Raw genomic sequence first — 72,089 nt, forward strand, 5'->3', positions numbered from 1 at the left:
GCTGAGGAAGGGTTGTTGAGGTGGTTTGGACATGTAGAGAATGGAGCAAAACAGAATGACTTCAAGAGTGTATCAGTCTGTAGTGGAAGGAAGGCGGGGTAGGGGTTGGCCTAGGAAAGGTTGGAGGGAGGGGGTAAAGGAGGTTTTGTGTGCGAGGGGCTTGGACTTCCAGCAGGCATGCGTGAGCGTGTTTGATAGGAGTGAATGGAGACAAATGGTTTTTAATACTTGACGTGCTGTTGGAGTGTGAGCAAAGTAACATTTATGAAGGGATTCAGGGAAACCGGCAGGCCAGACCTGAGTCCTGGAGATGGGAAGTACAGTGCCTGCACTCTGAAGGAGGGGTGTTAATGTTGCAGTTTAAAAACTGTAGTGTAAAGCACCCTTCTGGCAAGACAGTGATGGAGTGAATGATGGTGAAAGTTTTTCTTTTTCGGGCCACCCTGCCTTGGTGGGAATCGGCTAGTGTGATAATAAAAAATAAATTTTTTAGAAAAGTCTTCTTTCACCATTAAAGAGAAAACATTATTGTGGCTAGCTGGTCCAGTGGCTAACGCGACGGTCTGGAGTTTTGAGACTCAGATCGCGGGTTCTATCCCCACCCGTGGTATGGTTTGTGAGCAACATATTACACAAAGAAAAAGCATAACAGGTATATATAAGTATGTAAAAATTCACTGAACCTTAATGTTTTTGTAAATAGGACAAAAACACCATATTAACAAATTCCTGTTTATTAGATGGTGCCTGGCAATGAAAATAAAAATTAAAATAAGTTATTTATTTTTGTCACTCAATATTATATTCAATAAAGGGTTTATAGTCAATTACAAATACATGACTTTACCTGATGAAATCAGACATTGTAATTTGTGTACCCCAAAGGAAATAAAATGACAAGCATTTTGAATCATAAAAAATATACGAGGTCTATCAACAGAACTGAAAGGTCATCATGACTTATTTGTTCAATTAACCAAGACATTTGGGTACTGCATGAATGTACAACAAACATTATTAACAAATCACTTTGATATACATTATGGGTAACTTTTTTAAATATATTTTAAGAAGCAAAACTAACCTCATGGCAAATTAACTGCAGGACTCAATGCCCCAATGACAAAATTTCTCATGGTATAGCCTTAATATAAAAAACATTACAAAGAACTATGGTGCATGCAGGAGTCTGCTTCAGTTAAGCAGCTGAATGGAGAATCTGCAAGGAAATGAATTGGTATACTGATTACCTAAATATAACTGAACCTCAAGTATTTTCTTAAGTACAAAGCTTTTAGTGTCTTTTAAATACACAGTGTACTATATACAATAAAATAAAGGAATTCCCTTTTTACAAATACTAATTTTTAAATCAAACTAAGTTTGTCTATCAAAATCAAATCCTGGTTGGTTGAACATTCATTGTGCAAACAGTACATTATGTTACTGAACATGTTTTCACTTGGCTCACTTTACACAAGATTTTAATTAATTCTGGTCACATATTCCTTGATCATGCATGCTATCAATTTTGCCAGTTACAATATTAAAAAAGTAGACAAATGTATTTAAAAAAAAAAAATCCCCCTTTTTTTTTATGGGTCTGCATCATCAAACTGCCCAGTTTCCATGGCTTCCTCGCCATCCATGTCTCCATTCCTCACTTCATTACTTGCAACACTTCCATCAGGTACTACAGACTCCGGGCCTGCTGAAGAAAGTATTTGGCATTCTAATAGATGACTGCAACTGTTTACGTGGGTATTCAAAAAAATTATAAGAACAGCAGCATCAAAATAGTGACAAAATAAAAAACTCAAAACTGCGTTCATCAAAACAATACAAGAGAAGTGTGTAAGATTACCTATTTGTGATTACCTAATTGTAATTACAGAAGAAGAGTCTCACTTATGGAGTACCACCTAGTGTTTATGGTCTCATTTTCCTGGATCTCTTCTGATAATTTAACCACCAATTGTGAAGAAATATTTTCTAGTTTCCTTTTAACACTACATTTTCCTCATTTAAAATGTGGGCCTTTTGTTGTTTTTAGAGGAAGTACCAAGAAATCTCCATCTATTTTTTCAGTGTTTCATCTTGTCATTATCTGTTTGCAGCTACAAGAGTAGGTGTCTATTTTTTTTGGTGTTTAATACATTTTTTTTTATCAAGTTCCAACTGTTGCAGCATTTCCTACATCCTCTCATTATGCACTCTTCTCTTATTACTCCATGAAGAAGAGTGCTTTAGTACATCTTTGACGCTACTCTTTCTGTTTACAACTTTGCTTCTCTCTCACCATGTCGAAGATAGGATAAATCTATTATCTACTTTTGTATCCTTTTATAACCCTACATGTGGTTATGTCTACAGATCAGTTACAGTTCAATGAAAAAGAATGCTCAAGTTTTGTGTGCAAAGCAATAGTCCTTTAATAATTGGTGGGACAAGCACTTTTCAAACACCAGATTCAACAGGCTGCAATGCAGGAGCTGATTTTGGCCAACAGGTCCCTGATATTAGTGCACAAAAACACCTAGGGCAATCAGTTGACCACAGACTTGGCTACCAAAGTTATAGTACTGTAGTAGTGATAAAAGGCAGTGGTGGCACTGACAGTAGTAGTATTCAATGAACAAATCCAATTATCACTTGTATTTATGAAATGTGCTTTTTGGATGATTAACATGTGCTGTAGATAGTATTATATAGATTTATTTAGGTTAAAGCAACCTGACCTAAAATAGCTATACAGTATTTGATTTTGTAACAGACTTATATCATTAAGATAGTGAGGCATTGAAATGTGCGAGAAAATGAATCATGCCATACAAGGATATGTAGTTAAGCCTTAAATAACTAGAAAGAATTAATGTTACGAATAATAGCCTTGATTTACTGTCAGCCCCTCTGCTAAATCTCCAACTTTCCAGTTTGGCTCTAAGTACTTTTTCTTTTTCTTTGATCCTTCAGTAACTTGAGCTAAACTTTTTTTTTTTCCCCCCCATTTCCACTTTCTGGGAATAAATTTGAATAAATTTTTCATATACTGCAGCACTTGGGGAATGGTAAGTAATCAGCTTTGATCCAAGGAAGGGCAGTTCCAATTCCATAGATCAAGAGCCTTCACCAACATCAAAGGTTTCACTAATATTGTCAAGTCTCTTCCTTTCTTGTTTTCCTTCCTCCAAACTAAGTAATTATCCTTGAGTACTAGCTCATTTACAATACACAAATAACCAGCACATAAAAGAGAGAAGCTTACGACGACGTTTCGGTCCGACTTGGACCATTGACAAAGTCACACTAACCAGAGGTGGAGCAGGACGGCTATATATAGGCAGGAAGAGGTGGTGGTGGTAGTAGTAGTAGTATGTAGTAGTACAAGAATTGTATATAATACCGACAAGATGAAATTAAGACACATGCACAACACCCGGGCATCCCCATCGTAGACGTTTCGCCATCCAGCCAGCCACTGGAAGGCGAAACGTCCACAACTAAGACAACCAGACGCTGCACATGTGTCCTAATTTCATCAGTAGTTGTAGTAGTAGTAGAAGAAGAAGAGGTAGTAGTGGTAGTGGTAGAAGTGGGAAATAAGGATGACGAGCCAGTCAAATACAAAGGAAGGGGAGCACTGCAAGAGCTAGATGCCCACAGAGGGAGAGCAAGCGCACAGAGGTGCATGAAAGGGGAAGTGGTGAAATAAATGAAGAAGGAACAGAAACACGAGACAGGAGAGAGAAAGACAACCCAGAGGAGAAAAGGAAAGAGGAAAGGGGAAGAGGAAGAAGAAAAAGAAAAAGAAAAAATGAGGATTCAGGTTAAGTCACGGGTGTTCTGAAGTTTGGAGCATTTTACAATGTAGTGGGAGAGGAAGGCATCTACAGAGACGAAGCCAGGGCTAAGGTTCATACAAGGAAAGTTGTGTATTAGAGAGGATTCAACTAGACGGCAACTGTTCGAGTTGGAAGTAGGGAAGACAGTTTTAGCAGAAGACCAGTCAATAAGATGGCTATGATCTCTGACGTGACAGAAAAGAGCATTGTTAGTGTCGGCAAGTCTCTGGGTTGTCTTTCTCTCTCCTGTCTCGTGTTTCTGTTCCTTCTTCATTTCACCACTTCCCCTTTCATGCACCTCTGTGCGCTTGCTCTCCCTCTGTGGGCATCTAGCTCTCTTGCAGTGCTCCCCTTCCTTTGTATTTGACTGGCTCGTCATCCTTATTTCCCACTTCTACCACTACCACTACTACTACCTCTTCTTCTTCTACTACTACTACAACTACTGATGAAATTAGGACACATGTGCAGCGTCTGGTTGTCTTTGTTGTGGACGTTTTGCCATCCAGTGGCTGGCTGGACGGCGAAACGTCTACGATGGGGATGCCCGGGTGTTGTGCGTGTGTCTTAATTTCATCTTGTTGGTATTATATACAATTTTTGTACTACTACTACTACCACCACCTCTTCCTGCCTATATATAGCCGTCCTGCTCCACCTCTGGTTAGTGTGACTTTGTCAATGGTCCAAGTCGGACCGAAACGTCGTCGTAAGCTTCTCTCTTTTATGTGCGGGTTATTTGTGTATCGTTCCAGTCACGGTATTGTGCCTTTTTTATTTAGTTACTCATTTACAATTTTTTTTTATTAGTTAAGCTCACTGGGTAAAGCTTTTTCCTCATTTATAATGTCCCTTAATACTAGTCTTTCAGAGGTTACTAAATCAATGTTTGTATGTGAATCTAAGCGTGTGCATTTCCTTCTATTTTTTATTTTTTTTTGGTTTCTTATCCACCCTCTGTTAATCTCCTTGAAAAACTATTGGACAGGAGAGTTCAGCCATTAGAAATTTTTTTATCGTTGATACTATTTCATTATTTAATCCTTTGACAGTCTATATACATACAGTACTGTATATTGACACAGTAAGCCTGATTATGGGATTGTGAGGGTTTAACGTCTGCACAATAAGACTGATGAGATTATGAGGGTTTAACCCTTGCATAACCGAGGCAAAAAAATCACCGAGTCAGCAAGTGCTGTAGAACCATAGTGCATAATGTAGTTACTCAATAGTTCTTCACTGACTGTCTAAATCACTAACAAAGCCAGCATTACCAAGGAGTGGGTTACAGCTCTAAAACTACTAACCCACCAGACCAGTGCTTTCAGAAGACTGCTCTGCAGCCTCCATTGCATGAATTTAAATGATTGGTGGGTTATTTGATGAATTTTGATGAGAAACGCATCAGATATGATCAAGGGGAATGAGAGGTCAGGTAATTTTTGAGCAAGCCTTGAAGCTTGAGCAGACCACACATTTCACAAACTCTTCACACGGTGTAAACTCAGTTGTTTCAGCTGCTGCCTAGAATTTGTGTAGTGTACAATATAAACTTGTATCACCTAAGTTATAGAAAGTGAAACTGTCACCAGCCAATGATGACAAGGGTCTCTTGAGTGAGCATCTTCCAAATACATTACCATAAGTACAATGGAGCAACATATACACATACTAATGATTTTTTATTAAAACTACATATTACTAAGTTGGGTCTATAGTTTTGAAGATCTTTCTTATTAGCATTTTCAAATACTACCATATTATTTACTATTTTCCATTTATCTACAAGTTTACCTCCTGTACTTAATTCTCAAAGAGCACATAATATACAATTTCACATTCACTGAAAATCTAGGGTGATACCATGTCTGGTTCTTATTACTTTCATCTTTATCAGAAAAAAAATCTTTACATCATCTCTGATAATTTATAGCACTATTTCATTTCTCTGCTGGGGACAAAAGTATAATTCATTAATATCATTTCTTGAAAATATTTTGAAATGCCTTAGATTCGACAAGACTTGCAATAACCTTAAATCTATGTAATTTTTCTCTTGAATAGATGGTTTCATTTTTAAGTCTCTCTCCTCTTCTTAGCTTATAACTGTAGTACACTCCTTACACAATTTTCATATGATGAAATTCTCATTTAAATCTATTGGGAAATGGGTTGAGGTAGTTTCTATATTAGTTTCAAGTGTTTAGAGAAGAAAATGCTGAAGTTGATGAACAGGCTTGATTTACTGCATTGGTAATATGCTTTCTTTGTTGACTGAACTCAGGATCCATTCAGGTTTATCAGAAAAATGTAATCTTGTGTGCAAGTGGTGTATGCAGCCAGTCAGAAAGGTGGATTACAGGGTAGTTAAGTGATGTTTGTTTGCTTAAGACTGCCTAATACAGCTTGCTTTCTACTTTTCTATTTTTTTTTTTTAATAATAGATGATTAACTAAATGCACACCCTTCCTTGCAAAAGTAATTCTCTCAAATTCACAGCCCATTCTGGGAAATCCCCTTTCTTGAAGTCATGTAATTTTGAATCTTTCTGACATTTCAAATGCCTTAAGTTATAAAAAAAAAAGCTTTCTTGTTAATTTTTTTAGCCAAGATCCAAATAAAATCCTTCCTTGGCAATCCTATGCAATTTTGAACAATTAAAACTGATTCTCACCACCTTCCAGGTTGTCTTCAGAGGAACTAGGCATATGATATCCATTTTCACTCACTTCATACTCTCCTTCATCTTCATCATCATCATCTTCTCCAACATCTGTAAAACAATATTCATGATTAATACCTAGTAAAACAATATTCATGATTAATACCTAGTATGTCAACTAGGTAAATACAGTTAGAGTGCATGTCTTGCAATTAGTGAATAAATGATTAAGCCTCCCCACTCCTTGCACTAAACCAAACGCAGGTTTTTCACTTCACATACAAACATAAAATAAAAATAAATAAATTCATATAAAACTGATAAACTCAAGATTTTCACACTAAAATATTGCCCTCCAAAACAATAATGTTTTTGTTAATTTTCAACTGATCCATTGTTCATTATGTTCAAGTGTTTTTTCTGCTTTTCCAGTTTTTAAAGAACAGCTGAATAAGGGAAGGGTGACTGATGCCACATTTTAAGGTAAGTATTGTATGTACTGTGCATATTGATTTTGTGTCTTTTTTTACACCTAGTTGCACTGAACACTGAATATGATAGTGTAAACATGTTATCAGGAGTTTTAGACACATTTGGTATTGAATAAAGAGCTCTTTTCCACTCGCCAATGATTTTCACTTATTATCGGGAGTCAGGAACCTTACAGCAGTAAAAATGGGGCCCCTCATGTACACTGCAAACAGAAATTAAATTTCTGCAAAAATGTAATAATTCTTACTTTCATCTGACTGCTGATCCTCTGGATCTGGGTGGAGAAGCTGACAGTCATTGAGGGCCTTGTACATGGGCTCCAGCGAGACATGGTCAGATGGTACAAACCGAACCTCAGTCATGGCTGATTCATCGTCTTCACCATCAGAGTCAGAATCTCCATCATTCAATGCATTGGCTGAAATTATTAGTAATTAAGAGAAAATACATAAAATTATTGTAATGCGATATCCTAACACAAGAGCAGTTAATAATGCCTAATTTCCTCTTGATTTTGCCCTAAAGCAAGATTTTTCAATTTGAGCCTTTTCTGACATGCAAATAAAAAACTTACAAAGTCTTTTTCACACAAATGGCTCCCATTTTTCAATTTGCCAAAAGATTTTACTGGTCACAAGCCTTTAACACACAGATCTGGATATCAAGAGTTTATGTATGAAAACATGCTCAACTGACCTCTTGAACACTGGATGGTTAAAAAAAAAAAAACTATAAATCTAGTTGCCTCCCTCATTTCCCTAATAAAATCTGAAAAGGTATACATAGTTTTTTTTACAGACATAATTGCATAAAAAAAAATGCTCATGTACCATAAAATGCTATTTTGGTTATATTCCACTGTTTCAACCAGTGTACTTATGGCTACCTGTATTTTATAAATCACTGCTTCATGAGTAGGAACACATCTCAATTACTGGGAATACTTAAGTTCCTAAATCTGTACTCCCTAGAATGCAGGAGGGAGAGATACATGATTATATATACCTGGAAAATCCTAAAGGGATTAGTGCCAAAGTTGCACACGAAAATCACTCCCTACGAAAGCAAAAGACTCAGCAGATGGTGCAAAATCCCCAAATGAAAAACACAACAAGTGTCAGGGGCCCAAGACTGTTCAACTGCCTCCCAGCATACATCAGGGGAATTACCAGTAGACCCCTGGTTGTCTTCAAGCAGGTGCTGGACAGGCATCTAAAGTCAGTACCTGACCAGCCGGGTTGTCGTTCCTAAGTTGGATTATGTGCGGCCAGCAATAACAGCCTGGTTGATCAGGCCCTGATCCACCATGGGGCCTGGTCACAGACCAGGCTGTGGGGGCGTTGACCCCAGAACACTCTCCAGGTATACACCTCAGCTACTGTAATTACATTCATGGGGAAGCACTAAACTCAAAGGTTATACATTGCCTGGGAGGAATGGGATGCATTCCAGGTTCAATCCAAGGAAGAGAAAGGTCCAATTCCTTGGATCAAGAGTCCCTCAATAGCATCAAGGAACCTCCCTTGAGGAGAAGGGATACACTAGAAGTTGGTAAAAATCAACTTTAGCACTAAGAGATACAAATGAATACTGTAGCCTATTTAAACTACAGATGCTCTAAATATAGAAGGTGCCCTCAAAAAGCTGCAGGACTGCCGCAAAAAAAATACATACATATATATACAGTATAGGCTTACCTAATTGCCTGGTCAAAGTTGTGTCCCTCAAAGTACACTCTTTGGGAGGCTAGACACTGACCCCCCCTGCCTCTGTCATCTCTCAAAACATTTCTGGAACTATTCTTTCCCAATGGTGTCTAACATGGGCAATGATTCTGTATACATCTCCTCCACATCATTAACCCCTTCAGGGTCCAAGGCCCAAATCTGAAGTGGTGCCCCAGTGTCCAAGAATTTTAAACAAAAAAAATTTGTTATTTTTTCTTATGAAATGGTAGAGAATCTTTTTGTGAATGTAATAAAAGAAAAAGTACGAAATTTGATGGAAAATTAACGAAATTATGCTCTCGCAAATTTTGATGTGTCAGCGATATTTACGAAGCGGCAATTTTGCTGACTTTGACTCCCATTTTAGGCCAATTACATTATTCCAGTCAACCAAATTCTTAGCTATTTCACTAGTATTACTTCATTCTATCGATTGAGCACAAGAAATCGCCAAGTCAACTGTTTCAACTGCAAATTAAAGTGATCGGAAATTGTTAATTTGGCCAATTTAACACAAAGTTCAAAATATTCCAATTTCAAAATAGGGTCCAGAATAAACAATGTAGGTATTCCTGGAGCTATACTAACATTTCCTCTGTTCATTAGTTACGTTTTGAGGCTTTACAAATAAATTCCATTTTGATTTTTTATTCACATAATGAAGGAGGGGTGTTAATGTTGCAGTTTAAAAACTGTAGTGTAAAGCACCCTTCTGGCAAGACAGTGATGGAGTGAATGATGGTGAAAGTTTTTCTTTTTCGGGCCACCCTGCCTTGGTGGGAATCGGCCAGTGTGATAATAAAATAAAAAAAAATAAAATAATGAATTTTTATTCACACCAAAAAATAGAAGATTTACTGTTATGCAATACTGTAATAATTGTATAAATATCATCACCATATTTGTGAATGCATATTAGACCCACCAGCTGGCGTGTATTAGACGTGTGAGGTCATTTGTTTACTCTTGAATATCGGCAAAAATTTAACATTTCTGCTACTTTGAGCTCAGTTTCAAGCCATTTCCAGTGCTAAAACCAATCAAAATTATCTCTATTTCTGTAATATGTCTTCCATTCTATCAAACGAGACCAAGAAATCGCAAATATTTTTTATTATTTATTATCACACTGGCCGATTCCCACCAAGGCAGGGTGGCCCGAAAAAGAAAAACTTTCACCATCATTCACTCCATCACTGTCTTGCCAGAAGGGTGCTTTACACTACAGTTTATAAACTGCAACATTAACACCCCTCCTTCAGAGTGCAGGCACTGTACTTCCCATCTCCAGGACTCAAGTCCGGCCTGCCGGTTTCCCTGAACCCCTTCATAAATGTTACTTTGCTCACACTCCAACAGCACGTCAAGTATTAAAAACCATTCGTTTCCATTCACTCCTATCAAACACGCTCACGCACGCCTGCTGGAAGTCCAAGCCCCTCGCACACAAAACCTCCTTTACCCCCTCCCTCCAACCTTTCCTAGGCCGACCCCTACCCCGCCTTCCTTCCACTACAGACTGATACACTCTTGAAGTCATTCTGTTTCGCTCCATTCTCTCTACATGTCCGAACCACCTCAACAACCCTTCCTCAGCCCTCTGGACAACAGTTTTGGTAATCCCGCACCTCCTCCTAACTTCCAAACTACGAATTCTCTGCATTATATTCACACCACACATTGCCCTCAGACATGACATCTCCACTGCCTCCAGCCTTCTCCTCGCTGCAACATTCATCACCCATGCTTCACACCCATATAAGAGTGTTGGTAAAACTATACTCTCATACATTCCCCTCTTTGCCTCCAAGGACAAAGTTCTTTGTCTCCACAGACTCCTAAGTGCACCACTCACCCTTTTCCCCTCATCAATTCTATGATTCACCTCATCCTTCATAGACCCATCCGCTGACACGTCCACTCCCAAATATCTGAATACATTCACCTCCTCCATACTCTCTCCCTCCAATCTGATATCCAATCTTTCATCACCTAATCTTTTTGTTATCCTCATAACCTTACTCTTTCCTGTATTCACTTTTAATTTTCTTCTTTTGCACACCCTACCAAATTCATCCACCAATCTCTGCAACTTCTCTTCAGAATCTCCCAAGAGCACAGTGTCATCAGCAAAGAGCAACTGTGACAACTCCCACTTTGTGTGTGATTCTTTATCTTTTAACTCCACACCTCTTCTCAAGACCCTCGCATTTACTTCTCTTACAACCCCATCTATAAATATATTAAAAAACCACGGTGACATCACACATCCTTGTCTAAGGCCTACTTTTACTGGGAAATAATTTCCCTCTTTCCTATGTACTCTAACTTGAGCCTCACTATCCTCGTAAAAACTCTTCACTGCTTTCAGTAACCTACCTCCTACACCATACACTTGCAACATCTGCCACATTGCCCCCCTATCCACCCTGTCATACGCCTTTTCCAAATCCATAAATGCCACAAAGACCTCTTTAGCCTTATCTAAATACTGTTCACTTATGTTTCACTGTAAACACCTGGTCCACACACCCCCTACCTTTCCTAAAGCCTCCTTGTTCATCTGCTATCCTATTCTCAGTCTTACTTTTAATTCTTTCAATAATAACTCTACCATACACTTTACGAGGTATACTCAACAGACTTATCCCCCTATAATTTTTGCACTCTCTTTTGTCCGCTTTGCCTTTATACAAACGAACTATGCATGCTCTCTGCCAATCCCTAGGTACCTTACCCTCTTCCATACATTTATTAAATAATTGCACCAACCACTCCAAAACTATATCCCCACCTGCTTTTAACATTTCTATCTTTATCCCATCAATCCCGGCTGCCTTACCCCCTTTCATTTTACCTACTGCCTCACGAACTTCCCCCACACTCACAACTGGCTCTTCCTCACTCCTACAAGATGTTATTCCTCCTTGCCCTATACACGAAATCACAGCTTCCCTATCTTCATCAACATTTAACAATTCCTCAAAATATTCCCTCCATCTTCCCAATACCTCTAACTCTCCATTTAATAACTCTCCTCTCCTATTTTTAACTGACAAATCCATTTGTTCTCTAGGCTTCCTTAACTTGTTAATCTCACTCCAAAACTTTTTCTTATTTTCAACAAAATTTGTTGATAACATCTCACCCACTCTCTCATTTGCTCTCTTTTTACATTGCTTCACCACTCTCTTAACCTCTCTCTTTTTCTCCATATACTCTTCCCTCCTTGCATCACTTCTACTTTGTAAAAACCTCTCATATGCTAACTTTTTCTCCCTTACTACTCTCTTTACATCATCATTCCACCAATCGCTCCTCTTCCCTCCCGCACCCAGTTTCCTGTGACCACAAACTTCTGCTGAACACTAACACTACATTTTTAAACCTACCCCATACCTCTTCGACCCTATTGCCTATGCTCTCATTAGCCCATCTATCCTCCAATAGCTGTTTATATCTTTCCCTAACTGCCTCCTCTTTTAGTTTATAAACCTTCACCTCTCTCTTCCCTGATGCTTCTATTCTCCTTGTATCCCATCTACCTTTTACTCTCAGTGTAGCTACAACTAGAAAGTGATCTGATATATCTGTGGCCCCTCTATAAACATGTACATCCTGAAGTCTACTCAACAGTCTTTTATCTACCAATACATAATCCAACAAACTACTGTCATTTTGCCCTACATCATATCTTGTATACTTATTTATCCTCTTTTTCTTAAAATATGTATTACCTATAACTAAACCCCTTTCTATACAAAGTTCAATCAAAGGGCTCCCATTATCATTTACACCTGGCACCCCAAACTTACCTACCACACCCTCTCTAAAAGTTTCTCCTACTTTAGCATTCAGGTCCCCTACCACAATTACTCTCTCACTTGGTTCAAAGGCTCCTATACATTCACTTAACATCTCCCAAAATCTCTCTCTCTCCTCTGCATTCCTCTCTTCTCCAGGTGCATACACGCTTATTATGACCCACTTCTCGCATCCAACCTTTACTTTAATCCACATAATTCTTGCATTTACACATTCATATTCTCTTTTCTCCTTCCATAACTGATCATTCAACATTACTGCTACCCCTTCCTTTGGTCTAATTCTCTCGGATACTCCAGATTTAATCCCATTTATTTCCCCCCACCGAAACTCCCCTACCCCCTTCAGCTTTGTTTCGCTTAGGGCCAGGACATCCAACTTCTTTTCATTCATAACATCAGCAATCATCTGTTTCTTGTCATCTGCACTACATCCACGCACATTCAAGCATCCCAGTTTTATAAAGTTTTTCTTCTTCTCTTTTTTAGTAAATGTCTACAGGAGAAGGGGTTACTAGCCCATTGCTCCCGGCATTTTAGTCGCCTCATACGACACGCATGGCTTACGGAGGAAAGATTCTTTTCCACTTCCCCATGGACAATAGAAGAAATAAAGAAGAACAAGAGCTATGTAGAAAAAGGAGAAAAACCTAGATGTATGTATATATATATGCATGTGCATGTCTGTGAAGTGTGACCAAAGTGTAAGTAGGAGTAGCAAGATATCCCTGTTATCTAGCGTATTTATGAGACAGAAAAAGACACCAGCAATCCTACCATCATGCAAAACAGTTACAGGTTTCTGTTTCACAGTCATCTGGCAGGACGGTAGTACTCCCCTGGGTGGTTGCTGTCTACCAACCTACTACCTAAAAATCGCAAATACAACTATAAAAAACATACGAAAAAACACTGCAAAGTCGCTGTTTTAATCGAAAAAACATGATTTCAGTTTTTTTTCTCTCATTATACACAGTGTGCTGCAGGATCTGTTTCATGTGGTGCACACATACCACATAGATGTATTCTCTCATATTTAGGCCCAAATGTACCACTCGCAGTTTATCAGAGGGAGCTGATCTCATGACATAGATCTACGGTTTGGACCCTGAACGTAAAGCCGCAGATCTACGGGACGGACCCTGAAAGGGTTAAAATGCCTCTGAGTGCCATTTTTATTTTTGGAAGACAAAGTCACAGGGGATTAGATCTTGGGAGTAGAGAGGGTGGGGGATGACTACCATAAGCAACAATCTTTCCAGAACCAAGTCAACAAGCAGGGAGCAAATTTCCCAGCCATTCGACTTGTGTTCAAATTTTCAGTCAGAATGATTTGGCATAACTCAAGAAATTCCCATAGCTATTGCAACATCTTGGATAATCTGACAATGATCTTCGTGAATAGCCTTCTCACTGAAGGAATGTTGACATCTGTTTTTGTCGTTGAAGAATGACTAGTGTGTTTATCCTCAAATGATGTTCATCCTGCTATGAATAGAGAAAACCATTCAAAACACTATGGCCCATTGCTTTGTCACCAAATGTTTGCTGAAGCATTTTGCGAGTTTCACTAGCTGTTTTACAGAGCATGAAATGGAATTCCAAACATGCATGCTGTTCTGTCTTTTAAATTTTCATTCTGCTACACAAAAAAAATCACAATGCTCTGGCACGACAATAAATGCCCATCTAACCTCAATGGAATGGCTAACTGCACTGAAACACCACACTACTTCACAAAGAAATGTACTGTGCAGAGTGATCTACACTGCTGCTATGTTTCACCCAGGAAGTGAAAATTCAAGTCTGAGAACTTTCTGATAGTACTTCACGCACAACAAATTTCATATCTTGAAAACTCTAAGTAAAAATGTGTTATAGTATTTATTATATTCATAAACTCTGCTATATTAAATAACACTAATAGGTGTTCACCTTAATCTAATATAAAAAATATTTGTATTTAAGTTAACACTAATCAGTCTGTTAACTTCATGTTGTACAGTAACATAAAGTCCTGTAAATTTTTATCATAGTGTGTATGTAATAAAATATTTTTCTTACATAGAAAACCTACACTGTCAAGAAATGCTGTAGAACATTAACGTAAGTGCTTAATTACTGCCCGTTTCATGGTATATTCAACTTTTTATATACAGTATTGTACATGCAATTTACAGATAATAGTGAAATAAAAGAATTTAAAGTGCTATTTACTTAGTGGGCTTTGCCTGTATTTCAGAAGTGTTATATCAAGGATTCACACATTTTATTCCCTGTATGGCATCCACTTGTTTTCTGATACCCTAGTGCCTCACTTTTCCAACACTACCCTAGATTTAGCTTCATGTCTGGTCAAGAGCCTATCCTTATGTGCCCTATGTCCCAAAGTATTTTCCACGTAATGATCATGTGAGCCCCCCCCTCATTCTTTCTAAGGAGTTCACTCCTTTCAGCTTTCTAAATGCACTCCTTTGAAATTTATGAGTTTCACTTTGATGCAATACATGGAGATTCCATCTTGGCAAAGCATATTCAAGCATGGCTGCATATACGAGGTAAACTGCTTTGAATAATTATTTGTCTGGGTTCCTAAATACCACTCTTACATTTCGAGTGTAGCCTGTGCTGATGTTATTATATTTGCTTGTGCCTCGAAACACAGGTTTAGGGTGGTGATTAATTTATAGGTCTTTCTCTGTTCCTGCAAGCTTTCTGCTTTCTCCCAAATGGTACTTACTATCTTTGACCTCCTCTCTGCCTCCAATCTATAATCTTTATACAGTACTTTTACTCCAGTACTCATTTCTCTGACTATCCATGAATGCTTTCGAAATCTTCCATCATTTTATTTTTTTTTACCTTCAGTTTGTATTATCCTTATTTTGGCATCATCCATAAACAGTCAGGTAGTAGGTTGGTAGACAGCAACCATCCAGGGAGGTACTACCATCCTGTCAAACGAGTGTGAAATGAAAACCCGTTAAATGTTTTGCACTCTGGCAGGGTTGTTAATCTTTTTTCTCAAGATGATAGGTAAATCTTACAAACTTTCTATTTACATTCAGTATACATATACAATAACTTAATAGTTCTTAATCTTGTAATATGTCCATTTCAACCTAGGAAAACCATGGGAAAGATAATTTCTAGAGCCACTACCTGAACAGATAACAGGAAAATATTGAGGGGGCATATTCCAGTTATCAGGTCATTAATATACAGCATGCTACAGTATAAAACAATATGGAGTCCAACACTAATCCCTGTGGGCCTCCCTAGTTATACTCTCCCATCCTGTTTCATACCTAAGAGATTTGATAGGAATTCACTAAATCTCAATAAAATAATAGGTAAAAGAAAATTACATTAATCACAGTTCCTCACCCGCTGAAGAATCCAACTTGGCATCAACCATGAGATAGAGGCATGGATGGGCAAAGCTTGATACATCTCTGCTGATAGCATGAATGGCAATGTGAGGATATTGCAGAGAAAAACCTTCATTCACACCATCTTTGGCCCAAGATACCCGGCTGTTGGAGAGAAGAGAAAGCATTACTGTTCAGGTACTAAATTATAGTAAAACAAGCAGGCAATTCTTAGCAAGTCAAACAATTAGGGGTCATTATGTGCTTTTCTCCAGAACAGAAATCAATTAACATTTTACACAACAAATAACAACAAAGTTATCTACTGCATGGAAAAATAGTTACTTGTTGTGGAAACTTTGTCTAGGTTATAAGAGGCAAAAATAAGAATATTATTTATGTCAATGGAGACAGTTGCATTTTAAACAAATAGGAAGAAGCTGTATTTTAATAATACAACAGCATAACTCAACCCAACCAAACTGAAATAAGACTAGCTGTAAAAATTTCAGTCAGGTTAAGATAGGCAACATTATGTTTGGTTATTTAAATAAAAATTATCTTTTTCAACTAGGCAGTAAATATAAATAATTATCTTTATTGCACAGCACGCTTAATACTGGAGAATTTACATAAAACAACACACCCAGGAGTAAAGTACTACATAGTGACCCAACCAGGACAACCAGCACCAAATTTAATTACTTAAATCAATAACCTTTCACCAGCATCAAGGAACACATTAAAGAACATTTTTACCACAAGTTTCTTTCTCAGTTTCCTTTAATAAAATCTGGAACTGTACACAAGTGCTCTTTTACACAATTTATCGTTATGACCACACCATTTATGACCATATTTTGAGGGGCCAAATTTCTAGAATGACTGCATTGGCAGTCTTATAATTATGCTGGCTTGAAAAAGCTATGAAATTAATAACTTCACCAAAGCCTAAAGAGCATGTGAAAATAAAATCATTCTTGATGGCAATACTTCACTAAAGCCTATTGTTACATTCATGGGGAAGCACTAAATCCATAGGGCTAATACAGTGCTTTTGGGGAATAAAATTTGGATTTAAGGAATTGGAGCACTGGTTCAAATCCTTGATCAAGAGCTCCCTCACCATCATCAAGGAATATTCTCTGAGGGGCACCAAAACCTCCCCCCCAAAAAAAAAAATTTTTTTATTAACACATCGATCATTTCTCACTAAGGTATGGTGGCCTAAAAATTATAATAACCATGGGGAGCGCTAAACCCACAGGATTATACAGCGCATGTGGGCGGGGGGGGTTGGTTGGAAAGTATTCAAGCTCATTTAAGGAAACTGGAGCACATATCCACTTCCCTAGATCAAGAGCCCCTCACCAGCGTCAAGGAACCTCCCTTGAGGGGCCGAGAAAGAAAAACTCATCATTCACTTCAGTCTTGCCGGAGACGCGCTTACTAGTTATAAAACTGCCACAGTACCACCCCTCCTTCAGAGTGCACGCACTGTACTTTCCATATTCGACTGCAAGGTCATAAGAGTAAAAAAACGAAAAAAAAAAAAACTCTACCTCTCAGCGATATAGAGGGTCCCTGATCCCAGTTCCCTCTGGTTCATGAAGGCCTGAGTGTCCCGCTGCAGGTGGCGGATACCTTCCACGGGAGGTGGCAGATCTGGCAGCAACATCATTCACACAACGAAGTCCAATTCAATCTAACACTTCGTTATTTTAGGCAGTGTCTGCGGTTGTGAGTCGAGGAGAGAGGGAGAAAGAAGACCCGCGTGCTGCCAATGTTGTGGTGGTGGGGAGAAACACTAGTAGGAGAGCATACTGCTGCTCCCTCACACATGTATGGGAATCCAACCGCCAGATGACAGTGTAAGTAAGTTTATTCAGCTAAGTAAGTTTATTCAGGCAAGTTTATTCAGGTAAGTAAGTTTAAGGAAAGTAAGTTTATTCAGGCAAGTTTATTCAGGTAAGTTTATTTAGGTAAGTAAGTTTATTCAGGTAAGAAAGCTTATTCAGGTAAGTTTATTCAGGTAAGTAAGTTTATTCAGGTAAGAAAGTTTATTCAGGTAAGTTTATTTAGGTAAGTTTATTTATGTAACTAAATTTATTCAGGTAAGTAAGTTTATTCAGGAATAGGTACACATAAATACAGTTACACAAATTATCATGCATAACGGCATATATGTAGATTATCTAGGATAACTCAAAAACGTCAAAGTGACTTATTTCCACTGGGATCCTTGTAAAAGCTGACTGGAAGTGTCTTGCCTTGTCATGGACAAATCACTTTATTTAGGATTAATAATAGGTAAGTTTATTTAGGCACAGGTACACATAAGTACAATTATCATACATACTATAAATTACCTAGGATAACCCGAAAAGTCAAAGCGACATTTCCTTTTGTTGTGTGATAATTATTTTGAGAGGGAGAGCACCAAGCATGTAGTCCAGGCTGAATTACAACTGGATATGCTGAATGTTGAATACAGAGTAAAGCAACTGAAGTTAAATCACGTTTATAAAATTGCTCACAAGCTGTGTCCAGAATATCTTGCTGCCAAGTTTGTCAAGGTTGGAAACCAAAACCAGTATGGTACAAATGAACACAACTGTGTAATATTTACAGTAGGTGGTCAAGCTTCAAGCACTTTTTATTATACAGCAGCAAAGGAGTGGAACGGGTTGCCTGCACATGTCAAAGTCTGTCCTAGCATGAGCCAGTTAAGGAAGAGAGCTAAAAGGTACATAATGAGTGAAGCTACAGAAAGAGAGGAGAGTGATTTCTTGTATAGTTAACATTCACGTCCTCTTTTTAATGTTAATGTAAATAACTCGGTTTACCTTATTCCTAGTATAATCTCTTTTTATTGTAAATAATTTTCGCATGGTTGAATTACTTAGCCGTTTTAACTTTTAAGGTTTAAATAATAAGATTTTACAGGGACCCCAATAGAAATAAGTCACTTTGAGTTTTTTAAGGTCTGAATAATAAGATATTAAAAGGACACCAATAGAAATTAGTCATATTGTCTGACTTATGTTACTATGTACCTGTACCTGGATAAATATACTTATTTAAACAACACTTGTGTTAGTAAAGTAACTAAACTATTATTAAGAATGTATAATACATCCACTGAACTAGCTAATAACTGTCATGGGCCTAAATTTTATTCCGAATGTATAATTTAGGGTTAACAAAAGAAGAAAGGAACACCTATAATCTTAGCCTAGAGGAAGCGAAATATTTGCTTCATAAAATCCATAGTTATCCATTCATGTGAGTTTGATTCATTTTCTGTTTCTTGTATGGAGCGTTATCTTATTTATTTACTGGTATGCAATCCCCAGGAAACATTTAATTATTATTATTATTATTATTATTATTATTATTATTATTATTATTATTATTATTATTATTATTATTAATTATTATTATTATTATTATTATTATTATTATTATTATTATTATTATTATTATTACCATTATTATTATTATTATTATTATTATTATTATTATTATTATATTATTATTATTATTGAAAGGACACAAGTGCAACTAATGTGACATTTATTGTGGCAACGTTTCGCTCTCCAGGAGCTTTATCAAGCCATTACAAACAATACATAGACACAGATGGTATATAAAGGCTCAGAGTGAGGTGAATACTATTGAGGTACCATTTCGATGTTCACTAGTGGTAGTGGTAGTGACAAAAGTAATACAATACTACTACTACTACTACTACTACCACTAGTGAACATCGAAATGGTACCTCACTAGTATTCACCTCACTCTGAGCCTTTATATACCCTCTGTGTCCATGTATTGTTTGTAATGGCTTGATAAAGCTCCTGGAGAGCGAAACGTTGCCACAATAAATGTCACATTAGTTGCACTTGTGTCCTTTTACTTTACATATTGTCGGTAATTCTACCAACTTTATTACAATTATTATTATTATTATTATTATTATTATCATTATTATTATTATTATTATTATTATTATTATTATTATTATTATTATTATTATTATTATTATATTAATCATCTTTTTACTGTTATTATTAATGGGAAGTAATAACTTCAAACAAGACAGAGATTATTATTCTCGGGTACTAATACATTATAAAATGTAATTTGGAGATAATCAGACGTAATAGAGTGGCCCCATCGGGTGAATATTGTACTAAAATAAGTGTAAACCAAATAACAATGTGCATAAATAAATGAATAAATAAACGTCATTTATGAACTACTCTATACATACGCACATCTTTATTTAACAGAATATATTATTTTTTTATGTAAAACATAAGTAGACAAAAAGATTACGATCAATTATGCTGCTATAGTGATCTAACTAAAGCACATCAACTGATTTTACATTAAATCTCTAAAGTATATCAGGATTTAACCAACAGGTAGCCTATGACACAGTTTCCATGGCATCAAAACACTGACAGCCAAACATTGCTGTTTTTCTCTCTTATCCTCAGTGACACGTAGAAAACTACCGAGAATATATATAATTGTTTCACGATTATTCGCCTTTAATAGCATAGCATTTATACCTCCGGATAAGTGGAGAAAATATTTAATGTGAGGGGCATTGACCTTCCATGCTGCCAAAGTCATTAATCAATTTAGTCGTAAAATGAGGAACTCGACATTTTGCTGACATATTGGTGGTATTTCTGTCACACGTTATTTGTTACAGTGTCGTGTCCATGATTGTGAAAATTACAGACGGTGGATAAATTCTTATTAATTAAATGTATTTATGCACACGAAAATCACTCACTACGAAAGCAAAAGACTTGGCAGACGATGCAACATCCCTCCAATGAAAAGCAGGGGTGTCACTAGCACGTTAAGAGACCATACAATAAGTGTCAGGGGCCCGAGACTGTTCAACTGCCTCCCAGCATACATAAGGGGGATTACCAACAGACCCCTGGCAGTCTTCAAGCTGGCACTGGACAAGCACCTAAAGTCGGTTCCTGATCAGCCGGGCTGTGGCTCGTACGTTGGTTTGCGTGCAGCCATCAGTAACAGCCTGGTTGATCAGGCTCTGATCCACCAGGAGGCCTGGTCACAGACCGGGCCGCGGGGGCGTTGACCCCCGGAACTCTCTCCAGGTAAACTCCAGGTATGTCTGAAAGCGTTGCTGCCTGTTAGGGTACAGGACGAGTCAGGTAAGCCATGTTTCACATATATATATATAATATATATATATATATATATATATATATATATATATATAATATATATATATATCTTGTCATAGTGATTAAGATAAACAAATAGGAGGAGACAGAAAATTCTGGGATCTTGCCTCCAGTGATCAAGGTCACTTGGGCCAAAACGTTTCCAGTAAACATGTCTTATAGTGATTGCATTTTGTGTCTTACTCCATTTGCGTGCAGCCAGCAGTAACAGCCTGATTGATGAGACCCTGATCCACCACGAGACCTGGTCTCAGCCCTAGCCGCGGGGGCGTTGACCCCCGAAACCCTCTCCAGGTATACTGCTTGTCAGAATCATATAAATTTATAACAAGAAGCAGTCAGTATATAAGAGTAATTTTATCCTTGATTAGATTTCCATAACAAACATTCTACAACACGTAAGACAATTTTTTTTTTCTTATTCGCCGGTATTCTCCCGGCCCGGGTCTTTTCCAAGCAGTGGTGACCCGGCCTTGGCTCCCTATCTGGGGAGTATCTCGAGACCTTAGTCTCCCATGGGAGGAGGTACAAGTACCCCCTCATCTTTGGGACCAAGTGTCCCCAGGCCTAGCCACAGTCCCCGTCCTCACGGGGCTCGTAGGGAGAAGCTAGGCCTCTGGTCTGCCATCTGCCCCGCCCCAAAGGGGCTCGTGGGGATGGCAGTCTTGTGAGCTGCAGGTGGTAGCAAGCTCAAACCTTGACAAAAATATGATGGACATAACGTAACATTCAAATTATTCAACAATAACTTCACTTCCATATATGTGAATGCTATAAAAACATACTATAAATAATATGAAGTTCACTTGTTAGACTGACATTACTCACGAATAAAAATACCGCCATAAATGAAAAGCATTTTACGCAAATATAAGGCACATTATCTTTAAAAAATCTTAACTATAAAATCTAGCACAGCCTCACTTGATCGCGTAATGCTCACACTATAATTTCTTTTTCGTGATGTGCCTTTGTTGCTAGTCTCACAACATAACCATATATTATAGCTAATGATCGTAACAATTCAGCCTAACACTCACATTACCGGGAATACCTAGATCCCTCAAACTGTATTCCCTGTAGCAGAGGCGAGAAGGATACATTATAATTTATACCTGGAAAATACTACACTTGTTCCAAATCTACACACTGAGACAAGGCAGACGATGCAAAATACTCCAGATAAGGAATATGAATGCAATAGGTTAACTAAGATATAATTTATTAAGTATAAATGACACATATGTAATGAAAATTACCAACAGACCCAAAAGAATCTTTCATGAGAAAACATTAAATTCTTTCAAACAGTTTCTATGATTAGTTGGTTAATGGATGTAGAGTCTATCCATTACATGAGGTGTCACAAAATAATGGGTTCCATTTGTGAAATTATGAGTATGTATCGTAGGGAGAGTAATAGGAAGGGATGTAGCTTATGTACTCTAGATTCCACAACATCAGTTACTTGAGCGAGCAGTGGTGAGTCACCATGTTACAAGCTTGTCTTGAGATAAGATAGTCTTTATTTAATCAGGAGAGTCTTTTATCAGGAGTGTGTTAGAGAATAATATTATTATCCATTTTAATAGTTGAAGGACTTGGGACAAAAACTAATCGATGTATTTTTCAATTGCTGGCCATCATAAGATAGGGTTAATGAATGCCAACATGTAAACAAGACATATCGAAAAATAGTTTTACTTATATATTTATAGCCATACATATTAAGTTTTTCATATTTATAAAGCATCCTGTGAGGTTTAGCCTCTTAGCGATCCTCCAGGTCTTGACCCAGGTGTTGACTGATGGACATTACTGATGTCTGAAATTGCTTATGGACGTGACTTCAAGCCATGCATTCTGCCACACATTCAACGCCCTCTTCATCTGCACCGCGAGCATCAGCAGCAGTACAACCACACGCACCATCAACAGTGCCGGTACCACCATACGTATCATCGGCAGCGTCGGTACCACTACACGTATCATCGGAAGCACCGGTACCACCGCCAGCAGCGTCAGCAGTACCACCATCGTTAGCAGCAGCGCCCCCTGGGCCATCATCCATCACCCGCACAGTAGTCCACCTGAGAAAGGATCGCGGGAAACCCTTCCAACCAGCAAAGTTCGGCAAATGTCTGCTTGAATACTTCGGCATCCATGACGACTTCGGGCGGGTGGAGTGTTATATAGAAGATAACATCGTGTACCTGCAACCAGCAGCCTCCTCCTCTCAGGGCAAGCCCCGGAACACGCACACTGACCATCGTAATAGCCAGCCCATGGGTTTCAGGTTCCAGGTAAGAACTCCTTATTGGAAAATAGATAAAGCTAGTTTGATGTTATCTTATCTTCCACTTACGTAAGACAACTTGAAGTTGTCTTCTGCATCCTTCTCATGATTACTCAGCGAATGTCATTTTTTTTTTGTTTCTCAAAAACTTTGGTAAATTTATTAAAAAAAATAAATCTTCATCTGGAAAGAAAGGATTTGAGAGATAATGAATATATTATTTAATGGGGCGCATATATACATCGAGAGATGTGTACATCAGTATATACACCAAGAGATGTATATCTGGGTATATAAACCGAAGAATGTGTATCTTGGGGTATATACACCGAGCTATGTATATACAGTGTATCTATGTATGAATACACAAAAAGATTATTTAAATTCCTGTTTTAAGGATCAAATTATTTTTTGTGTTAGTTTGAATGACCAATGTGCGATAGATTGGGTTTCAAACTAATTAAACTGACTGCGATATTGTAAAATCCAAAAGCCTTTTTTATTTTTTGTAGCGATATTGTAAAACCCAAAAGCCTTTTTTATTTTTTGTAGCATCCACCCTTCTGCGTCGCCCACAAGATCAAGCCCGAAGAGAAGGAGGCACTCCCGCCGGAGATACTGGAGCGTGGTGTGGACGTCGGGGTCTGTATCCTCTTGGAGGCTGCCGAGAGATGCCTTCTCATGACGCGTCGAGCGCAGCACATGAGAACCTTTCCCGGGGTTTGGGTCCCTCCTGGGGGCCATGTAGGTGAGTCAATGAAATGAGTTTTAAACCATAAATAGGTAGTGATGAGAGCATCTTCACTGGGGGTCTACTGCAGCCCTATTTGAAGTCAGGGACATGAAGGATGTTCGGGGTCTCATATGTGATAAGCAAATCTAAAACAACTGAAAGGGACGGAAGCACCACAAGTAGGCTATAGGAGATTCATGGGAATTAATAATTGACATGGGATAGTTAAGAATATTAATTCATGAATGAACATGGGACAATATGGGGTATCCCAGACATCGACATGATTATATAATAACTCAGGACTATAGTTTAATCTCTTTGTCCTTCTAGCGTATTCTCGAATTATCTTTTGAACAACTCTAAAATCCCTGTTTTTTTTTTATCCCCAACGAATCACGTAACCCTTGCTCTTTCTATAAAATCTTCAGCTTTTTTATTTTGTCGTGGGAGCAGAGAAAGGTGAGACGCTGGAGGAGGCAGGTCTACGGGAGGTGATGGAGGAAACTGGGCTACACGTGATACTGAAGAAAGCAGAGGCGGAGAATGAAATATCAGCACCAAAGGAAAATCCACGGTCGTCGTTTATGCTAGAGGAAGGGTGTCGGGTGTTAGGACTGTGGGAGTCCCTCTATCCTCCTGTGCTCTACATGGGACTACCCCAAAGACACCATTTGGTTGTGTACCTTCACCTCAAGGCACCCCTCATGACTTCAGACCTGCAGCGGAGACTCAAGGTGTGTATAAGAAATAGGAACAAAAAGAGTGGAAGACAGCGGGATTTTTTTTATTATTATTATTCGCCGGTTTTCTCCCGGCCCGGGTCTTTTCCAAGTAGTGGTGACCCGGCTTGGCTCCGTATCTGGAAAGTGTCTCGAGACCTAAGTCTCCGATGGACGTAGGTACATTTGTCACAGTGTATACCAAGGAGAACTGAAAGTGAATAAACACTAAATATATTATGTGCGCCGAAGCCTTTCATAATATAATTACACAGTTATTATTGCTGATATTCGCTGTTCAGAAATTTAACTCTGATCAGAAGGCTAGGATCTTTGACACTATGGTTCAAGTCATTCCTTCTACATTATTGTGGAAACACTAAATTTGTATGGGTCTTCCAGCACCTGGGAATGGGAAGTAATCAAGATTTTTTTCAAGGATTGGAAAGGCAGCTCTGATTCCTTGAATCAAAAGTCCTTCACTAGCTTCAAGGGGCCTCCCCTCAAGGGTAACCTTTCTGCAGTATATATAGATTGTAAAACACTGGCAAATGTTCACATATCCAGGAACACAGTTTAACCCAGTACATCACTGTAACACATGCCAGGAAAGGAGTTATTATTATTATTATTATTTTTTTTTTCAACAAGTCGGCCGTTTCCCACCGAGGCAGGGTGACCCAAAAAAAAAAGAAAGAAAATCCCCAAAAAGAAAATACTTTCATCATCATTCAACACTTTCACCACACTCGCACATTATCACTGTTTTTGCAGAGGTGCTCAGAATACAACAGTCCAGAAGCATACACATATAAAGACACACAACATATCCCTCCAAACTGCCAATATCCCAAACCCCTCCTTTAAAGTGCAGCCATTGTACTTCCCATTTCCAGGACTCAAGTCCGACTATATGAAAATAACCGGTTTCCCTGAATCCCTTCACTAAATATTACCCTGCTCACACTCCAACAGATCGTCAGGTCCCAAGTACCATTCGTCTCCATTCACTCCTATCTAACACGCTCACGCACGCTTGCTGGAAGTCCAAGCCCCTTGCCCACAAAACCTCCTTTACCCCCTCTCTCCAACCCTTTCGAGGACGACCCCTACCCCGCCTTCCTTCCCCTATAGATTTATATACTTTCCATGTCATTCTACTTTGATCCATTCTCTCTAAATGACCAAACCACCTCAACAACCCCTCTTCTGCCCTCTGACTAATACTTTTATTAACTCCACACCTCCTAATTTCCACACTCCGAATTTTCTGCATAATATTTACACCACACATTGCCCTTAAACAGGACATCTCCACTGCCTCCAACCGTCTCCTCACTGCTGCATTTACCACCCAAGCTTCACACCCATATAAGAGTGTTGGTACTACTATACTTTCATACATTCCCTTCTTTGCCTCCATAGATAACGTTTTTTGACTCCACATATACCTCAACGCACCACTCACCTTTTTTCCCTCATCAATTCTATGATTAACCTCATCCTTCATAAATCCATCTGCCGACACGTCAACTCCCAAGTATCTGAAAACATTCACTTCTTCCATACTCCTCCCCAATTTGATATCCAATTTTTCTTTATCTAAATCATTTGACACCCTCATCACCTTACTCTTTTCTATGTTCACTTTCAACTTTCTACCTTTACACACATTCCCAAACTCATCCACTAACCTTTGCAATTTTTCTTTAGAATCTCCCATAAGCACAGTATCATCAGCAAAAAGTAACTGTGTCAATTCCCATTTTGAATTTGATTCCCCAAAATTTAATCCCACCCCTCTCCCGAACACCCTAGCATTTACTTCCTTTACAACCCCATCTAGAAATATATTAAACAACCATGGTGACATTACACATCTCTGTCTAAGACCTACTTTTACCGGGAAGTAGTCTCCCTCTCTTCTACACACCCTAACCTGAGCCTCACTATCCTCATAAAAACTCTTTACAGCATTTAATAACTTACCACCTATTCCATATACTTGCAACATCTGCCACATTGCTCCTCTATCCACTCTATCATATGCCTTTTCTAAATCCATAAATGTAATAAAAACTTCCCTACCTTTATCTAAATACTGTTCACATATATGCTTCAATGTAAACACTTGATCTACACATCCCCTACCCACTCTGAAACCTCCTTGCTCATCCGCAATCCTCCATTCTGTCTTACCTCTAATTCTTTCAATTATAACCCTACCGTACACTTTTCCTGGTATACTCAGTAAGCTTATTCCTCTATAATTTTTACAGTCTCTTTTGTGCCCTTTCCCTTTATATAAAGGGACTATACATGCTCTCCGCCAATCCCTAGGTACCTTCCCCTCTTTCATACATTTATTAAACAGAAGTACCAACCACTCCAACACTATATCCCCCCCTGCTTTTAACATTTCTGTCATGATCCCATCAGTTCCAGCTGCTTTACCCCCTTTCATTTTACGTAATGCCTCACGTACCTCCCCCACACTTACATTCTGCTCTTCTTCACTCCTAAAAGATGGTATACCTCCCTGACCAGTGCATGAAATTACAAATTATTATTATGGGAAATTGCGAAACCCACAAATTTGCTACTCCAAAACTTAAAGAAAAATATTCAAAATCAATTTGAGATTTTTTTTTTTTTTGCTGCAGCTTAATAACGAAGAAGTGGATGCAAGCCTGTGGCTGACACAGGAGATGGCTGAGGTGGTGGTGTATGGCTCCTCCAGACCCGCCTCCAGGGACATCCCCATCACTCTGGTTAACACCGGGGGAGGTACGGCATCCCTTTCTACACCTGGTATAGGAGAAAGACTACCCTCCTACTAGAACATCGTCTATTAATTGGAAATCAAAAACAAAAGCTAGACAACTTTTCGATCCCACATGAATCTTTCTCATGTAGACTGATCAACAGCGGACCAAAACATTGCTCTCACTTCCTAAATTAGCTGTGAATTGTTCCAGCTACGATTTTGTAACTTTAATTCGTCGATATATTTCACGTTCTCCTACCCACTCACTCCCTTTCTCTTATATTATATTTCCAATTTATTTCCCTTCACTTCCTGCCTCTTATTTTGTCATTTTTCTCACGTTTCTTTTCCACTCTCTGTTTCTGCCTTCTCCAGAGGAAAGGAAGTTTTGAGATTTAAAGAACACTTTGATCTGGAAGATATCTCGGCTCTCATGGCAGTAAAAAGTATATATAAAAAACACACAAAGACATGTGAAATAAGACACGTGTACAGTATTATATTTTATTAGGGAAATATTTCGCTTCGAATGGCTTCTGCAGTCCTCTTGGCTAAGCGTTTCCTCAATATTGTATCCTAGCACCGCATATGTCTTACTTTTCTGTCATTATTTCATACCATCTCTTACCCACGCATAAGACCACCCAGGATAAAACTAAGAAGCAAAATAATAAAGACTACATCACAAACAAAAGAGAACAGATATGCTGTCATATAAAGTTTAAAATAACCAGAATCAGTTTAAAACCACTTAAACTGTAAAATGTTAAAAGATTGCTAAAAGTTCCCCGAGGCCTCTAGAGGCACCCTAGAGGTGAAGAATAAAACATATGTGCAACACTTGGGTATCTTTATTACCAAGTGTTGGACATGTGTCTTATTCTTCAACTTGTCGGTATTGTACAGCATCAGTATCATGCCCTAGAGGTGAGAGACTTACTAGTGCCTGGTGTTATTGACAGAGCATGCGCAGGGCATCCTCAACCCCAAGGCACTCAGGAAGAAGATGCCAGAGCCAGGCTTCGAGGTGGAGCGTCTCACCACAGGAACCAGGTCAGGAACTTAAATATTTTGTCACACCCCAATACAATTAAGATAAAATATCAGGTTAGGCATGGTTAGCAGTTACGGCCATCTTGTAGCCAAGGCAGGATGTAGTCTCCCCCATCTTATAGCCACGGCAGTTTGTGGTCTTCACCAGCTTGTAGCCACGGCAGCTTGTGATCTCCGCGAAGCTCTGGCAAGACAGCGATTGAATGAGTGGTGGTGATTTTTTTTTTTTGGGGGGGGGGAGGGAGGAGACGGCCGATAGGTTAAAATAACTTGAAGCGCTGTTAAATATAATGGGAGGCTCTAAAAACGTAAGGGCGTATGGTACCTGAGGATCGCGAGACAATCAGTTTCCATCCAAGGAAGAGGAAGACAGTTCCAATCCCTTGGATCAGATGCCCACCAGCATCATAGCACTTCTCGGGAAGGGATATAAAGTGCTACGCAGCGAGAGTTGTGTATCTCGGTGTATATAAACTCAAAGGTGACTAATCCTTGACTCTAGGGCCAAAGAATTTTAGCTGCCATTCACTTCCTTGGCTCTAACCTGATGACTTCCCATTCCCCATACACTGTATGACCTCTGTGGATCATTAATAGTAATAATAATGTAAGCATAATCGCTATTAACATGCCCTGTCAGGTATGCGCTGAAGTTGTGGCTTCAGGAACTGTATGTGAGGAATGAAAAGAGAGGTGAGCAGGTAACCTGCTTCACCATACAGGGCTCTAAGAGAGGTCGACCTCCCTCGCTACCCTCAGGTCGACTCCAGGGCAAGAAGAGCAACCCGCGACGCATTTACACCTCTGAGGCCCCCACCACTACTACAGCACCGCTCACTATCGAACAGCATGTAGCCACGGCAGGCTGTGGTTCCTCTTAACCTGTAGCCATTAGTCATGGCAGGTTAGTGATCCTTGTAGTCTCCGCCAGCTTATAGCCACGGCAGTTTGTGGTCTTCACTAGCCACGGCAGCTTGTGATCTCCGCCAGCCTTTAGCCACGGCAGCTTGTGGTCTCTACAAGCTAGTAGCCACGGCAGCTTATGGTCTCTGCAAGCTTGTAGCCACGGTAGCGTGTGGTCTTTGCAAGCTTGTAACCACGGTAGCGTGTGGTCTTTGCAAGCTTGTAACCACGGTAGCGTGTGGTCTTTGCAAGCTTGTAGCCACGGCAGCTTGTGGTCTCCACAAGCTTATAGCGACGGCAGGAGACAGATAAAGCAAGTACCTATAAAGCCTATGAAGGAATTCAACAAGAAGAGGCTACAACAAACAGTAACTTCTAGTGTACAAAATGCAGTTCAAAGGACTCCATTCCGAACCACTAAAACTTTTAATTCTCTATATTTTTTTTTTACGTTTTGTTATATATGAAAGTGCAATTTTAATGTATAATTGTATATTAAAGATTGTTCTTTACCAATGATAGTATTTAATGTTCATTCCTCCCGATCAGTCTATACAGACATTATTAGACATGGTTTAAAAGAGGTAAGCAAACACTAGGACATATTAGAAAACGTTTTGGTCCTGGGCCCTTGATCATTTCTAATACACAAAGTCTTAGGACCGAAACGTTTTCTAATAAATATGTCCTAGTGTTTGCTCACGTGTTTTTTTTAAACCAGTTTGTCGGTATACATTACCAAGTTCACAGTGTATACCATTATTAGACGTGGTATTCAAATCATGGGATCCTGTCTGGAGATTCTACCAACTGAATTTTTAAACCTAAAGAATGTTTATTAAGACAATGACAAGCACGTGTACTTGCTACAACCACAGCTAACTTAGTACTGTTGGCTAATTATTACTAGTATTTACATACTAGCCACCTATCAGAAGATATAAATTGCTAGCACACTCAGCTTACAGAGGTCCGGTATGGACCTGGTACGGGTGGAAACTTGAGGACGTCTGTGTTCACCTATCAGAAAAATAGGTGCCTAGGTGTTAGTCGACTGGTCGCATCCTGGGGACAAAATTGACATAATTTGCCCGAAATGCTCTGTATAACAAGGGGCTTTCTATATAGTAGTATGCCAAGGGTCACCCCGATCCATAAAGGAGGTGACCAAACAGAGTTGAATAACTATAGGCCAATATCCAATTTACACCCTCTCTCAAAAATCTTCGAAAAATTAATTCATAAACGAATCTACTCCTACCTCATCTCCCATAACATTCTCAACCCCTGCCAATTTGGATTCAGGCCTAATAAAAATACTAATGATGCTATTATACACATGCTAGAACATATATACACTGCAATAGAGAAAAAAGAAGTCCCTCTGGGGATCTTCATTGACTTACGTAAAGCTTTTGATACAGTTGACCATGACTTGCTCCACGTAAAATTGTCACACTATGATATAAGAGGGCACTCCCTCAACTACCTCAAGTCTTACCTCAGCAACAGAAGCCAATATGTGTACGCAAATGGGGCAAGCTCTTCCGAACAACCAATTACAGTTGGTGTCTCACAGGGAAGTGTCCTTGGCCCTCTTCTCTTTCTCCTATACATAAATGACCTACCAAATGCTTCGCAATTACTCAAACCCACACTTTTTGCAGATGACACCACATACGTCTTCTCTCACCCGAGCCCAGTCACGCTAGCCAATACTGTAAACACCGAATTACAGAAAATATCTACCTGGATGAGGACTAACAAACTTACACTAAACATTGACAAAACCTACTTCATTCAGTTTGGTAGCAGAGCTACAGATGTACCTCTTAACATAGCGATAAACGGATCACCTATCACAAAGCTAACAGAGGGAAAATTCTTAGGAATCCACCTCGATAATAGACTCAAATTTCATACACATATACAACAAATTTCTAAGAAAATTTCCAAGACTGTAGGCATACTATCGAAGATACGGTACTATGTTCCACAGTCAGCCCTCCTGGCCCTCTATCACTCTTATTTACCCCTATCTTCCCTATGGAATTTGTGCATGGGGCTCAACAACAACTAACCATCTCAGACCACTAATTACCCAACAAAAGGCTGCAGTTAGAATGATAACAAATTCTCAATACAGGCAGCACACTCCACCAATATTCAAAACACTCAACCTACTCACCATACAAAACATCCATACTTATTATTGCACTTATTACATACATAGAACACTTAACTCTGATATTAACCCTCCCCTCAAACATCTCCTTGCCAACCTCAACAGAACACATGACCATAATACAAGGCACAGATCACTCTTTGATGTTCCTCGTGTCCATCTCACGCTATGCAAAAACTCAATGCACATAAAAGGCCCTAAAATCTGGAATTCATTACCTGTAAATATAAAAGAAACACTACCTGTTTATAAATTCAAGTCTCTTCTCAAAGTTCACTTACTCACTCAAAACCAAATAAATACTGAATAACTGAACCATATAAATTGTATATCCTAAATGTTACTCACAATTATATCACACAAATGTTAAACCTAACTTTGTTATTTTTTTTCAATACACTACCTAACAGAATACTCCATTCTACTGAATGAACAGCAATGCATGCAACCATAGGACCTGTCTTTGTAATACTCATTTGTATTTTATAGTTATCTGTTTACAATAATGTCTTATCACTGATTTCATCATTGCTTAGTTAATCTTAAGTTAATTTTAAGCCAGCCCGTAATGCTATGCATATAAGTGGCTTTGGCATGCTGCTCTTACCTGTATTTTTTTGTACCTCTGTATGTATGCTAAATTTCTAAATAAATAAATAAATAAATAAATAAATCTAGTCCTGTATACCTTGCACATGTACTTGTTGAAGTGAAAATTATTATTATTATTATTATTATTATTATTATTATTATTATTATTATTATTATATTAATTTTAAGTAGTAATCTTAAAGTTTTATAAGACAAATTCGCATTATTATTATTATTATTATTGGTAAGCGCTAAACCCATGGGAGTCATACAGCGCTAGGGAAATGGGGAGTAATCAGGTTTGATTCAAGGAAAAAGAGGTGCTGTAGCTAATTAATCGAGTGGAAAGTCCTTCACTGGTATCCATGTACGTCCCTTGAAGGGAAAAGAAATTCACATTTAACCCACGAATTGGAAATGAAGCTAGACAACGTTTCGGACCGAAACACATGTGACCCGTCCTGGGCCACATACTTGTGGAAAATTGCATTTATCTGAATGTAACTAATTATGTACATAACAGTAAATGATAACAAAGATAATTATTATTTATCAATGTTACATAGACAAGTAGGAATTTGGGACACCTAGGTCGCAAAAAATGTCCCCCTTCGATACCTACCACTGTCATAACCACAAGTTGCTCTGGACCTATTAATTAAATGAAATATACATACACCAGGAATACTGGTAAATATATAAATCTGTGGACTGTATATTAAAAATAATAAATGGTTATATATATACACAATTACATAACAGAAAGAAAATATATCTTAATATCACTCACCAATTTGACTGGAGATTAATGTGTATCATACTCAGAAAACCTCACTCTAACTAAATCTATGAAAATAATGCTGGCCAGAATTACACACAAATCTAGAGAGCTTATCTAAGGTTCCTGGAGCTGTCTTGTCCAGTCGTCTGATATCTCAAGTTATGCAGGAATGCACATCCACCAATTTCGCCTCCTATTTGAGAGGTGTCAACACAATTTTAACCTCGAGAGCACGAAAAATTCTTCCCATTACACCAACGTTTGTACAAAATTCAAAAACCAAGATGGCGAGTCCCTGCCCAGACGCAGGCTTTCCGTTTTCTATGACAAATATTATTAAATACAGTATAGGCCATCTATTTACATATAAATACTGAATTTCTGGAAAATATATACAGTATTTTCCACAATACTATTACTGCTGCTAATTTTCCGTTCACCACCACCTTCTTCAGAACTAGTAGTAGTAGTAGTACTACTACTAGTTGTGAAGTAGTGATAGTAGTAGTACTACTACTACTATCACTACTACTACTACTACTATCCCACCCATTCCCATATTTTCTTCAGGCTTTATCCACTTTTTTCACCTCAGTTGTTATTTGACAGTGGTTCAGGAATGACCGAAACGTCGTCTTAAGGTTCCCCTCCTCGATGGGGGTGTAAAGTAATCCAGCCAGGCTAGGAGTATACTGACTTTTTATTCTTCACACACACACACAGGCCTGGTTACAGACCGGGCCGCGGGGGCGTTGACTCCCGAAATCCTCTCCAGGGTATACACACGCGCGCGCGCATGTGTGTGTGCTTTCACCAGAGTACTGTGTTAAAAAGACATAATGTGCAATTTCTGAAATTTTATTAAGATATTTCGTCCACCAGGGACTTAGTTCTCACAGAGATGGGTAAAAATAGAGCATATTGAAGATAGACGTAAGGTAGAGATGGGCGGGTGACGACTCCTGCAGTACTGAGAGCACTAGAACGAGAATAAACTAGTCGTCTTGCCTTATTCTAGATACAAATTAGATCTAGCTATACTGATCATCATAAGGAGAGGTTCAGGGTTTCATTCTGTCAGTGAAAGTGAACCTGAGGGGGTGAGACGGTCCGTAGCTGAGCCTGTTGATCAGGTGAATGTCCTCATACTTGTAGTCCACGTTCAGCTCACTTAATATCTGTACACATGAGAGAATGGTACTTGTAGAATAATGTAATAGTGGTGGTTAGTTATTAAAGTCCAATCAACTGTACCCTAACTTCAAGACTATTGCAATCTCTCAAAATAAGGATTAATGTAAGCTCTTGAGTATACATAACAGTAATGTAAACTCTTGAGTGTATATACATAACAGTAATGTAAACTCTTGAGTGTATATACATAGCAGTATGCTCACCACTAGATTGATAATAATACCATGCGAAGGTATTTAGTCTGTTAGGCTTAAATCTATTGACGACACATGTCATCCATGTGCTCTGCTATAGCATACTGTAATCCCTAGAATATGGTTTACGGTAAATTCTGAGTATTTATACAATGAAAAATATATTAATATCTCTCGATGTATATATGTTAGTGGTGTAAATAATGTGAGAGTATTCCATATATACTGTACAGTTAAACATCCATTAATCATATCAGTTATCTTTGAGTTGTTCTTCGTTTTCTGCAAGTCAGCAGATTTGAAATGTATATATTCTCTATTTTGTTTTATGTAAAATAAGATAATAATGTATTGGTATATATTTTAAATAATGCGAACAAGCGACACAAATGCAAAACAACTGTTCAACTCCCCCTGTGGTTGTTTTGCAAATATTTTAAAATATGAGAGATGTATGGGGATATTTCAAGGTGTATAATAAACACTGTAAGACTGAGACTAATAACAAGCTGCAAAACTGAATCTTCAATAATTGTTTATTAATATATTACCCAACAACTGCGACGTTACACTGATCTATTATAATAACGTGAGAATTATACGTACTTGGGCATCGAACTTGATACTCCTGGTTATTTTTAATTTCTCAATTATCCTCTGGTGCTATCATCCTTCAAGGGAAGTGTCTAATGTCAAAGAAATTGAGGCAACCCTCCGCTTTCTTAGATCGATCCTGTTCATCGCCCATTCCTCAGACGCTGCCTTGATTTTATTGGATTTGTGCCTCATGACCATTAATTCATATAATGGTTATAATTATAACCCTAATTTTTAAAGGGATGGAGGGGTAAGTCAGCGGAAGGCCTCTATCGGATGACCAAAAGTTCCAGCTGCGGGTCATCATATGACTAAGACCCGCGTCATGAAACACTTGTCATGTTTCCAGACAAACCTTACCTAACCTAACCTCATGAATATACCATAAAAATAATCATAAGCTTATCTAGTAAGAAACTTAATCTGTTACGCTTGTCTATATATCATGCATTCACATTCTGAGTACTCGAATTTTATTGGTAACTTGAACAATGAACCACTTTTTCAGGCCGGTTTATTAATCATATTGACTTTCTGTTGCTATTTGGCTTTGTCTCTGAAGACGAGAGAATTAATAGGATACTGAGAATATATTAAACAGATTGAATACGTGTAAAGAAGACAATATATGCTAATCCAGACATAGATATCAACTAAGTCAGTCACTTGAAATTTTAAAAGGTAGAGAAGCTGGAGTTAACGTGCCACCCGAGAACCTGCCCTCGCAACCAGCCAAACGATAACATAACAAGTCAGGCAACTCAAAGTTTAGAACAAATAAATAAAAAATAGAAGAACACTAGCAGTAGGCGTGCAGAAAATGGCGTTCAACCAGCTTACCCTGACGATGAGACAGAAGATCTCCTGGTAAGCAATCCTCCTGCCGATGCACATCCTGGGGCCGTAGGAAAAGGGCAGGAAGGAGAAGTGGTGACGGGGGGCGAGGCTGGACCCCCTGAGGAACCTTTCTGGCAAAAACTCCCCTGCCCTAGGGAACACTGCCTCCTGCTGGTTCATCAACAAGGTTGGCGCCACCACCTCCCACTGAAGCAGGCAGAGCAGATGTGAAGACGAAGGAAGAAGAGAGTGAATACGCTGGGAAAGGAGGGAGAGGAAGAAAGAAAAGGAAGGCAATAAGGGATGAAAACATAGGAGGGAAGACTCAGAGAGTGTGACGAGAGGGGAAAAATAAGATATGAAAATGCGCAAAGAAAACAATGTATGAAGGCACAAAAAGAAGAGGGATGAAAGTGCATAAATTAGTAACAAAAAAAAAAGCACAATACCGTGACTGGGACGATACATAAATAACCCGCACATAGAAGAGAGGAGCTTACGACGACGTTTCGGTCCGACTTGGACCATTTACCAAGTCACACTGTAAATGGTCCAAGTCGGACCGAAACGTCGCCGTAAGCTCCTCTCTTCTATGTGCGGGTTATTTGCGCATAAATTAGATTAGAGTGATTAAGGGATGGTGGGAGGAAGAGATGCGGTGATTGTGCGAGGGAGGAAGAGGGTAAAAAACATTGGGGCGAAAGGGGTGATGAAAAAAATAGGAGGGAAGCGCTACATAAACGACATAGATGAGGGCATAAAGAGCGACATCGGCAAGTTTGCCGATAACACCAAAATAGCCCGTCGAATTCATTCTGACGAGGACATTCGAGCACTCCAGGAAGATTTGAATAGACTGATGCAGTGGTCGGAGAAGTGGCAGATGCAGTTTAATATAGACAAATGCAAAGTTCTAAATGTTGGACAGGACAATAACCATGCCACATATAAACTAAATAATGTAGATCTTAATATTACGGATTGGGAAAAAGATTTAGGAGTTCTGGTTAGCAGTAATCTGAAACCAAGATAACAGTGCATAAGTGTTCGCAATAAAGCTAATAGAATCCTTGGCTTCATATCAAGAAGCATAAATAATAGGAGTCCTCAGGTTGTTCTTCAACTCTATACATCCTTGGTTAGGCCTCATTTAGATTATGCTGCACAGTTTTGGTCACCGTATTACAGGATGGATATAAAATTCTCTGGAAAATGTACAAAGGAGGATGACAAAGTTGATCCCATGTATCAGAAACCTTCCCTATTTATTTATTTATTTATTAACAATTTGAGGCTAGACAAAGGGCCCTGAATCTGCACTCTCTAGAAAGACGTAGAATTAGGGGGGATATGATTGAGGTGTATAAATGGAAGACAGGAATAAATAAAGGGGATGTAAATAGTGTGCTGAATATATCTAGCCTAGACAGGACTCGCAGCAATAGTTTTAAGTTGGAAAAATTCAGATTCAGGAAGGATATAGGAAAGTACTGGTTTTGGTAATAGAGTTGTGGATGAGTGGAACAAACTCCCGAGTACAGTTATAGAGGCCACAACGTTGTGTAGCTTTAAAAATAGGTTAGATAAATACATGAGTGGATGTGGGTGGGTGTGAGTTGGACCTGACAGCTTGTGCTACCAGGTCGGTTGCCGTGTTCCTCCCTTAAGTCAATGTGACCTGACCTGACTAGGTTGGGTGCATTGGCTTAAGCCGGTAGGAGACTTGGACCTGCCTCGCATGGGCCAGTAGGCCTTCTGCAGTGTTCCTTCGTTCTTATGTTCTTATGTTCTTATACCCTTAGGGATCATACAGCTCCTGGGAAATGGAGGCAGTCAGCTTTCAGCCAGCGAAGGGAAAGGGTAGTCGACAGGGTGAGACTGATGGATTTCTTGAGGGTTACTGGAGGGAGATCGGGGAAGAGGATGGATTATTATTATTATTATTATTATTATTATTATTATTATTATTATTATTATTATTATTATTATTAGTTATTAATATCATTATCATTATGAGGGCACCCCGTTTGAAGGAGGAAGAGTGTGGAGAAGAATAATGTTGGTGAGAACAGCAGGAGGGAAGCATGGAATTTTGTGGTACAGGAGCCAGGCAAACACTGCAGGAAATGGCATAAAAAATTTTTAGCTTGTATATGTAACAATAACAATATAGTTTCTGGTGAGAACTGAACCTTTACTGATCATACGGCGACTGTGGAATAAGATGTAGATTTGATCCCATATAGGTATATGTCATCCAGAAAGACCGTATATAAACCAAGAGCACCTTTCGGCTGTTTTGTATGGCTAGGTTCCTACGAACATCCATAACGCCCAGAACTCATTACAGAAAGGTGGCTGCTCTTCAGAAATTGTAGATCTAAGAGGTCTTATTTGGTTGCTCTCATATATATAATGAATATAGATACTCGATCTTTTGTATGTATACGAATGTCCAAAAAAATGAGATAGCATAATCTGTTTCAGTTTCAGTGGTAAATTTAATGGATAGGACTAGGTTGTTTAGTCTAAATCGTTGAGATTAATTCCCGTGAAACCCAGCTATTGAATGAGTGATAGTGAATATATTCTACTCTAGGTCGCTTTACCTTATTAGACGATGGTTGACGTGATAAAAAATGTAGCTGCTAAAAAAGGAGAGAGAACTCACCCCAGCAGGAATCCTGTATCCTCCCAGTATAGTGTCTCGGTTGAGGCGTCTGACGATCCCAATGCTGACAGGCATCATCCTGTGGGTCACACATACACAAATGAGAGGCAGGCCAGAGGAAGAGTACCACCTGAGAGAGAGGCCAGAGAAAGAGTACTACCTGAGAGAGACCAGATGAAGAGTGCCACCTGAAAGAGACCAGTAGAAGAATACTACCTGAGACAGAGGCCAGAAGAAGAGTATCACCTGAGAGGGAGGCTAGAGGAAAAGTACCATCTGAGAGGGAGACCAGAGGAAAAGCACACATGAACGAAACAATTCATTGAAGGTAAAAAAAAAACACGTTTGCACTAATCAAGACATTTCTTACGAAAACATTTCACCACAAGTTTCTTCTTCAGGACTGAAGAAGTCATTTGTCTTTTCTTTAAGTTACAACTTGTCCGTATCACAATTAACTGAATATGAAAAAGACAAGGACTCAGGGGCGAACATCGCACTACACCTCTTCCTTGAGATGCTCAGAAACATTTGTTGCATATGTGACAAATGCAAGTCTAATGCTGGAAAACACAACACCCTTCCTGCAGTCTTGCCTCACCTGAGTGTCTCCCTGAAGACAGCCTTGGTGTAGGTGAGTGCGGCTAGGTGATCCGGGGTTAGGTGGCGGGGACGGCCCACCATCTTATCGATTTCTTGCTGCACCTTCTGCTGTTCCTGAGGGTTCCTAGCCAGCAGGTACAGCATATTACCCACCGCGTGACTCGTCTGGGGGACAAAGCTTATCGTTATTATGTTTGATCCAACGACATGGTGGGTACTTTAAATTCCTTGAATAAAGAGCCCTTCACTGGCATCAAGGTGTATCCTCCGAGAAGGAAAGTGACCCCGTGCATAAACCTGACTGTAACCAGTTTAAGTATTCTTCAATTGTGTTTAAAGTCTGCCTTTATTGCTTAATCATCCAGGTCATCCCACCTTGTAACTTCTGTTTTTAATATCTCGTACTCTCACTCTCATTGTTTTACTTTTTTAAGCTCTCCCACTCTTATTCGTTTTTACCATCTCTTTCTCGCTCTCCTCACCGTATCAATGCCCGTAAAGATCATATCCAAGAGGAATGTGAGGACGTCCTCCCGGGAGAGTCCTGGAATCCTCAGTAGAGTCTCCAAGAAGCTGGATGTCTCATCACCTTTCTGGTGGTGGTGGAGAGGGCAGGAGGAAGCGGTGACACTGCTGGAGGCACTACGGCCTCTGGTAGCCAACAACCTCTCAGTATCACGTATGGCCTCCAGAGCCACGCTGAAGGGTATGAAGAAGGAATGAAGTCTCACGACAGGGCATATAAATCATACTCATAAAAATGTCAGTAAACAAAATAATCAACTAATTTATTTACAGCCAATTCTAAAAAACTTGATTTAATCTAGAATTCAACAAAACCAAGTACCATGGTTTATTTTCATTGGGGTAATGCAGTCACTCCTTCAGAGAGATGGGGGTGCCATGATTCCCATGAAGTTCTCTTGATCCAAAGAACTGGCTCTACCCTCCACTTCCTTGAATCAAACCTGACTGACTACCATTCCCTACTCACTGTATGACACCTATGTGACTGAAACTTTCCTATATTTAATAATAGTGAAAATTAAAATAATAATAATATTATTATTAATTATACCTGATAGAATTTAGCTCTCGAAATTAGTTACTCACTCGGTGAAGACCTGATGGGCCTCCTGGAGCCTCTTGATGGAGGTGGTGGGGAAGTACTGCCACAACTTCAAGTTTTCAGTGTGGTGCAGCGCCCCCAGCAGCTGTTTGACCAACACGACTAGGCGCAACGGACGACTGGGCAGCGTGGAGGCGTCCTCCTGCAGGCAGCCCAGACGACGTTCCAAGGTGATGGTGCCCAGAGCTGCCTCCCCGGTGGTGGTGATCAGGAAAAGGAACGCAAGACTTTAGATTATCATTATTGTTATTATATTTATGTGAAGCGCTAAACCTGTGTGGGTCATTCAGCACAAAGAGTGGCAGAGGCTCGATCCTCAGTTTGCTTCCAAACATAAACTCTTGAGTTACTCATGAGCAGTAGCAAGTCAAGTATAGCGTATATTCGCTAAGAAATATACACCTCTGTACACACACACCTCTCACTCTCTCTCTCTCTCTCTCTCTCTCTCTATATATATATATATATATATATATATATATATATATATATATATATATATATATATATATATATATATATATATATATATATATATATATATATATATATATATATATGGACAAAAGCTAAATATATGTAGCTTTAATACTCACACTCTAAAGCCCACTTGTGCAACTCAGTATTGAAACTCTCTGGCATTTCATCTTTTTCGTCTCTCAAGTAGCGAATCCTGTAATGAGTGAGTTATTCTTGATTATATTTGATTGTATTTTCCTGTTATGTTGATCATCTCTCCCTTCACCTCTTGGTAACTTTAAATGTGTAATAATACTATTTTTACCCAGAAAACACATTTTTGTGAAATAACATCGTCATATGAGTATTAATACCAATCAGAAAACCTGTTATCTTAGCTAACATACACAAATGAATTGTATTAATTTTGGGAATAGTATATAAACACCAGATACTGCAATTAACGTATAGGGGAAAGAGAGAGAGAAAGATGACTGGATGGGATTGTAGTTACCTCTCAACAAACTCCATGGCCACCTGGTCCATTTGAGGTAAGTAGCTGTGGATAATGGTAGCATCAGTAAGGGGACGTTGCACCCGCCTCCTCACACGCCACCATTCCTCGCCCTGCCTGTGCCAGAAACACATTAGCTCGTCGTCAACATAACTCACTGACGAAATCATTTTCATTCAAATTACAGTGTCCTAGTTCTTCACTTAAAGACTTTTACCACTGTTCAAACGGTTCCACTACTAAAGTTCTTGCCAGTAGTTCAGAGAATCTTCGCCGCTTTAAAATCCTCTATTGTTACTCTACCAGCTGCACCACCATCCATAAACACAGTTCTAGCACCAGTTTAAAAAAAAATCAGGCAGTGACAACCTGGAAAAGAGCTCACGTACTCAGCTAATATGCCTGCTCTGCCCCTGAAGATGGTGTCGTGGATGTGAGTGTGGCCGTCAGCGCCGCCCTCACTGCGGATCTTCTTGAGGGAGGTCATGCCAGGCCTGACGGGGTCGTACATGGTGGAACGGAACAGCGATTCCAGGTCCTCTGGCCGGGAGATGAACACCAGGCAAGAGTGACCTGGCATGTCCTTTCTGAAGGTGGGGCCGAACTCCTGCCGTACAGCCTCCCAGAACAGGTACACCCTCTGGGGGTCGAAGGCTACAAAAGTCAAAAACATTACTTAGGATTAGGCCCTAAAGTAAAAAAAAAATACTACCGGTGTAATGTTGAAGCTGAATGTCTTCGAATATTAACTAGAATAACATTAGGGTATTTTGAAAGTTTGGAAATTACAAGGACCACATTGGAAATCACAAGTCACTTCGTCTAATTTTTTTGAGGAGGTTACCCTAGGTAATTTACACATATGTTAAACTATGTATGATAATTGTACTTATGTATGCCTGTACCTAAATAATCTTATTTATTTTCAAACAAAATTATTTATTCAAACACTAAACTGTGATAAACATTGGTTAGTGGCATAAACGGACTCACATAACAGTCTTCAAGCTGGCACTGGACAAGCACCTAAAGTCAGTTCCTGATCAGCCGGGCTGTGGCTCGTACGTTGGTTTGCGTGCAACCAGCAGCAACAGCCTGGTTGATCAGGTTCTGATCCACCAGGAGGCCTGGTCACAGACCGGGCCGCGGGGGCGTTGACCCCCGGAACTCTCTCCAGGTAAACATAGTGAAAATAATACAGAAAAGACCGAAATACACAGGACACATGTGTTTTATTTTCCCCGTTGTGCGTGTGTGGGGGGAACACAACCTTACCCTTGTGCCCAAGCATATATGGGAGGCAGCCGACGATTGGCCAGGCACGCGGCCCTGGGATCATAGAGGCAGGCATAGGAAGGCTGGAGTCCTCAGGCACTGCTTCACCATCGTAACTCCTCTCCTTCAACATGTTCTCCGGCTCGAAGATCATGTCTGCGTTCTCCTCCATCAAGTTGTAGGCTTCCAGGTAATGGGTGTCGTGCACAGAGCATGGATCCCCAGGCGGGATGACCTTGTCGTTGTTACTGCAGTGTGGCTCTTCCTGTATCGTCTGGCACTGTGAAACATGCCGAATATAGTGATGGTAATGTGGCACTCTCAGAATATTCTGCAGGAGGTCAGCGGCATTTAACCCCCAGGGTGCTCCACCACTCACCGAGGTCATTACCGACCTCTTCGCTAACAATCTCCAGGCTCGCATCTGAGAGAAACAAAAAAAACTACGATCAGAGGATCCTTCATGGGGGTGCCTTTCATGTTCGTGATCCAAGGAATTTGAGCTGACCTCCACTCCCTTGGATCAAACCTGATTACATCCTATTCCTCAAGCGTTGTAGCTCTTCCCTATGAATATATTTATAAATAATTCTAATGATAGTGACCAGTGTTATTTTATATATATATATATATATATATATATATATATATATATATATATATATATATATATATATATATATATATATATATAAAATACATTGTGTTTCACGTTATCTACCAAGTATCAATAAAGAAATAAAATTGTTTATTGTTTTTTGTTTAACAGTAAAAACATTACGAATCCGGATATTGGAATCTTCTCTCAAGAACGTAAACATACTGAATCCGGATAACTAAATCGTCACTCAAGAACGTCAACATAAGCATACAGAGTCTGGATATACGACTCAGTGGACAAGAACACTAACAAGAATTTACTGAATCTGGCAGTAATACAATAAAGAGAAAGCGTTAAAAAATGTGAAAAAAATATGGAATAACATGGAAAGGAAAAAAGAAAATGAATAATAACAATAAAACGTAGAGAAAAATGGAAAAAGTTGATACTGTACCATCAAAATGAAAGAAGCGGTCAAAAGCATATGTTAAAATTCATCACTTAATCGTTAATGTCTATTATTAAAGATTTAAAATAAACAGCTCACCAATAAAATCAATAATAATGATAATAATAATTAAATGAAATACTAAATGATAATGTTAAACTTAGAAACGCTTACTTTCTAATGGGTAAGACTTGGTTTGGTGGGTCTTACGTTGACCATCACTACAATAGCCCAACATACAGTTTATATGCACACACTGATATCAGTAGCATAAACTGTTGAAACACCACTATGATGTACGTCCTTAAAGCACATTATTATGACACAGCCATACATCAACCTGATATATGTCCTAAACACAGTTTTATGATATAACCTTGAAACATTTCTTTGATATACGTCCTTAAAGCAGTCTTACGACAGCCACCAACCTCATATATGCCTTAAACACACAATTTCATGACATAGACTTGTAACACCACCTTGATATACTCCCTAAGACCTCAGTCTTATGACACAGTCTTGAAACACATCTTTAATATACGTTTTTAAAGCCTGGAAGCACTGCGAGGGAGAGATGTCCACCCCGAACTGTACCCCAAACTACTGGCAGCGGAATTCCACAGCTGCTGCTTATCGGGTAGCTGAGAGCAGAGGCCAAGGGGAAGACAGCTCTTCGCTCTTCTTATCACTCGATACAAAGAGATTCTGTCTTCTAGATTACCTACTGGCCACAAAGAGACAAGAAGACACAGAAAGATGTAAGAAAACAGAAAGCCATGAGGTTCAATCCTGCTGTTACTACGCATACACTTTCCTTAAAAGATGGAAATGGTTTAGAAACCCCACTTCATCCATAAAGGATGGAGTTGATAGGTAACGATATTGATTACTGATGATGAATAAGACCCACGTGCAACACTTCGGTATCTTTATTACCGAAATGTTTCGCCTGGGCAGCAGGCTTCTTCAGTCGAATGCAAAGGCGAACTATTTTATACTGGAGTTTACCTGGAGAGAGTTCCGGGGGTCAACGCCCCCGCGGCCCAGTCTGTGACCAGGCCTCCTGGTGGATCAGAGCCTGATCAACCAGGCTGTTGCTGCTGGCTGCACGCAAACCAACGTACGAGCCACAGCCCGGCTGGTCAGGAACCGACTTTAGGTGCTTATCCAGTGCCAGCTTGAAGACTGCCAGGGGTCTGTTGGTAATCCCCCTTATGTATGCTGGGAGGCAGTTGAACAGTCTCGGGCCCCTGACACTTATTGTATGGTCTCTTAACGTGCTAGTGACACCCCTGCTTTTCATTGGGGGGATGTTGCATCGTCTGCCAAGTCTTTTGCTTTCGTAGTGAGTGATTTTCGTGTGCAAGTTCGGTACTAGTCCCTCTAGGATTTTCCAGGTGTATATAATCATGTATCTCTCCCGCCTGCATTCCAGGGAATACAGGTTTAGGAACCTCAAGCGCTCCCAGTAATTGAGGTGTTTTATCTCCGTTATGCGCGCCGTGAAGGTTCTCTGTACATTTTCTAGGTCAGCAATTTCACCTGCCTTGAAAGGTGCTGTTAGTGTGCAGCAATATTCCAGCCTAGATAGAACAAGTGACCTGAAGAGTGTCATCATGGGCTTGGCCTCCCTAGTTTTGAAGGTTCTCATTATCCATCCTGTCATTTTTCTAGCAGATGCGATTGATACAATGTTATGGTCCTTGAAGGTGAGATCCTCCGACATGATCACTCCCAGGTCTTTGACGTTGGTGTTTCGCTCTATTTTGTGGCCAGAATTTGTTTTGTACTCTGATGAAGATTTAATTTCCTCATGTTTACCATATCTGAGTAATTGAAATTTCTCATCGTTGAACTTCATATTGTTTTCTGCAGCCCACTGAAAGATTTGGTTGATGTCCGCCTGGAGCCTTGCAGTGTCTGCAGTGGAAGACACTGTCATGCAGATTCGGGTGTCATCTGCAAAAGAAGACACGGTGCTGTGGCTGACAGCCTTGTCTATGTCGGATATGAGGAGGAAGAACAAGATGGGAGCGAGTACTGTGCCTTGTGGAACAGAGCTTTTCACCGTAGCTGCCTCGGACTTTACTCTGTTGACGACTACTCTCTGTGTTCTGTTAGTGAGGAAATTATAGATCCATCGACCGACTTTTCCTGTTATTCCTTTAGCACGCATTTTGTGCGCTATTACGCCGTGGTCACACTTGTCGAAGGCTTTTGCAAAGTCTGTATATATTACATCTGCATTCTTTTTGTCTTCTAGTGCATTTAGGACCTTGTAGTGATCCAATAGTTGAGACAGACAGGAGCGACCTGTTCTAAACCCATGTTGCCCTGGGTTGTGTAACTGATGGGTTTCTAGATGGGTGGTGATCTTGCTTCTTAGGACCCTTTCAAAGATTTTTATGATATGGGATGTTAGTGCTATCGGTCTGTAGTTCTTTGCTGTTGCTTTACTGCCCCCTTTGTGGAGTGGGGCTATGTCTGTTGTTTTTAGTAACTGTGGGACGTGGAGATACAATTTCAGAGTTCATTCACTTAGCCTTAATAAGTTGTATTCAGTTACTCAATCTGCTGCGTAGGCGTAACGTTTAGGCAATAAAGATACCCGTTTCGTACGTGTCTCGTTTATCACCTTGTCGGTAATGTTTACCAGTAATGTAAAGGTTACTGATTTTTGTCTGTGGTGTCGATTCTTAGCTCCTGGTTCTGCCTCTTTAAGTTTCGTCGGCCGGCATTACAGGCCTATTACCATTTAAGCAGTCATATTCTTAAAACTGTGTATTGAGTTGTTTCCTCCACGTCACTTTCCTATCCTAAAAGTGAAAAGAAAGTGCTTGCTAACGTCTCTGATTCCTATTATTATTATTAATATTATATTCATAAGGGAGCGCTAAACCCATAAGAGTATGACAGCAATAGTGGAATGTGAGGCATTTGAGCATTATTATTATTATAATCAAGAGGGAAGCGCTAAACCCGGAGGATTATACAGCGCCTGGGGGGGGGGATGTGGAAGGCATTCAGGCTTAATTCGGGGAACTGGAGCACAGATCCAATTCCCTAAATCAAGAGCCCCTCACCAACATCAAGGAACCTTCCTTGAGGGGAGGCATTTGAGCAGCCACTTGTTTAACCATCCCGGCTGCAACCTGCTTCATTTTCTCCAGAGTCTTCCACTGATTATATTCTTCCCAATAGTTTCCCATTATTTGTAAACAGACACATAGTATTGTATTCCATCTTGCAAATAATTTACGTATATGAGGAAAGGTAGTGGCACCAGTACTGATCCTTGGGGAACCCTGCTCATTACTATTACTCATCCTGGCACCACCTGTCTTTCAGGTACTCTTTGAGCTACTGGAGGACTTTTCCTCTCATCCCTACTTGCTCCTCGCGCTTGTGACACAGTTTTCGGTGGGGAGGACACAGGCCAAATGAGTTTTTGCAGCGGGGTGGAAACATTTCGACGCGTTTCCTTACACCTGTTGTCTTGTTCACCTAGCAGCAAATAGGTACCTGTGTGTTAGTTGACTGGCGTGGGTCGCATCCTGGGGGGCAAGATTGAGGACCCCAATGGAAATCAGTTAAGACAGTCCTCGATGACGCACTGACTTTCTTGGGTTATCCTGGGTGGCTAACCCTCCGGGGTTAAAAATCCGAACGAAATCTTATCTTATCAAGAGGATGCTGTCCATCCATCGCTCTTTCTGTTACTTTATCTCAGTAAATGGTCAGCAGCAAACAGCAGCTCTTTGTCAGCATGATACAAAAGCTCCTAATCAGCAGGAAACAACAGCCCCAGTTACCAGCAAACAGCAGCTTCTGGTCAGCAGGAAAAACAGCTCCTTGTTAGCAGGAAATAGAAGATCTTGGTCATCAGGAAACAACAGCTCCTGGTTATCAGAAAGCCATTCCTGGTCAGCAGGAAACAACAGCCAGTAGTTAGCAGGAAACAACAACCAGTAGTTAGCAGGAAACAACAGCCAGTAGTTAGCAGGAAACAACAGCCAGTAGTTAGCAGGAAACAACAGCCAGTAGTTAGCAGGAAACAACAGCCAGTAGTTAGCAGGAAACAACAACCAGTAGTTAGCAGGAAACAACAGCCACTAGTTAGCAGGAAACAACAGCCACTAGTTAGCAGGAAACAACAGCCAGTAGTTAGCAGGAAACAAAAGCCAGTAGTTAGCAGGAAACAGAAGTTGCCCTGTTTCCTGATTGTTTTAAGGATCCCAATGGAAATAAGTTACTTTGTCCGACTTTTTTGGGTTATCCTATGTAATTTACAATATGTATGATTTATTTATTTATTTATTTAGTAATTTAAGCATACAAACAGATAATTGTACTTATGTGTACCTGTGCCTAAATAAACTTATTCCTCCTCAAGGGTATGTGCCTATTACTGTAAGCTGATGCTCTCTTTAATGTTAATGTAAATTACTCGGTTTAACTTATTCCAAATATATGTCCTTTTATTGTAACAGATTTTCATACAGTTGAGTTACTTAGCTGTTTTAACTTTCAAGGTTTACAATATTACAAGAACCAAAAAGAAAATAAGCCATTTGTCTGAATTTTCTTTGGTTATCCTATGTAATCTACACATATGCTACTATGTATGATAATTTGTGTAACTGTATTTATGTATCTGACTTTTTTGGGGGTTATCCTAGGTAATCTACACATGCTGCTATTTATGATAATTTATGTAGCTATTTATGTGTACCTGTACCTCAGTAAACTTACTTACTTACCTGTACCTATATATGGGGTGCATAATAAAGATATTAAACTAACAACTATATAAACTTACTTTTACTTTATTGATTCGGGTGTGGAGAGGTTCATGCTGCCTGAGTGAGGCCGTGACAGCTCTTAAACCCAACAATAATACTAGTCAGACACCTCCTGCTGCTGTTGTCCTGGTTAACCCTTACTCCTGTGGTCGCTATTCCTGTTCAGTTTTTACTCTTGAGGCCGTTGTTCTCAGGTCAGTCCTTCCTCCTGTGGTCGTTCAGAAGGCAGTCTTTGTTCCTGTATTCGTTGCTGCCATATTAGTCATTGCTTTTTACTGTATCTAATAGGTTACTGTTTCTGATGTTTAGGTCGCAAGGACACCAGAGGAAATATATCACTTTGATCTGTTTTGGGGGTCTCCTAGGTAATCTACATGTTTTTATGTAAGAAAATTGTAAATCATCCAATATTGTGTAAACTGTACTAGAATAAGTCCTAATTCCTGTTGTCCTTCCCAAGTCCATTCTAACTTCTGCTCTTCCATGGGCCTTCCCTCTGCTGGCCCTCCAGGTCCGTCCTTCCTCCTGCTCACCTTCCCAGGTCCGTCCTTCCTCCTGCTCACCTTCCCAGGTCCGTCCTTCCTCCTGCTCACCTTCCCAGGTCCGTCCTTCCTTCTGCTGCTGTCTGCGCTGTATAACCCTTGTGGTTTAGCGCTTCTTTTTTATAATAATCCTGCTGCCGTTCCCAGGTCTATCCTTATCCCTGCTGCCCTTCCCAGGACCGTCCTTCCTCTTGCTATCATTTCCAGGTCAGTTGTACCTTCCATGGTTGCTCTTCCCTGGTCAGTCCTTCCTTCAAAGACTTTTTAGATTTGGCTCTTCTAAAGATTAATGTTCTTGCACCGGCCCCTCCAAAACTCATTGTTCTCAGGCTTGTGGTTCTTCCTATGGTCAGTTATCAGGGTCATTTGTTGACCTTTTGGTACGTGCTAAGAGATGAGGACATATACTCTGGGACAGAAAGTCAAGAACTTTGCCATTGCATCGAGGGTGATTGTATTGGCACTACAGGTATGTTATGGCTCTTTTCTGAATAATGACAGTTTTGAGGTTAAGTATATCCTAGATTAAGTCATCATAAAATGCAACTTTTGTATACTACCTATAATTGTGCCAGAATAAGAAATATTATTGAAGGTACACACATTGTATACCATTAGTAATATTAAAACTACAGTATGTGCAGTTTAATACAATATACACTGTACATAATTGTTTATGTTAATCATTTTCCCCAATCACTCAAGAGCTATTATATAAAATACATACCTACAAGTACTTTTTTAAATATCCATATTTAAGAACTAGTTTCTTCATAGTTATTGTACTATTTTCTGATTACTATTTACTGTAAATTAGGAATATTATTTAGTGAATTTCAAGTTAATAGATAATACCTGAGAGCCTGACACAAGCTATGGGCCTCCTTTTCACCCCAAGGTAACTAATTATTATGGCTGATATATAAATATAAATACAATAGATCTTCAAGTTAATGGGCCTCAATTTAGAGGGCTGGAAATATGGGACAAAAACCAAGTCCGTTGTTTACAATGGACTTGGTTTTCTCTGGACAATTGAAGGTTATTGTATATGTTTTGGTTCCTTGGATGTTTTGCATGTACTTGAGACATGACTGTACAGTGTATCATCCAACCATCACAGTGCCATATAAGTAACTTTCTGTTTAAGCACCAAATATAATTTTTACCATAATGTGCTATAACTGAAAATGTTGCATTTTTAATAAATAACATTCTGTAATGATAAGAGACGTACAAATTTTATATAACTACTCTTAAATATTTAAATAATTTGCTAATAGCCCACTTCTTAATAGTTCTTATCCTTGAATTGTTTCCCTCCAGTCCTATAAGGAAATGCTGAAAGCAAGAGGCTAACAACTCCTTCTGTATCAATTATTAAAAAGACAGCCTAAATATACAAGTCTACATATATTCAGTAGTCCTGTTCAATAATGATCATTTGTGACTGAAATAACACTCCATCCTTTGTTATGGTAGTACCCATATACATGTATAAGAAACTACAGACCTGTTAGAAGGATTAAAGTCAAACTTGCCACTAATGCAATAAAACCTCTTGAAATTATTATGGTGTTCATGCTGCCCAAGTAAAGTTTGCCAACACAAGCTGGTGGACAGTACAACCATTGCATGAACAACCATCCTACATGATGGGTACATTACATAATCGTTGCTGTTCTTCTTAAATTTTAAAATGTAAATTCTGCAATTCAGTGCAGTCTTTGAAAATTGTCCATTACATTATTTAAAGTTTGGTAAAAATAATACTGTATATTCTTGGTAAGAAAGTAAGATTGAGTATTGATGTCATTGCAATGCTACATTTATAGATATTAGATATTTTGTTTTGTTACATTGGAATCCTTACTGATGTAGGTAAGATGTAGTAGTGTAAGAATATGACTCACTCACCATGAGTTCAATCCCCGCTTGTGGTATAGTGTGTTTGCAGTCGTGTCATTACACTTTATTGAGTCATAATGTTGTAACAGTAGTATACAGTAAATCGTATGTTACAAATATGCAACAAATGATTCACCTCATTAATTTGATTTACAGGCTGTATCAAACCTTCTCATCCCCGATCATCAGGCTGATGCTTTCATCTCTCCTGAAGATCCTAGTGTACCGGTATCATGGCCAGACCAGCTTGTTAAAATTCTCTTGGGTGGATTAGTGCGCTGGGATGCCCAGTACTTCCTACACATTGCACAGTATGGCTACACACATGAGAACACACTTGCTTTTTTTCCACTCTTTCCTTTAACAGTGCGTTTTATCACTGTAATTTTGAATGTGCCATTGCAGTTTATATTTAATTATTATAGTGTCCTTCTAATATCTGCAGTATTGATAAACTTTTATCTGTTCATAAAGACTGCAGTAGTTTTTCATAAATTGAGTGAAGAAGTGCTAAGGAATCAAGTCTTGGCATATCGAGCAGCACTGCTCTTCTGTGTGAACCCGGCAAGTGTGTTTTTCACTGCACCATACTCAGAGGGACTATTTGCATTCTTAACATTCTCTGCCCTCTTGATGAATGAGACCAGGAGCACCTCTACTGCTGCCATGGTGTTTGGATTAGCTTCATCAGCCAGGTCAAATGGTTTGGTTAATGTTGGATTCATACTCTACAGAAAACTTCAAGACTGCTCAAATTATTTCTATAAGTGAGTTGTAACTGAGTATTTTATGAGAGAGAAAATTTTGCATATTTTCACATATCTTCTAATGTACTGTATAAAATAAACTACCATAATATAAAATCTTCACCAGTTGTTTCTTAACAATCTGTAATTAAATTGCTGCATATGAATGACCATTTGACATAACTGGAGTAATAAATTAACCACAAATATCCATAGTTTTCCAAGATGCTTCCTAATTTCAGAATTCGGAATGCAACTACAGAATCTGGCCAGCTGTCCCTTCTACTGGTATTGGTTCTGACATTCAACTATACTCTCATACCTCTGTTCATTGGTTGCTTCCTGGTCATCCTTCCATTTGCCCTCTTCCAAATGTGGTGCTATAATGTAAGTAAAGTTACATTTATTAAGAGGGAACTACAGCTAAAGAAGGAATACCAGCAGTATGAAATGATCAGTTATGGAAAGGCTGGAAGAGTGTAAATGTTTAAATTTAAGAATGTGGATTAAAGTAAAACTGAAATGTGAGAAGTGGGGTGAGATTTTGTGTTCTGTTAAGCAGCTAACTAGGGAGTTTTGAAGCAAATGAAAGAATGATTGTTGTGGGTGACTTAAATACGAAAGTGGGAAAGACCATAGTAGAGGGCACAGTTACAGAAGGAGAGAAATCTGCATAACTTCTGGTCCCAGTGAGATCAAATTATCACATACACAGCCACTTCTTCCCCTCCCATCCCTTGATCTATGAACCATACTCTTCTGTAAAAATACTTGTTTTCCTCTCTATAACAGATGTACTGTGGTGAAGAAGGCAGTTCTCCTTCTCTTGCTCCTCATCTCGAGATGTTTGTACGCTCCAACTTCTTGCACTCCCCAGATCTTGGTGAAGCTGAATGGTGCTACAACTTTCCTCCGCTTGCATATTCTCACGTACAAGATAAATACTGGGAGGTAAGTTGAACTTCATACATTTAACTAAAGCATTGAGTTCTCAGTTTACTGGACTAATAGGGAGGAGAGGATACCTGGTAATGCCATTTGTCTATTAAGTAAGTAATGAGATTGTTTTTCCATCATTGTAACAGTAACAGACAATTCTGGAAATAATGAATTTTGTCAGAGTTTTCCAAAAGTAATTTGCCATCACTTAGTAACAAAAACAGACAATTATGGGAGTCCAATGTTTCTGAAAGCAATTTACTCGGTGGATCATAACAATAATAGACAATTCTGGAAACAATAGACTAAACTATGTCTATTGCAAGACATTATCCAATGTCTAGATTTTGTCTGTTAAATCCAAAATCCATTAAGTCAAGGTCCATTAAACTAGTTTTACTATAAAAATAAATATTTTTTCAACAGTTATTTCTCTGAAGAAAACATTGAATCCAGTGGCTTTTATGAATGGTACCATTGGAAGGACGGAGTATGGAGGAAGCAAATGTGTTCAGATATTTGGGAGTGGACTTGTTGGTGGATGGGTCTGTGAAAGATGAGGTGAACTATAGAATTGATGAGGAAGGGGGGTTGTTGCATTGAGGCATCTGTGGAGACAAAGAACATTATCCATGGAGGCAAAAAGGGAATGTATGAGAGTATAGTGGTCAACACTTCTTATATGAGTGTTATGAATGAGTTGTGAATGTTGCAGCAAGGAAGAAGCTGGAGGAAGTAGACATATCATGTCTGAGAACAATGTGTAGTGTAAATATTATACAGAGAATTCGTTGCCTGGAGATTAGGAGGAGGTGTGGGATTGCTAAAAGTTTTATCCAGAGGTCTGTGGAAGAGTTACTGAAGTGGTTTGGACATTTATAGGAGATGGAGCAAAATAGGATGACTTAGAGGGTGTATAGATCTGTAGTGGATGGAAGGCAGGGTAGGAGCCACCCTAGAAAAGGTTGGACCTTATTATACTCTGATTTTTTCATCCTACTCTGTATCATTACAAATGTATTCCGTGATGTTTCATAGATTTAGAAATGGAAAATACACTACTGTAATTCCTTTCACAAATGAGAGAGGTGTCCAGATCAGTATATTGTTGCATTTTCTTTCATTATATTAATGCACTCAAGCTGGATAAGGAAAATTTCCATTTGTATGTTCAAACTATTTGACTTTTTTATTGAAGGATGACATACAGTTTCTTTGCAATGAAGTCATTAGTTCAACATAAACAGTAATATGTCTTATTTTCAAGACATTTATCTTCTCGTTAACTTTGGGTATTACAAAATGTCATATACAGTGGACCCCCGAACGATCACCTCCCAATGCGACCAATTATGTAAGTGTATTTATGTAAGTGCGTTTGTACGTGTATGTTTGGGGGTCTGAAATGGACTAATCTACTTCTCAATATTCCTTATGGGAACAAATTCGGTCAGTACTGGCACCTGAGCATACTTCTGGAATGAAAAAATATCGTTAACCGGGGGTCCACTGTATATACATTATATTATATAAGCTGTAAACATAGGTCTTGTACACTGCAATTCCTATTGTTTATTGAAAATTTAATTATATACTCCATCATGATAATTTTGTTATAATGCACTGTATTGCTTACAGTAGTTGGGAAGAAATTTATAATTTGTTGGTCATTAATTATGCTTTCTATACACAAATAGCTCATACAAGTCACATTGTGGCATACAGTTGACACCTTGATGAATGTCACTTAACTGTATTCATCAGGATATATTCTGAGTAATTACAAATATCTTTATTGATAGTAAATTACTGTGTATCAAATCAATTATTGCTTCAGTATTCTGATTTTTTTCCGTTTAGGTGGGGTTCTTACGGTATTATGAGGTGCGGCAGGTGCCTAACTTTATTCTCGCTTTGCCAGTTGTTATGGTCATTATCTGCCATGCTGCACTGTATATGGTTGACAACCCACAGGTATGTTATGCCAGTCTGAATGTAGATCTTAAGACTGATGCAGATGCTAAGTTCTTTGCAGAATAAATAAACTTACTTGAACTAATTACTGTATGTTTCAGTCTCACAGTAGTCTGTAGAAAGAGGCTAAAATACACAATACTGATTTCAAATGTTTTATTGCTCTGTGGGATCATTTGTTTCATTGTTAAGTGTTTATTACAATTTTCATGATTGGAGCTTAATGATTAGACATATTGCATTAAATGTCTAAATTATTAGTCTTTATTTACATTGATAACATGATAAGCTAAAAAATCATGTTATAAAAAGATTTTCATAAAATAAAGAGTAAATATTATTATTCTGTTCTTATGTGTGTATACCTTAACTCCTTGACTGTCACAAGCCCCTTTCTGAAACTCATTCTGTCGCAAAAGTTTTGGAAAAAAAAACAAAATTTTTTCTTATGAAATGATGGAGAATCTTTTCCTGATGGTAATGACACCAAAAGTACGAAATTTGGTCGAAAACTCACGGAATTATGCTCCCGCGAAGTTAGCAGTCTTGGCGACATATATGCATCGGCGATTTCACCGACTTTGAGCCCTGTTTTTGGCCAATTCCGTTGTATGAGTCGACCAAACTCATAGCTATTTCTTTAGAACTCCATTTTTTCTGTCAGGTGAGTACAAGAAACCGCCCATTTACCAATTTGAACTACCTAATAAAGTGGTCAGAAATTGGCAATTTGGCCAATTTCACGCAAATTAAAAAAGATGCCAATTTCAAAATAGGGTCCAGAATAAACAATGTAGACATTCTTGGCACTAAAATAACATATCCTCTGCTCATTAGTCACATCTCTAGGCCCCTCTTATATTACTCTTGCTTTCTATTTTGATTTTTTATTCACACAATAAAATAGAAGATTTACTGTTATGCAGACTACTGCATTATTGTAAAAATGGTATAAATAATATCAGTGCACTAGTAAAAGAATATTAGACTCCCCAGTTGATGTGTATTGGACGTGTGGTGTGATTTGCTTACTCTTGAACATTGGTAAAAATCGAACATTTCGACTAATTTGAGCTCAATTTCAAGGTCATTTTCATCGTGAAACTAATCAAAATCATCTCTATTTCTGTAATATGTTTTCCATTCTATCAAATGAGACCAAGAAAACGAGAATACAACCATAAATACTATACAAAAATACACCTCAAAGTCGGCGTTTTAATCCAAAAACACGGTCGGAGTTTTTTTTTTTCTCATTATGCACTGCGTGCTGCAGGATTTTTTTTTATACAGTGCACACTGACCACACAGACCCATTCTCTCACATGTGGGCCTACCAGCTTTCTCCTGCTTGATTTGAAGCTGCTAGAATTACTGAGTATACATATACGTCCAAAACACTGGCTCATAAGACGTATACATACGGTCAAAACAGTCAAAGGGTTAAAGGAGGGGTTTGGGATATTGGCAGTTTGGAGGGACCTCTTAACTGTTGTATCTTAGCACCTCTGCAAAGACAGTACTCACCTAGTACTCGCCTAGTTGAGGTTGCAGGGGTCGAGTCCAAGCTCCTGGCCCCGAGTATGAGTGATGGTGAAAGTGTTGAATGATGATGTAAGTATTTTTCTTTCTTTTTGGGTTTTTCTTTCTTTTTGTGTCACCCTGCCTCGGTGGGAAATGGCCAATGTGTTAAAAAAAAAAATCTAGAATATAGAATTAAGAAATTAAGAATTACCACTATTTTTGAGGAAAGAAAAGTCTAAAATGCTGCAAGAATAAAATGGCTTCGGATGTATTATGGACATGAAATGAGACATGGTTTTCTGTGAAAGGTGAATAACTATAATTGAAAAGCTAGTAAATTAAGTGGAAGGACAAGAGTGAAGGCATATATGTATGTATGGTAAATGTCTCATTGCATTGTGCAGAACTGCATTTTTGCACTCTGTAACATTAAGAGGAATTTTTGAACAGTATCACATTTTATGGTGGGTTTGGCAAGTGGGACACTAACTGATGTGGAAATATTGTTAAATTTATATATACATATATTTCTTCAAGTTAATAGATGACAGATATAGGTACATTTATGACTCATATTTTAGGTTTGTTGGGCCCTAGGCATTCCTCAATCTGTGACAGAACAGAGGAGCAGTAAACAGTCTTATTTTTGGCCAGAGGAAGGCATCAATTCTTGGCGAATCTTCATCTACACAGCTCACTCACTCTGTCTTTGTGCTTTCTGTGTTCTCTGCATTCATGTTCAGGTAAGCAAGTGATCATGTACACCTGTTACTCTTTTTCATATACTGCATAAAGGAGAGTTCAATGTTGGCATTACTCACAAAGTAAAGTAAAATATATAATGATAACGTGAGTTCTATAACTATGTGAAAGTTACGAATTAAATAATCAATTGCAAGTATGTGTTGAAACTATTTTTTTACATGTTCCTCATGGTATATCAAGAAGTATTTTTCATTATATATTCTGTACATTGAGTTTACCTTAGTTCTTAACCATGTTAGAGTTCAAAGTACATGTATACCTGAGGATAGAGTATGGCCATAGTGAACTTGGCAGTTGATAGGTTCTTTACCTTAAACCGTGTAAGTTTTAGGGTTTGTCAGAAGTACAGTATTTATCTGGCTCACAGGATGGGCTACTACAGTAATTATGTGTCTTATGGCAAAGTGATCAGTGATTATTAAGTGGAAATAAAGGAACTGTAGCATAATAAGGCTGTTTTTGTGAGTGGGAGGCCATGTATATGCAGAGAGGTCTGGTCCACTGTAGCACAGAAAGTCTTTTATTTTTCAAAAGTAATATACAGTGGACCCCCGCATAACGATATTAATCCGTTCATGAGAGCTCATTGTTATGCGAAATTATCGTTATGCGGATGAATTTTCCCCATAAGAAATAATGGAAATCAAATTAATCCGTGCAAGACACCCCAAAGTATGAAAAAAAAACATTTTTACCACATGAAATATTAATTTTAATACACACAAACTGAAAAAGGCATGCACAATTACATGACACTTACCTTTATTGAAGATCTGGTGATGATTGATGGGATGGGAGGAGGAGAGAGTCTTAGTGTTTAGAAGGGGAATCCCCTTCCATTAAGACTTGAGGTGTCAAGTCCTTTTCTAGGGTTACTTCCCTTCTTCTTTTAATGCCACTAGGACCAGCTTCAGAGTCACTGGACTTCTGTCGCACAACATATCTGTCCATAGTGGCCTGTACCTCTCGTTCCTTTATGACTTCCCTAAAGTGTTTCACAACATTGTCAGTGTAATAGTCACCAGCACGGCTTGCAATAGATGTGTGAGGGTGATTTTCATCCATAAAGGTTTGCACTTTCAGCCACATTGCACAGATTTCCTTAATCTTTGTAGTAGGCAACTTCTTCAATTTCTCTCTCCCCTCTGCCGAACAAGTTTCCTCAGGTCTGGCCTCTTGCTGTTGAAGTTGATCTAGCAGCTCATCAGTGGTTAGTTCTTCATTGTCCTCCTCCACCAACTCTTCCACATCATCCCCACTAACCTCCAACCCCAAGGACTTCCCCAATGCCACAATTGATTCCTCAACTGGCATACTCCTCTCAGGGTTAGCCTCAAATCCTTCAAAATCTCTTTGGTCTACACATTCTGGCCACAGTTTCTTCCAAGCAGAGTTCAAGGTCCTCTTAGTCACTCCCTCCCAAGCCTTACCTATAAGGTTTACACAATTGAGGATATTAAAGTGATCTCTCCAAAACTCTCTTAGAGTCAGTTGAGTTTCTGAGGTCACTACAAAGCACCTTTCAAACAGAGCTTTTGTGTACAGTTTTTTGAAGTTTGCAATAACCTGCTGGTCCATGGGCTGCAGGAGAGGAGTGGTATTAGGAGGCAAAAACTTCACCTTAATGAACTTCATGTCTCCATAAAGTCGCTCTGCCACGTCTGTAGGATGACCAGGGGCATTGTCTAACACCAGGAGGCACTTAAGGTCTAATTTCTTTTCAGTTAGGTAATCTTTCACATTGGGGGCAAATGCATGGTGTAACCAGTCATAGAAAAAGTCCCTAGTGACCCATGCCTTACTGTTTGCCCTCCACAGCACACAAATTAGCCTTGAGGATATTCTTTTGCCTGAACGCTCTGGGAGTTTCTGAGTGATACACTAATAAAGGCTTCACTTTGCAATCACCACTAGCATTGGAACACATCAACAGAGTAAGCCTGTCTTTCATAGGCTTATGTCCTGGGAGTGCCTTTTCCTCCTGAGTAATGTAGGTCCTGCTTGGCATTTTCTTCCAAAACAGGCCTGTTTCATCACAATTAAACACTTGTTCAGGTTTCAATCCTTCACTGTCTATGTACTCCTTGAATTCCTGCACATATTTTTCAGCTGCTTTGTGGTCCGAACTGGCAGCCTCACCATACCTTATCACACTATGTATGCCACTACGCTTCTTAAATCTCTCAAACCAACCTTTGCTGGCCTTAAATTCACTCATATCATCACTAGTTGCAGGCATTTTTTTAATTAAATCCTGATGCAACTTCCTAGCCTTTTCACTTATGATCACTTGAGAGATGCTATCTCCTGCTATCTGTTTTTCATTTATCCACACCAATAAGAGTCTCTCAACATCTTCCATCACTTGCGATCTCTGTTTCGAAAACACAGTTGAACCTCTGGCAAGAACAGCTTCCTTGATTGCCTTTTTGTTGCCCACAATAGTAGCGATGGTTGACTGGGGTTTATTATACAACCTGGCCAGCTCGGAGACACGCACTCCACTTTCATACTTATCAATGATCTCTTTCTTCATCTCTATAGTAATTCTCACCCTTATTCCTGTAGGGTTGACACTAAAAGCTTTCTTGGGGCCCATGGTCACTTATTTTGCAGATAAAATCACCAAAAACACTGTAATACTACGAAATGTTCCGATTGTATGCTTGGATGTTACCGCGGAGGCTGGCTGGTAAACAATGCCACCGGCGGAACATGTGAGGCTGGCTAAGGCCACACATTAGACGCGTCTCGGACGAACAGCGTTGAGCGGGTTTTTTAGCGGTATGCGAGGCAAAATCTTAGCGATAAAATGTATCAGTATGCGGATTTAACGTTATGTAAGGCCAACGGTATGCGGGGGTCCACTGTACAGTGGTACAGTAAATCAAATTTTAAATCATATAGAAAAAATATTTACTCGTGAATGTTGAATTTAATGTCTGGGCTGGTTAACTCTTCCATTATAAATGAACAGTGGAGAGTATCCTAGGGAAAATTAATTTGATAGTTGGAGGATCAGTTGGAGGATCCTAGTAAGATTTCACTTGAAATAATTATTTACTCTTGTCAGTGACCACTTCCTCCTTCAATGTTGGCAAAGGGCTCTTTATTTAAGCAATTGAAACTACCCTCCCCTTCCTTGGATCAAACCTGATTAACTCCCATTCCTCAGATGCTGTATAACCCATATGAGTTTCATGCTTCCTCATAATTAATAATGACTGGTCCCATCCTACTGTAATGATGAGCAGCAGTAACAATACCGCACTAGGTGGCATTACTCATATTACAGTACATGTACAGTATACAGTGGACCGCCGCATAATGATCAGCCTCCAACTCGACCAATTATGTAAGTGTATTTTTGTAAGTGCTTTTGTAGGTGTATTTTTGGGGGTCTGAAACGGACTAATCTAATTCACAATATCTCTTATGGGAACAAATTCGGTCTATAACGGCACCCAAACAGACTTCTGGATTGAAATAATATCGTTATCCGGTGGTCCACTGTACATATATATTGTCAGTGCTAAATAGTCTTCAGTTGCTGACTGAGGAGTAACTTTTTAACAGGTGACCACAAGACTGTTGTGCTCTAGTTGTCCAGTTGTGTACTGGTTTGCTGCCCATCTTATCTCCGACCAGCCCAAGAACTCGGCTGAGGAAAACTCCAGAGAAAACGAAGATGACCTGGCTGAATGCCTCTCCAACATGACTAAGCGTTACCAAGTTTCTCTTCTCTCAGAGTTGCCCAGACCATTTTGGGGACAAGTTATTTTGTCATATTTTATACTGTATTTTTTGATAGGTATAATTTTGTACTCCAATTTTTTACCATGGACCTGAAATGGATGATAACCCCTCTCCCCCTTCCACCAGAATAATTTATTGAGAATATATTTCTTATTTATTTGTTGATATCCTTGTATATATCTGAACAAACTGAAATGAGCTCAAAAAATACTTAAAAATAAATAGCAGATGCTATTACATTGAACTAAAAATAATCTGAGTGCCTGACTAAAAATCGAGCAAATCATTTTTCAGTCTAAATAACAGTGACTGAAATTGTTTGCATATTGTTTGTTTATGATAAAACAGTAAACTAGTCTTGATAGTAGCAAATTAGTATTGACAGTAGTAAATTGTTCAGATAGCTGGAAAATGTTATCACTAAATAGCTGAATGGTTCTAGTGCTTTGTAAAGCATGTAATTTAACTATGATCTAAAATTTTGAGAGTACTGTACTTATTTCCTTAGGATTTCTATAAGCTTGTAAAGTTCTCTTGATTTCTATAAAAGTAATTTGGAATTGTAACTATACAAGAAATAAGTGTTATCTTTAAGATAACCCTAATAATTACATTCCTGTTTTGCCAAAGACAAATATTTCTTAAATTACATTAAACTGTAATTTTTCAGTCTGTCATAATAGAATAATTAAAAGATTAAATATTTCTCATGACAGTGAGTTGCTCTTATGAAACTAAAGCTCATTGCTCATTTATTTGTGTATGAAGTCCATAGCACTTAGCTTGTAGCATACTGCCTAGAAACCAGACATTTTTCAGTACTGTATACTTTAGTTATCCCATAGATGGAAGAGCCATTTTAATAATCTGTGGATTTTTCACCCCGTTAATCATTATACTTGGGAATACAGTATAATGTAATGTGTTTAGAGTATTACTGAGGCTCAGGGGCTGAACAATTCAAAATTAAATCTACTTTTTCCACTGTCTCCAGTCTCCTCTAGTCACCTGATGAAGTTGGACCTTTTGGCATAAAAATACCAGTGTTATATATGCATCTTAATCATAAGCTGGATGGTATTTTACAAAATTTAAAATAGTATTTCCTCTTTTATTGAGTTGTATAAGAACATTTACAGAGATAAAATGAAGTGTTTCAGGCAGACTGAACTTGAAAGATAAAGTAAGCAAATTGCTGATCAATTTATGCAGTATTAATATTAATTTATAAACTCATAGATGATGTAACTGATCATATCTTATGGATTACATATTAATGTCATACCAAGAAAAATGCAGTTGCAGTAATGTAGCTTGTTTTCACTTGAATAAGAAGTTGAGTAAGGAAGTAGAACTCTGTAAGTAAATATGTAAAGTGAGGCATAGAATATAAAAGTACATTAAACCTTCAGTTTAATGAACTTTGGAAATACTGGACAAAATCCACTGGCTCAGCAGATTCAAAAACAATGGAGAAAGTCCCTTAGCTACAGAATTGCCCACTTTTGTTAGAATTGCAGCAAAACAATCTCATCTCTATTCACCACCATTGCCATTACTTGATGCCCGCTGACTTCTTTCTCCTATTAATCTGTTTCATTGAGGGTTTCCTAATTCATTAAGTCAAATTAAAATTCAATCAAATTTAATGATGCTTGAAACTATTAAGCTGAATATACAGTATACAAGTAAAGTAAAATAGAAGTCACTTAGATGGATTGCAAGAGTGAGTGAGTATATAATAGTTATCAGAAAAACAAATTACAATAATCATTCCAAATTCACAGGTTCTAAATTCAATTTTTTCAGTCTTCCCATTAATTATCATATATTTTTATTATCACACTGGCTGATTCCCACCAAGGCAGGGTGGCCCGAAAAAGAAAAACTTTCACCATCATTCACTCCATCACTGTCTTGCCAGAAGGGTGCTTTACACTACAGTTTTTAAACTGCAACATTAACACCCCTCCTTCAGAGTGCAGGCACTGTACTTCCCATCTCCAGGACTCAAGTCCAGCCTGCCGGTTTCCCTGAACCCCTTCATAAATGTTACTTTGCTCACACTCCAACAGCACGTCAAGTATTAAAAACCATTTGTCTCCATTCGCTCCTATCAAACACGCTCACGCATGCCTGCTGGAAGTCCAAGCCCCTCGCACACAAAACCTCCTTTACCCCGTCCCTCCAACCTTTTCTAGGCCGACCCCTACCCCGCCTTCCTTCCACTACAGACTAATACACTCTTGAAGTCACTCTGTTTCGCTCCATTCTCTCTACATGTCCGAACCACCTCAACAACCCTTCCTCAGCCCTCTGGACAACAGTTTTGGTAATCCCGCACCTCCTCCTAACTTCCAAACTACGAATTCTCTGCATTATATTCACACCACACATTGCCCTCAGACATGACATCTCCACTGCCTCCAGCCTTCTCCTCGCTGCAACATTCATCACCCATGCTTCACACCCATATAAGAGTGCTGGTAAAACTACACTCTCATACATTCCCCTCTTTGCCTCCAAGGACAAAGTTCTTTGTCTCCACAGACTCCTAAGTGCACCACTCACCCTTTTCCCCTCATCAATTCTATGATTTACCTCATCTTTCATAGACCCATCTGCTGACACGTCCACTCCCAAATATCTGAATACATTCACCTCCTGAATACATTCATATTTCCTGTATTTGCATACCCTATATATAAAATAAAACAAAATGTGACTTAATTGGTGGACATGACGCAGTATATATTTTGTTACAAATTAATCAAGAAATGTTGAACGTTTTCCTTTTTAGTATTTCTGGTAAAATAGTAAAGTTTAGGGTACTATACAGCATCAGCAAAGCAGTCCATTGGACCACCAGCGAATGTCTAATAATTCAGTCCACCGTCATGTATGGGCACCAAAGACCCTGTACACATAGTTTTAAACATTAACAAGACAATTTGAATTGATGCATTACTTATTGCATTCATGGGGAAGCACTCAACCCATAGGGGTTATAGTGCCTGGGGAAATGAGAGGCTGTCAAGTTCGATCCAAGAAAGGGAAGGTTAGATCCAATATCTTAGACCAAGAGCCTCTTACTGACATCAAGGAACCTCCCTTGAAGGGAGACATATTAGAAAAATATTCAGTTATACATTGGAATGCTTCTTAAATATTCACTCTACTCACTCATTTGTGAAACTGTCACAAGACTTTAATGTAGAAAACTAGTGAATCCAGTAAAAGAAAAGTGTATTAAAATGAGCTACTTATTCATCCTTAATAAACAAATGTGTAAGCCTACTAGCATTTTAATATTTTTTAATGAACAGGAGATAGAGTAGGTTGAATGAAAATAAAATAGAATGTATGTAAGGAACAGTGTACTCCATCCAGGAAATTTGCAATTAAGAAAATTGAGAAAAAATGTACATTGTTGTACTTCAAATTTCAGTTTTGGCAGTATGCTATTCAGTATATTGCTGTATAGCCCTTGTGGCTTAGCGGGGTAGGGGTCATCCTCGAAAAGGTTGGAAGGAAGGGGTGAGGGAGGTTTTGTGGGCAAGGGGCTTGGACTTCCAGCAGGCGTGCATGAGCGTGTTCGATAGGAGTGAATGGAGACGAATGGTATTTGGGACCTGACGATCTGTTGGAGTGTGAGCAGGGTAATATTTAGTGAAGGGATTCAGGGAAACCGGTTATTTTTATATAGCCGGACTTGAGTCCTGGAAATGGGAAGTACAATGCCTGCACTCTAAAGGAGGGGTTTTGGGATATTGGCAGTTTGGAGGGATATGTTGTGTATCTTTGTATGTATGTGCTTCTGAGCTGTTGTGTTCTGAGCACCTCTGCAAAAACAGTGATTGTGTGTGAGTGAGATGAAAGTGTTGAATGATGGTGAAAGTGTTTTCTTTTTGGGGATTTTCTTTCTTTTTGGGTCACCTTGCCTCGGTGGGAGACGGCCGACTTGTTGAAAAAAAAAATAATATTCAGTATATTGCTGTATGACCCTTGTGGGTTTAGTGCTTAATTTTGATGGTAATAATAATAATAGTATTCAATCTAAATTATTTCATATTTATAAGCCTGGGTTCCATATGTAATTGCATCACATGAGTGTTATCCCTCCGTCCATTATGAGTAAAATAAAGTATATGCATTATTAGCCCTTGAATTTTCAGCTAATCTACTGAAAGTTGTTAATGTCATGTGAACAAGATTAGTGTAAATATGAAATTGTCAGCAACAGATGTTTTCCAGTTAGCTAAAAAAGAAGTTAAAACATTTAACAATAAACTAATGAATAAAATTTAAAAATCTAGTCATTTTATTGTAGATATTGTAGATATTGCTGCCTCGGTGGGAGACGGCCGACTTGTTGAAAAAAAAAAAAATTGCTTAGCCATTAATCAGTGAACAGGTTAAAAATCTAGTTATTACATTTCATTGTTGATACTGTTGTCTTGAATAAAAAAAATGGCATGACAATTTATACACAATACAATTTTACCATTACCTGTAATGGCATATTTTATTTACATAAATTGTACATTCTTAAAAGTACTGTACTGTATTTTGCTTGTTAGTACTCAGTAGTCTATGCCATTTTTCTTTACATAATGAATCCTAATGAAATGGGTGCTAAATAGCCCACATGAGTTTAGCACTTCTCAAGAATATTTGATCTTGTATAATAAAATGAAGCAACACTTTTCAAGTTTTTGTTATACCTTAATTTATTGAATTTAGTTTTCTGTTGTTAGGGTTTGCATAGCTGTATGACCTATTTAGGTTATATAATAACTAAAGCTCTATACACATACCCATATGATCTTTCACCAAATAACTTTTATGGAATAAGGAAGTGAAACAAAATGCTCATAAAATCAAACTTTTATTGTAAACTGAAGACATGATAGAAATTATTTGATTTTGGTATATAAAAACTCTAATTAAAGAGAAACCATTAATAATTTTTCTTTTGTTTTAACAAAGAATTTCGGAGCCTTATCTGCTTCTCCCGGAAAGACCGCTTTTGCTTTCCAGCCACTTTATATTTCACCATCATAAAACTCTTAGTTTTAAATTTCTCTCTATTAGTAGTTGATGCATTTGGGTTCATACGCCCTCTCTTTGCACCAAACTTATCTCTGCCTTCCCTCCCTCCCATGATGGTTTCCATTCTAGCATCCTTATTATGCTTCCTCTTCTTGTAAATCATTTCAATACTCTTCAAAGATACAAGCTCTCCAGATTCAGCATTATTTTCAACTGCCCTCTTTCGTTTCTTGTTCTTTCTACTGTTACTAAACATTTCTACCTCTTTGGCTGCCTGAACAGCAGCTATTTTGGCAAAATCAGCATCAGAAAGGAAGCGAGAGCTGACAACATCAGCTGCCCGTGCTGCTCTCTCCTTGGCAGTTAGCTTCATTACTTCTTTTAGGGCATCTTTAGTGGAAAAGACTTTCTCTTCTTCTTTATTACCATCTGTACTTTTATTGACAGCTTTATTATTCTCCTCCTCTGTATCCATTTCATTATCAGAGTGGGAGACATCAACCCATTCATCATCACTGTCAGTGTCACCTAATCCAATGCCCTCATCATCACCCTGAGTTTTAAATGTTAAAATTTCAGCACCAGGAATATAGCTCACAGCACTGTTTTCTCCAAACTGTTCAACTTTTTTCTCCATACGAAGTTCACTTGGAGCTCCCCGATCCTTTTTAGCAAGGAGCTCAGGGTTTTTCCCTCTAAAGAGGGATAAAAGTGATCTGGCAGCCATCATTACTCCCTTGTTTTTGTAAGTCTTGTACTGAGTTAAGTCTTGTAATAAATCATCAGACATACAATAAGGATTCCTTGCACAAAGTTCCCTTATTGCATTTAAACCCATTGCCATAACTTCGCTGGAATAACGTTCAGTAACAAAGTTGTTAGCAAGAGTACGAACTACTGGCTCTAGATCATCTGGGGGAACTTGGTTATGGGCTGCTTGTGCAGCAAATACCATAACCTTGGTGACTTCCCGTTGGTGAGGGAATAAGAATCTTTGAACTAAAGGATAAAAGTTGGGCAAGTACAGTTGATGGACACCAATCAGGCGAGAGATCATATTCATGGTCATTAGTTTAACTTCAAATCTTTCGTTCATCTTTTCTAAACGTTTATATAATTTCTCAGCTAAATCCTGTGGGTCATGAATTAAGTGTAAAGCTGAAAAATCAAAACTTGCCTTAGCTTTTTTCTTCTTTTGATTTTTTTGAGCAATATATTTGGCTTTTTCCAGTTTTCTTTGCTTCTTTTTTGTTTTCTTGCTAACCTTCAAAGCCATCATTGTAGATTTTAAAACATTATTTTCATTCTCAGATTCACAATCTGAATCTGTTTCTTCTGCTTCCTCATTATCCTTACCAATAAAAAATTTAATTGCCGCTACCATAATTTTTGTGACTTTTGAAAAGCAGGCACTTGCTAAAATGTTGACAGTTTTGGCATCATTCCAAACATGCTTGTTGTATAATTCAACCATCACATCAAGAGATGTTTTAGCAGCGACTGCATGCTTTGATGTAAGCATCTCGTACATGAAGTTTTGTAATTCCTTATTTAACTTCATATTTTTACCCTTAGAATTAATATTCTTGATGTCTGTAACTATGTTCTCCTTTAGAAATTGGCGGAGGTTCTTGTCCTGAAATGTAAATGTATAACTAAATATAATGAAGTAAAACATTGAAAATGCATTTACATGTATGAACATTTCAAGATTTTAGCATTACCTAAATCTCACAAATATAATGTTCTACATAAAAGCACTATACATTATTATTACAGTATTTAAAAAGTTTTTATTACTGTATTTAATTATGTACAGCCTCTCCTCACTTAGCAATGTACTCGTTTACCGACGACACGAACTTATGACAGCTCTCTGACCAGAATGCATACCTAAATACATGTAATGTATATTAGAGCTGATTTCCTCTATTCTGTTTATTACAGTATATAGTACACTACTGTATAAGCATTTAAAATTATACTAAAAATGTTATAATGGTGCAAAGGTGACATTAAAACAATATCAAAGATAGTTAACACAAACCCACTATTATAGTATGCTCCTTGCTTAGTGACGAATTCGTTTACCAACGTGGTCTTAGGAACGGAACTCCGTTGTTAAGGGAGTAGAAGCTGTATTAATTAATATTACTTATTTTTAGACAATCCTAATATATTATCATCAATATCTTAAAAAAAATCAAACCATGTAATACCTTCATAAGTACAGTAATGTAGTTTTGGCTCTAGTTTAAATTTACCCAAAGTGCTGTGCAGTATGAGCATACCTATTATGTACCTAAATAAACTGTAAACACATTAGTAATCACTTGTATGTACCAGAGTATAGTGGACCCCCGAGTTTCGTGATTAATCCGTTCCAGAGAGCCTGCCGAAAGTCGAAATTCACGAAACTCGAAACAATTTTCCCTATACGAAATAATGGAAATAAAATTAATCCGTTCCAGACACCCAAAAATATTAAAATAAACTATTTTTTTTTTCAAATTAAATAAAGATTTATATACTGAAATCAATGAGAAATCAAGTACATGCATATAAAAAATAATAATAACATTACACTTACCTTTACTGAAGACTTCTGGGTGGATGGAAGACTGGAGGAGGGGATAGGAGGAAGGTGTACACTATTGTTTGGAAGGAGAATCTCTTTCCATTAGGACTTTAGGTAGCAAGTCCTTATCTGGGGTTACTTCCCTTCTTCTTTTAATGCCACTGGGAACAACTTGAGAGTCACTAGACCCCTGTCACACAAAATATCTGTCCAGAGAGGTCTTTTTCTGGCGTTTCTTTAAGATTTCCCTGAAGTGGGACACAACACTGTCATTGTACATGTTGCAGATATGGCTTGTTTCAGCTTGGTCAGGGTGATACTTTTTAACAAAACTTTGCAACTCATTCCACATTCCACACACGTCCTTAATCACTGAAGAAGGAACCTCCTTCACTCTCTTTTCCTCCTCCTCTGAAGCAAGTTCCTCGGCTGTGGCCTGATGCTGTTCCAGTTGAAGCTCTTGCAGTTCGTCAGTGGTTAGCTCTTCCCTGTGGTCCTCCACCAACTCTTCCACATCTCTCACTCACCTCCAACCCCATGGACTTGCCCAATGCCACAACACCTTCCACAACAGGCAGAGGGTCAGCAGGGACAGGGTCTGCCTCAAACCCTTCAAAATCCCTCTGGATCGTGTTCCTCACTTCATTTACCAAAGGGCTTGCACTAGCTTTCCTTGGGTCCATGATGACTTACTTAGCAGTTGCAAGCACAAAAAACAATGGATTATTATGAAATGTATTGTATGAACCCACAGGGTGATGGTCACGTGTTGGTATACAATGGCACACTGAGTGTGAATGGCGTGGGAAACTGGCTTGGCGTGTGCGGTGACGGGCGGATGGGTACTGGACGGTCGCCGAAACACGAGTCTAATCACGAAAGTCGAGGCCAAATTTTGCCAAAAAAACTCGCCGAAGGTCGAATTTCGCGAAAGTCGAGGCTGCCGAAACTCGAGGGTCCACTGTACTATAGCAGAGAATTCGGAGATTAAGAGGTATGAAGTCATCAAAAGTATTATTCAGAGGGCTGCAGAGGGGTTGTTGAGGTAATTTAGACATTTAGAGATGATGCAGCAAAACAGGATGATTAGGAGGGTGTATTAATATGGGGTGGAGGGAAGGAAGACTAAAGGTCATCTTAAGAAAAGGCTGGGGAAAGGGGGGTAAAGGTTTTCAGTGCTAGAGGCGACATCCAACAAGCTTGTGTGAGCATGCTAGAAAAGTGGAGGCAAGTAGATTTCATGATTTGGCATGCTATTGGAGTGTGAGTAAGGTAGCATTTATGAAGAGATTCAAGAAACCAGTGAGTAAGGTAGCATTTATGAAGAGATTCAGGAAACCAGTCCGTGAGACTCGAGTTCTGGAGGTGGGAAGTACAATGCCTGCACTCTGAAGGAAGGATGGGGATGTTGCAGTTTGGAGGGTCATCTGAACTATGATGCCAGTGCCCTTCAAAGACAGTGACTGAATGATGGTGATAGTGTTTTCTTTTTGTCGAGTCACCCTAACTTGGCGGGAGATGGTCAGTGTTTAATTTTTTTTTTTAAATGTAATAATTCTATAAAAAATAAAAAAACAAAAATTAACAACTTTACATATGCTATATACAGTTGTATTCCAAACCATCTTTGATATAAATTCAAGTCAATAAAAATAAAATAAAAAAACTCATTTTAAATTTACTTGGCAATGCAGAAGCTGAAAGAACAACATATGAAGATCAATTGGAGAAATCATGTTTTTGTTGCGTAGTAGCACCAATGCCTTAACAAAAGCCATCCTCATATCTGGATGCAAAACGGAACAATGGCGCTTCAGAAGGGTCACCAAGTCTTGTGGAAAATCCTTCAGCCTATCTGGGTAACAATGGGCTATCTGCAGATATATAGGTTATCATTATTAACACTATAAAAATTAATAATCTTTTATAACTGTTTATGTATTGCACGACTTATACAGTAATAAAAGTAATATATAGTGAATATTTGATTATAAAACTTTGGCATATTTTTCTATGAATTTACAAATATTAAAAACAGGAAAATATATTTAGGAAAACTATTCCTTCATCAACGGCACAAAAAATCAAAGCAACATAACATTGCATAAAAAAAAGGCATGCAAATGGTCTCACCTGAGCTAAAAACATAACCATCTGGTACAAGTCTTCAATGTAGATGGTTGGGTTTTGTTCAAAGATAACACATATTGCTTTATAAACAGAATGTTGCCTCTCAAACTCTTCAGTGTAGGAGGCTGCATCACGCTTGATAAGATTCTGAAGTTGTGGTATATTTGATGGTAACTTGTTGTTATTAGCTTGAGTCTTCTCCATTATGAAACAGACTTTGCATAAATATCTGTAGATAAAAATACAAGGTGTAAAATATACCTAGAAAATTACGTATACTATGGAATAATGTTACAGTACTTGCATAAATATCAATAAGTTTATTATTACACACATAGGGAGAGCACTAAACCTATAGGGGTCATACAGTATTTTGGGAACTGGAGCCAATCAGATGTGACCCAATAAAATGGAAGGCAGCTCCAGTTTTTTTAATCAAGAGCTCTTCTCCAGCATCAAGTAGAATAAGATTCTGCATAGAAAAAGAAGACCTTAATTAGATCATTAATCCAAGGGATGGTAACATAAGATAACCAAATACAGCCAATCATTGGGGCTTGTTTTTCTTGGGGTTCATTTTTGGTTCACCAGGATGTGACCCAAAACAATCTACTAATTCTTGGGTATCTATTTACTACTGCTTGGTAATGGAGGGAAGTGTTGGACTTTCTCATATGTCTTGCCTCATAGTAGGCGTCAACCCTATGACTTCTTGTGTGTGAGCCACGCATGATAACCACTGCACTACAAGATACCACCAGAAATAACTTTGTGTGATATTCTGGGTTATCCTAGGTAACTTACAGATGTTACTCTATGTATGCTAATTGTACTTATGTGTACCTAAATAAATAAATCATATGGGCTGACTTAATTAGGTCATCCTAGGTTAAATATGCATAATTAATTTTTTATTTGCCCCTAATGTGTATTCTCAAGAGCATTGTAGAAAAACTGCACATAAAGCCTAAATAAAAGGCTAAAAGTTTTTATTTTGGCTTTGGGTACATACAGCCTCTTCTCACTTAGCGACATACTCATTTACCGATGACTCAGACTTATGACGGGCTCTCTGACCAGTATGAATACCTAAATAATGTATATTAGAGCTGATTTCCTCTATCCTGTTTATTACAATATACAGTACACTACTGTATAGACATTTAAAAATATACTAATAATGTCATAAATGGTGCACAGGTGACATTAAAAAATATCAAAGATGGCTGACACAAACCCACTACCATTATAGTATGCTCCTTGCTTAGCAACAAACTCGTTTACCAATGTGGTCTTATGAACGGAACTCTGTCATCAAGTGAGGAGAGGCTGTAATACAATTTTTCTTTTACAATGGACTTAAGGGCACATACCTTATAGGCACATGTTATGTGTACATTTACTATAAGATAATCAAAAATATGAGACTTTTACTGGGGTAAGTTTATTCAGGTAGGCAACACTCAACTCAAACACCGAGTATCCATGGTTCGATCCCCAGGAAGGGTGGAAACGCTGGACATGTTTCCTTACACCTGCTACCCCGCTTACCTAGCAAGTAAGTAGGTACCTGGGTGATAGTCGACTGATGTGGGTTGCATCCTGGGGACAAGATTTAAGGACCCCAGTGAAGATAAGATATACAGTCCCTTGATGATG

General features: G+C 38.6%; 5 protein-coding genes across 11 annotated transcripts; 2 read left to right on the forward strand and 3 right to left on the reverse strand.

Moving 5' to 3' along the window:
* Window positions 1–718: 718 nt before the first annotated feature.
* Window positions 719–17,746, reverse strand: icln (chloride nucleotide-sensitive channel icln). Of its 3 annotated transcripts, none has more exons than XM_053797055.2 (5): window positions 17,484–17,746; window positions 15,938–16,086; window positions 7,247–7,417; window positions 6,520–6,618; window positions 719–1,219 (listed from the first exon to the last, which is right to left on the reverse strand). In XM_053797055.2, exons 1-5 carry the CDS (start codon window positions 17,600–17,602, stop codon window positions 1,161–1,163), a joined length of 597 nt encoding a protein of 198 aa, XP_053653030.1. In that variant the 5' UTR covers window positions 17,603–17,746; the 3' UTR covers window positions 719–1,160. The 3 variants fall into 3 exon arrangements, with proteins under 3 accessions (XP_053653030.1, XP_053653028.1, XP_053653027.1); XM_053797053.2 differs by having other exon boundaries at window positions 719–1,708; XM_053797052.2 differs by having other exon boundaries at window positions 719–1,711; window positions 17,484–17,745.
* A 3,875-nt stretch (window positions 17,747–21,621) lies between these two features.
* On the forward strand, window positions 21,622–30,076 carry LOC128702679 (nucleoside diphosphate-linked moiety X motif 17-like). The gene is made up of 6 exons (XM_053797051.2): window positions 21,622–23,461; window positions 24,007–24,202; window positions 24,644–24,924; window positions 27,573–27,696; window positions 28,639–28,729; window positions 29,370–30,076. Exons 1-6 carry the CDS (start codon window positions 23,015–23,017, stop codon window positions 29,608–29,610), a joined length of 1,380 nt encoding a protein of 459 aa, XP_053653026.2. The 5' UTR covers window positions 21,622–23,014; the 3' UTR covers window positions 29,611–30,076.
* Window positions 30,077–34,031: 3,955 nt separating this feature from the next.
* Window positions 34,032–44,415, reverse strand: LOC128702675 (probable cytochrome P450 301a1, mitochondrial). Of its 4 annotated transcripts, none has more exons than XM_053797043.2 (11): window positions 44,256–44,415; window positions 42,663–43,086; window positions 41,777–42,041; window positions 41,388–41,504; window positions 41,011–41,087; window positions 40,399–40,600; window positions 39,768–39,984; window positions 39,284–39,450; window positions 38,683–38,761; window positions 36,015–36,218; window positions 34,032–34,367 (listed from the first exon to the last, which is right to left on the reverse strand). In XM_053797043.2, exons 2-11 carry the CDS (start codon window positions 43,084–43,086, stop codon window positions 34,251–34,253), a joined length of 1,869 nt encoding a protein of 622 aa, XP_053653018.2. In that variant the 5' UTR covers window positions 44,256–44,415; the 3' UTR covers window positions 34,032–34,250. The 4 variants fall into 4 exon arrangements, with proteins under 4 accessions (XP_053653018.2, XP_053653017.2, XP_053653019.2 ...); XM_053797042.2 differs by having other exon boundaries at window positions 44,194–44,354; XM_053797044.2 differs by lacking the exon at window positions 44,256–44,415 and adding an exon at window positions 43,886–44,072.
* A 4,192-nt stretch (window positions 44,416–48,607) lies between these two features.
* PIG-V (phosphatidylinositol glycan anchor biosynthesis class V) lies at window positions 48,608–65,376 on the forward strand. Of its 2 annotated transcripts, XM_053797047.2 has the most exons (8): window positions 48,608–48,710; window positions 49,388–49,527; window positions 51,123–51,733; window positions 51,955–52,099; window positions 52,505–52,663; window positions 54,512–54,625; window positions 56,731–56,892; window positions 60,491–65,376. In XM_053797047.2, the coding sequence occupies exons 2-8, from the start codon at window positions 49,453–49,455 to the stop codon at window positions 60,761–60,763; spliced, it is 1,539 nt and encodes a 512-aa protein (XP_053653022.1). In that variant the 5' UTR covers window positions 48,608–48,710; window positions 49,388–49,452; the 3' UTR covers window positions 60,764–65,376. The 2 variants fall into 2 exon arrangements, with proteins under 2 accessions (XP_053653022.1, XP_069958072.1); XM_070101971.1 differs by lacking the exon at window positions 49,388–49,527 and having other exon boundaries at window positions 48,620–48,710; window positions 51,412–51,733.
* Window positions 65,377–65,542: 166 nt separating this feature from the next.
* On the reverse strand, window positions 65,543–70,659 carry Mys45A (SDA1 domain containing protein Mys45A; the record flags this gene model as incomplete). The annotated part of the gene is given in 3 exon segments (XM_070101969.1): window positions 65,543–67,358; window positions 69,983–70,174; window positions 70,434–70,659. Coding segments are annotated over 3 exon segments (2,121 nt in total). The 3' UTR covers window positions 65,543–65,630.
* Between the last annotated feature and the right edge of the window lie 1,430 nt (window positions 70,660–72,089).

This window comes from Cherax quadricarinatus, chromosome 79 (assembly GCF_038502225.1).
Source record: "Cherax quadricarinatus isolate ZL_2023a chromosome 79, ASM3850222v1, whole genome shotgun sequence".
Classification (NCBI taxonomy): domain Eukaryota; kingdom Metazoa; phylum Arthropoda; class Malacostraca; order Decapoda; family Parastacidae; genus Cherax; species Cherax quadricarinatus.

Bases quoted from the DNA above. Each gene is read 5' to 3' on its own strand.
- icln (XM_053797052.2), bottom strand. From the start codon at position 17,602: ATGATGTTGCTGCCAGATCTGCCACCTCCCGTGGAAGGTATCCGCCAC. The intron at 7,418-15,937 runs GTGAGGAACTGT...TAATAATTTCAG, and splicing joins CAAGTTGGATTCTTCAGCGG to CCAATGCATTGAATGATGGA. The intron at 6,619-7,246 runs GTAAGAATTATT...ATTGTTTTACAG, and splicing joins GGATCAGCAGTCAGATGAAA to ATGTTGGAGAAGATGATGAT.
- LOC128702675 (XM_053797043.2), bottom strand. From the start codon at position 43,086: ATGCGAGCCTGGAGATTGTTAGCGAAGAGGTCGGTAATGACCTCGGTG. The intron at 39,985-40,398 runs GTGAGTAACTAA...CATACCCTTCAG, and splicing joins GCCCATCAGGTCTTCACCGA to CGTGGCTCTGGAGGCCATAC. The intron at 38,762-39,283 runs GTGAGGCAAGAC...TGTGACCCACAG, and splicing joins GTCTTCAGGGAGACACTCAG to GATGATGCCTGTCAGCATTG.
- PIG-V (XM_053797047.2), top strand. From the start codon at position 49,453: ATGAGGACATATACTCTGGGACAGAAAGTCAAGAACTTTGCCATTGCA. The intron at 52,100-52,504 runs GTAAGTAAAGTT...TCTCTATAACAG, and splicing joins TCCAAATGTGGTGCTATAAT to ATGTACTGTGGTGAAGAAGG. The intron at 52,664-54,511 runs GTAAGTTGAACT...TTTTCCGTTTAG, and splicing joins TACAAGATAAATACTGGGAG to GTGGGGTTCTTACGGTATTA.
- LOC128702679 (XM_053797051.2), top strand. From the start codon at position 23,015: ATGCATTCTGCCACACATTCAACGCCCTCTTCATCTGCACCGCGAGCA. The intron at 24,925-27,572 runs GTGTGTATAAGA...TTTTTGCTGCAG, and splicing joins ACCTGCAGCGGAGACTCAAG to CTTAATAACGAAGAAGTGGA. The intron at 28,730-29,369 runs GTCAGGAACTTA...ATGCCCTGTCAG, and splicing joins CGTCTCACCACAGGAACCAG to GTATGCGCTGAAGTTGTGGC.